Source organism: Bactrocera neohumeralis, unplaced genomic scaffold, assembly GCF_024586455.1.
Source record: "Bactrocera neohumeralis isolate Rockhampton unplaced genomic scaffold, APGP_CSIRO_Bneo_wtdbg2-racon-allhic-juicebox.fasta_v2 cluster09, whole genome shotgun sequence".
In the NCBI taxonomy this organism is placed as follows: Eukaryota; Metazoa; Arthropoda; class Insecta; order Diptera; family Tephritidae; genus Bactrocera; species Bactrocera neohumeralis.
This window is the reverse complement of record NW_026089622.1, coordinates 34,826,484-34,898,572: the sequence shown is the minus strand read 5'-3', so window position 1 is coordinate 34,898,572 and position 72,089 is coordinate 34,826,484. Positions and strand designations below refer to the sequence as shown.

General features: G+C 36.6%; 3 protein-coding genes, 1 long non-coding RNA gene and 1 pseudogene across 8 annotated transcripts; 3 read left to right on the top strand and 2 right to left on the bottom strand.

The window, feature by feature from the left end:
• Positions 1-14,696: 14,696 nt before the first annotated feature.
• LOC126764230 (uncharacterized) lies at positions 14,697-16,457 on the bottom strand. Of its 3 annotated transcripts, XM_050482033.1 has the most exons (5): positions 16,428-16,457; positions 15,340-15,485; positions 15,069-15,280; positions 14,870-15,010; positions 14,697-14,775 (listed from the first exon to the last, which is right to left on the bottom strand). In XM_050482033.1, the coding sequence occupies exons 2-5, from the start codon at positions 15,413-15,415 to the stop codon at positions 14,755-14,757; spliced, it is 450 nt and encodes a 149-aa protein (XP_050337990.1). In that variant the 5' UTR covers positions 15,416-15,485; positions 16,428-16,457; the 3' UTR covers positions 14,697-14,754. The 3 variants fall into 3 exon arrangements, with proteins under 3 accessions (XP_050337990.1, XP_050337991.1, XP_050337989.1); XM_050482034.1 differs by lacking the exon at positions 16,428-16,457 and having other exon boundaries at positions 14,885-15,010; positions 15,340-15,953; XM_050482032.1 differs by lacking the exon at positions 16,428-16,457 and having other exon boundaries at positions 15,340-15,686.
• A 4,054-nt stretch (positions 16,458-20,511) lies between these two features.
• LOC126764725 (uncharacterized) lies at positions 20,512-21,594 on the top strand (annotated as a pseudogene).
• Positions 21,595-24,525: 2,931 nt separating this feature from the next.
• On the top strand, positions 24,526-47,646 carry LOC126764248 (cytochrome b-c1 complex subunit 6, mitochondrial-like). Its single transcript, XM_050482057.1, has 2 exons — positions 24,526-24,736; positions 47,391-47,646. The coding sequence occupies exons 1-2, from the start codon at positions 24,641-24,643 to the stop codon at positions 47,562-47,564; spliced, it is 270 nt and encodes an 89-aa protein (XP_050338014.1). The 5' UTR covers positions 24,526-24,640; the 3' UTR covers positions 47,565-47,646.
• Positions 47,647-49,004: 1,358 nt separating this feature from the next.
• Positions 49,005-55,360, top strand: LOC126764277 (uncharacterized). 3 transcript variants are annotated; one of them, XR_007667865.1, is made up of 4 exons: positions 49,005-54,159; positions 54,224-54,662; positions 54,718-54,866; positions 54,948-55,360. It is a non-coding gene; the product is annotated as an uncharacterized LOC126764277 (long non-coding RNA). The 3 variants fall into 3 exon arrangements; XR_007667866.1 differs by having other exon boundaries at positions 54,718-54,887; XR_007667864.1 differs by having other exon boundaries at positions 54,718-54,893.
• A 41-nt stretch (positions 55,361-55,401) lies between these two features.
• On the bottom strand, positions 55,402-56,307 carry LOC126764173 (uncharacterized). Its single transcript, XM_050481965.1, has 2 exons — positions 56,100-56,307; positions 55,402-56,017 (listed from the first exon to the last, which is right to left on the bottom strand). Exons 1-2 carry the CDS (start codon positions 56,141-56,143, stop codon positions 55,402-55,404), a joined length of 660 nt encoding a protein of 219 aa, XP_050337922.1. The 5' UTR covers positions 56,144-56,307.
• Positions 56,308-72,089: the final 15,782 nt, after the last annotated feature.

Here is a 72,089-nt window from a genome sequence, read left to right as displayed (position 1 = left end):
TTTCTTTCATTCATTTACACCGTATTTAAACAAGCAACGCACCTTACTACCAAACAAATGCAACTAATGTATTAATAAATGTTGTGTCCTGCATACTAAAAGGATCGCTTTTGTCTCGCAAACACTTTCCTCCTACCGCCCGATTCCTCCTCCTCAACAATTGCCGCATATACAAATAATAGTTTCTCCATGCTAATTATAACGCTCAATTCTCAATTTTTTAAAAAATGTAAAATATTGATTTAAAACAAAACAAAACAGATGTTTTCTATTATGATGGCTGCTTTCACACGTCACAGATATTTGTGATAATAGTGAGCAGTTGAGCTTTTGAATTTTCGCCAGAATAAGGTAACCACTATATCACTATAGTTAGAAACATCACTGTAGTGAGGTTGGTGACTTTTGTGAGGGCATGAGAATAGGGCTGTTAGATGATAGGATAGCTTACATCTCAATTTAAGCGCTGAGCACATAGAGCGCGACAGACTGCAAGCTACATCTGTCAAATATTAAAATACACACGTTCTTATGGGCAGTGTTATTTTGACAGCTGCACGACTACACGACTACAGGCCGACAGTTGTCGTTCTCGCTAACTTCAATATCCTCCTATATTTGCCAACGACAGTACGACGACAGTAGAATGGAAGATAAAGAGATGACGTAGAGTGGTGATGCCGCTAATATGTAAAATGTAAAATTATTCACAGCTCTAACAAACTTGATGTTATTTTACAAATAAAAGCATAAAATAGCTATATTATAGCTCTATTATATCATTAGTAATAACAATTGATAATTTAAAGCAAAAATATTGACCTATTTACTTATTTTTTGCATAAAAAATTTCACTTTGAACAAAATATTAAAATTTCATTGAAGTGAAAGGAATTAGTATGGCCACAACGATCTTTTAATTCGCTGAACTATGTCGATGTCGTCGTATATCTCGTACAGCTCATCGTTCCATCGAATGCGGTGTTCGCCGTGGCTAACGCGCAAAGGACCATAAATCTTTCGCAGAACTTTTCTCTCGAAAACTCGCAACGTCGACTCATCCGTTGTTGACATCGTCCAAGACTCTGTACCATACAGCAGGACGGGAATTATGAGTGACTTATAGAGTTTGGTTTTTGTTTGTCGAGAGAGGACTTTGCTTCTCAATTGCCTACTCAGTCAGAAGTAGCACCTGTTGGCAAGAGTTATCCTGCGTTGGATTTCCAGGCTGACATTGTTGGTGGTGTTTACGTTGGTTCCAAGATAGACGAAATTATCTACGACTTCAAAGTTATGACTGTCAACAGTGACGTGAGAGCCAAGTCGCGAGTGCGACGACGGTTTGTTTGATGACAGGAGATATTTCGTCTTGCCCTCGTTCGCTGCCAGACCCATTTTCTGTGCTTCCTTGTCCAGCCTGGATCAAGCAGAACTAACGGCGCGGGTGTTGAGGCCGATGATATCAATATCATCTAACTTACAGTTACATAAATACAGCCAAATACATATGTATATAATCTACAAAATCAGAGAACAGTGAAATTCATTTACATTAAATTAAATTAAATTAAAAGTTTATAATTTTCAGCTGTCACAAAAGCAACACTGACAAAACCGAGAACACTGAACGCTTACCAAAATTAAATACCAACAGCGCAGTGTTGTATGCGGCAGGTAGTTTACTACAATACCCAATGTGGATGCCATTCGATGGCCACAGGTGGTGTGAATGCAGGAATAACTATTTCTATTTAGGAGATGCATGTATGCATTTATTTATATCATATTTAATGAAAAACTATTTAATAATGACCTGGTTGTTGATGCTGTAAATTACTGCTTTCTCAACATGTATCAACATGCAAAATTTAGCAACGACATGGTTATTTTCCAATTGGAAAAGTGTTATGCGCAGCTTATAAGCACATAAAGAGAAGGGTTGCCAGCACAAATAAGTTTAATTAAATTGCAAATTATGAATGTAAACTTAAATTAAACGTAAAACAATGTAAGTTAAAAAAGCAATATATTTCAGCTGATTTATAAAAATACTGGTTTTGACTGTACTGTTTTACAATTATTTTTTTATTGCTCACTCATCATTAAAAAAACAAACAAAAAACATTAAAGACTTTGCAACCCTTTGCGAACAGTTGGGTATTATTTCTCCAATTGGAAAACAATCCACAACAAAAGCACCAACTACAACAATCTGAGACCTTTTCGTTTAACTAAAATTCTACAGGTGGTTTATTTGCTAACTGGTGCTGGAACACACAGGTGGAAATTCTCAATTATATTTAATTTTTGTAGAAATTTGTGAATTATATTAAAAAATAGTTTGTTGAAAAACGGTGCAAATACAATAATAAAAATTTTAGCAGCGAAAAATGTTGATGTTGATTTAATGTCATTTAGGTCTATCGATGTCATTTAGGTCTATCGATGCTACTTTAGAAGAAACGAGACAGTGAATTTCCCAATTGAATTTTTAAATTCTTTAGACATATCAGGAATGCCACCACACAATCTACGATTGAAAATTGGATCACCAATTATTCTACTGCGTAATTTAAACCCTCCTAATACCACGTTCAGACCGACACTTAATCACACGATTTCGGCTGTTGAGTGGTTTATCCCACTAATCTTATAAATTTATCAAGATTTCGCCATACAAAAATGACAGTTAAAAATCACTTCATTGGAAATCTATTACACTATCACAGCTGATTTAGACACTACAAAAAGGAAAAAATATAAACAAACAAATTTTTATTAGAGCAATGAATCTAATTTCTGCTGAAAATCGACTTCCCAAATGAAAAAATGCGTCCATTATTTCCATTATATGGAAAATATTTAAAAGAATACGGCTTTTATTACAAAATACTCTATGACAATGTTTTCTTTTGATAAATATTGAGCGATGTAAATTCTTGAATGGCAAAAACTGCTGTTTTTAATCTTTTCAACGGCAGTAAGAAGACTTTTGGGTTATCAATGCTTAAATGTAATCTAATCTTTTAAATTTTCGGTCTGAACGTGGTATAAACTATGCAACGGCACACGTTTGGTGATCAAAAGAACGTTCTTGAAGCTACTATTCTTGAAGCAACTATTTTGACAGGAAAGTTTAAAGGAGAAATTGTTTTGTTACCACATATTCCGGTGATACCATCCGATTCTACCATTTAAAAGACTACAGTTTCCCATTCGTTTAGCTTTCGCGATGACTATAAGTAAATCCCAAGGCCAAACAATGTCTATTTGCGGATTAGACTTGGAAAATCCATGTTTCTCCCAAGGGCAATTATACGTAGCGTGTTCACGAGTAGGAAGACCATCAAGTTTATTTGTATTAACAAAGGACCGATTGATCAAAAATATTGAACATCGAACATTAACTGTGATTTATTACAATTAAAGACATTTAGAGTATATATATCATATAAAAATATTTAAAGTATTTATTAAATATGTTATAAAAATGTTATGTTAATTTGTGTTAAATTTTGTCTTTCAAATCCTTTTTGAATCACTCAGCCACAGCAACGCGTGGCCGGGTCTGCTAGTATTTTCATATATTTTTGCTCCAACGTAGTGAAAACATATTTAATTTTCAAATTTTATTGAATAATAATTTATTTTATAATTTTGCTTAATTTTACTTCCAATTTCTCACTGGGCTACTTTTTTTTCGTGCTTACCAACCCAGTGACAGATCCTCTCATGCCGACCACTGCTCTAAATAACAATTCTATGACATAATAAACGATGTGCTAACACAAGTATTTCCGTACTGTACCGAACTTATGACTGACAACGAATTAATCTTTTCGGGTGTAGGCACGAAAGCCATATTAAACAGACTAGAAATATAGCATGCGCTTACCGCAAACAACCATACAACCTCAGTAAATACAGTAATAAACCTTTTCTTTGTTTACATACATATACTCACCTCTAGAAAATCTTAGGGTGTTGTGTTACACTTTTGTTTGCTACTTTCATGGTAATCAGGGTGTTGTGTTAGCATTTAAACTACATATAAATTTTAAATTTTGATGACTGAGACTTTAAAAGATATTAAATAATGCAAGTGTTTACGTTATTTAAGTGATTATATTGAATTACTAAGCATATCTGTTCAATTTTATTGGGATATTAGTTGTTGTTTAATGTTAAATCAGTTGTTTTTTTTTTTGTGCAATTTTTAAACACGCTTCAAGTATTTCCAAATTTTTGCATGCAGTAGGATACAATCCTGGGTGGTAATTTGTCGTTTGACATATACAAATTGACAACTCGTTAGCCGTTATAGGAAAACATCAATTGGAAATTGAGTTTGAAAAGAAAGATATGTCGAAGTTTTTAATAAGAATATTAGTGTTAATAATAAAGTGTAAATTAAAAATTGTAAAATCTTTATTAATTATTAAATTATTTTGTGCAATATTTTTATTTAAATTTTTATGTAAATTATTAATTATGTTTATTTTAAGTTGAAAAGGTGAAAATAGGCCTACCGGGGAACCGAACACCTGAAAAAAGTCTGTAACGCGCTTTATTGCAAACCTCTGGGGTGGTGTGGAAAATGCAAAACTTAAATATTGAAAAATAAATTATCAAAAATAGTATACGGATGAGAATTAGAACGATGTATTAAAAATTCAGCTTCAAATGCCTAAATATCTTCTTTCTAAATTAAAATTATTGGTAATAATATTTCAAAAACTTCCGAATACAAACCGTTTTACGTTTTCTGTCTGTCAATTGAAAACAAATACATTCAGAAGAAAACTCACCACCGAGAAATCTAAAAACAGGGCTGCATTTTATTAATATGAACTCACTACATAAAGAATATCTGACTATCAGTAAATGATATTTTTATGGGCGAAACATGACACGCTATGGCGTTTAAATCAAATATTAGTAAATATATGTCATTAATAAATAATTTCCTTTTATATTAAGCAACAATATTTATAATTTTTGTTATTTAATAGAATAAATTTGCTAAGTATTTACTGCCTCGATATATACAGCACTGCGTTGCTACCTCTGAAAATCCAAGATGGCACCCCTCAGAAAGCTACCACTAACGCTCAAGTTGAACGTTTGCACAGTACAATACTTGAAATATCCAGAGCCTTAGCAGCTGACACAGGCATTACTGCAGAAGAGCAAATATTTAACGCTATAAAAGAATATAACAGGACGATACATTCAGTAACGGACAAAATGTTCAAAACAATGATAACATTCATATTGATAGGGACAACCCTAGCACTAGTAATAACGGACATTAAAGACAAAAAATATATACTGACAGAAACAGATCCTTCATATCTGTTTGAAAACGAAGACTATTTGTTCCATGTAACAAACCTTACAAAAATCCTATAACCCTATTACAAAATTAAAGAAATGCTCAAAAAAAATTACCCTGGTCGGTCCAACACCCGGGTGTATCATATTTTTCGCATAGAACACCTTTTCGCGTTGGCGGCCTTCGGCCGCGCTTCAAAAAAAATAACCCTGGTCGGTCCAACACCCGGGTGTTTCAGAATTTTTTTCGCATAGAACTCCTTTTTGCGTTGGCGGCCTTCGGCCGCGCTTTAAAAAAATAACCCTGGCCGGTCCAACACCGGCTACGCCATCCACAGTATTTTAGCATTGAACACCTTTTCGCGTTCACTTCATACATTTATTGCTAACTGGGTTTAATTTATTCCCTTTTGTTCGTGCTTTCTCGGTAATTTGACAGTTGAAATTAGGCAGTAATTTTGGTTTTTCGCATTATTGAACTCAATGCAGAAAAAGGTGTATTTTATTTAAAGATTTACAAAGAAATTAACAATCAAAAGTAATTAAAAACATTACTAGTGGTTTTTATAATTCATAAGTAATATATGTGCGTGAAAATGTATCCATAATTGGTTTGGTACAATGCACAACAGGTGAAAATACACTAGCATATATTGAGAAATTTGCAAAAAATAGCATTTTTTAAAGTGAATTTGTGGAAAAATTTGTGAACCGATTTTTATAAAATATGTTTTAAAATAAAGTTTGATAATTTAAGCATACATTCGTGTTTAAAATTTTCAATTCGGTTGTCTCGTTTAGGTACAGTGAGCCAAAATTAACCGGCGCGATACTAAACCCAACCCAAATTACATAAGCTAGTTATTCCATTCGAAGAACATCCTGTACGAAGTATATTAATTATTATTGTAACTCGCATAATAATAATATTAATCATTTACACTATTTTCAAATTGTATTCACTCTATGTTAAAATTCAATCTAACAAATTTAGACAACAAAACCAGATGCATTACGAAGCTTTACTAAGACATCACGGGCTGGAACAGGAGAGTTAAGTGGTGAACACATAGAGCGCGACAGACTGCAAACTACATCTGTCAAATATTAAAATATACACGTTCTTATGGGCAGTGTTATTTTGACAGCTGCACGACTACACGACTGCAGGCCGACAGTTGTCGTTCTCGCTAACTTCAATATCCTCCTATTTTTGCCAAAGACAGTAGGACGACAGTAGAGTTGACAGTAGAATGGAAGATAGAAAGAGGAGGTAGAGTGGTGATGCCACTAATATGTAAAATGTAAAATTATTCACAGCTCTAACAAACTTGACGATATTTTACAAATAAAAGCATAAAATAGCTATATTATAGCTCTATTATATCATTTGTAATAACAATTGATAATTTAAATCAAAAATATTGACCTATTTACTTATTTTTTGCATAAAAATAAATTTCATTTCGAACAAAATATTAAAATTTCATTGAAGTGAAAGGAATTAGTATGGCCACAACGAAATTGTGTACATACAAAATGGACAACTGCGTTGTTTTGTGTGCATGCCGGCCATTGTGTTGTTGTTGCTTCTCAAAATGTACATGTAGTAAGATGCACAGCAACGTTTTCAGTTCACTGTCGTGCTGCTGCAGTCTGTCGCAGTGATTGTGTTCACCACTTTAATATACGTATCTATAACACTAACCATGACATCATGCTACACATTGCATAGCAACAACGCTCACCCAAAGGATGCAATCACGCAGTAACCACGTGTTTACGGGGCATCTCGACAGGATAAAATCTATGCCTTACTAACTGTCAAATCTATTGCTATTGCCATTGCCAAATCTGTATGTGGGCATTTGTTATCATAACATAATCATTTGCGCAAAGGCGTATGGTAGGTATGTTCGAGCTGATGTGGGGCATGCTTTGAGCTCTTTAAAAATTTGTTTTATCACATTGCGAAATGCCGTCGGGTAGGTAGCTGATGTAGCGCACGTTTTGAGCTCTTGAACTCCTTAACTCTTTTATGTGGAAAACAAAAAAAGGATAAAGATCCTTTTGTTTACAAATGTATTTCTGGAAACAAAAATAATAACAAAGAATAAAGATTCTTTTTTTACAAATGTATTTCTGGGAAAAATAAGAATTCATATTTTTGGACTACTATATAATAATTGTGGCATAAATTTTATGTACCAATTAAAATAATAAATTTAAAATGAGCAATGATATTATGATTTTTGCTAGTATAAGTTTATTAAATTTAAGATTTCGCTTATTCCCAACCCAATTTGCATAGTTTTTCTGTAAATTAACAATATTAAACTAAATATTAATTTTTTGAAAAAATGTTATTTTGAAAATGTACTTTATTTTTATAATATAACACAACCGTCTTAATACTCGCTCTTCTAATTTTCATATTACCGAAATGAAAATGCCGTCGGCATATGTGCAAATGGGCAAATGTTGCCTCTTCGAAATTTTCATAGAAATGAAAACAGCGCTGTCAAACTGTGGAGTCTCCACAGGCAATAGGCACGGCAATACAGTTAGTAAGAGAATTTATCCTGTCGAGATGCCCCGTTAGGTACAAAGTCCAAACAATATCACGCCATATGCCACTCAACAATAATCTATATGTAAAGTAAACATATAAATACTAGTGTATTAAGTAACACGCTTTTCTTTTATTGTATAAGCAGCCATAGAGCTCAGACGTACTGTTTAAGTATATTGAATAAAGGAACGTTCTGATACTAACATTTGTGTCAGTACAGAACTAAAAAATATAGTTTTTGATTAATTTGAATCTGGAAATATTAATTCCCGCTGGAGGACTCAATTTCTAAAGATAAAGGAAGTAACGCGAGCTTGGTTATAGGCCTCACATATCCTCCTTTTGATGTCTTCACTGCAACCACTCTTACTTTTCCATCATTGCTAGAATAAAGTTTCATTACTTGCGCAAATAACCAGTACGCTTTATTTACTCCCACTGTTTTGAGGAATTTGTATTTGAGGTCGAATCAACTGCTAGTTCTACGCGCGCAGTAAAGAGTCGCCCAATCAAAAGATGTGCAGGCGTAAGCGCATCAATTTCTCCTTCATTGCTAGGACACAGTGGTCGGGTATTCAGCAGTGCTTCTATGCGTTGCAAATGAATTTTCATCGATTTCCCTCCGACTTCCCACAACCGTGCAAAGTGTTAGGATGAGGGGCTACAAATCGCAAAAAAATTCCTTCTGAAGAGAAAATCTGCAATTTTACCGCTTTGTGGTTGTGTTGTTAAATATAAATATAACCTTACGCGGTAACTTGCTTATTTCAACTTTTATTAGGAAAGGGCTGTATAAATGTAACCTACTTTCATAAGTGATTGTTAGGACCTGTTATTTTAGTAGAATATAAGCTGTGTTCCTCCAAAGTCCATATGTGTTAAATGTCATCTCAGCAACCTTTTGTTTAGAATACAAAATTATTTGATGTTGTATGTGAAACGACATCGTAGAATTGGCAATTTCTCCAACTACATGAAGTAAGCCATTGTCGTCTAAGAAAGACGATAGCGATACTCTGCTCATACTCATAGTTGTGCGCTGTTCCTTTAAGGCCGCAATGTCTGTTGAGAAACGTTCTTCTTGTGCTGCGTGAATTATGAATATAATAGAAGCAGAGGGTTCATTAGATGCCAATAATATATATTTTTTTGGTTTTCCGATAATCCTGACTACCTTGTAATCAATGTTGTTGTAGAGTATGTTACGCAAGACGTAAATGAATCACTGTTCGGATTCCATTTAAACCTAAAATATGTAACTCAACAGTACATGGGGATATCTCTCGAATATTTTCTGGGAAAGAAATTAAGAGTTTGTCACTGTTACTGTTCCATTTTCGCAAGCTCATACCTGCAATTTTAAGAAGAACCACTAGTTCGACAACGAATTTTCCATCGCCCGATCTCGTGTGCGTCAGCTAAAACGATTGTTTTGCTTTAAACTCATCAACTGTTAATTAAGGGATTATTCTCATGTAATCACTTTGAAAAATCGATTTTTTTTTATATTTTGACAGGTAAACCTATTGAAAACATGTTGTGAAAAATTCAGACCGAAATTCATAGTATTTGATAAGTTACAGCTCATAGTCGCCGACGTGTCGTAAGCGACTGTCTACCAGGCGCCATGACAAGTCTGCAGCTGCAGAAACTAAACGCATTTTTCTCGAATCATCATTTTCTGAAACTGTCATGGTCCTAAATAAAAAAGTATTCAACCGATTGCTTTAAAATTTACATATGTTTTTCTACTCATTTATAGATATCGTCCCTACCAGAATTGTTTCTTTTCGAAAATATTTTCATACTTTTTTAAAACGATTTTTAACGAAAAAAAACAAGATTTTTCGTGACTTTTTTTTTTGAAGTTCGACATTTTTTTTAATGAAATTGATTATATTTGGTAGGGACGATAGCCGCAGAACTACTGAATAATAATCCATTCGATTTTTTTATTTCAGACAACATGAACAGCCGCTATCACCATGACCAGGGAACTACTTTTTTTGCTGAGGACTACTTTGATTTATAAAAAAATGTATTAAAATGTAAAAAAAATTAAAAAAAATTTTTTTGTACATTTCAAAATACAAATAAAAATATTTTAAAAAATTAAAATTTTGTTGTCGTATAAAAAAAAAATTCCTAAAAAGTGGTAAAATGTTCACATGAGAGTACCCCCTTAAGGTGAGCAATCGACCTATTAAGCCTCCAAAAACCGGTAGGTATCTATCGTATTAAGAAACCCCCTTACTCTTGTCGCAGTCAGCTTAATGGTTAAATCATCACTAATAACACTGGGGAACAATGTGAAACAAAATTTTTGTTGCTTTCGATTTTACAGCTGTTTTAGAGTAATTTAGGCATGTTAAATTCAAATCCGAAGTCAGTTTTCTTCTATCACGTCAAGTTTTTTTGCTACACCTTATAGTAATGAGACCACTCCCTGCAGTGTGCTGCTTAGATCGTAAAACGGGGTACGCTCTTCTATAGACGGAAGTTTAATTTGTTTTATTTAGAATAAGTGAATATCGCTGTAGGATAATAGCAGCAGGCTCATACTTGTGACGACAATCGTCTAGACGGTAGTTGGGACAGGTATGAAACAGAGACCTGCACGAGTCATTAAAAAAGTAACATGTTAGCAAGCGGCGAAGCCGATGCGGCGAGTACACGCTACGTAACGGTACTTTGGCATCGTGGGTATCGGCATCGCGGCATCGCCGATTACTAACATGTTATTCAATTAGTATTTTGCGCGAAGAAAAGAACTGACATTTTCGCATTAGCAAAGTTTTTGCTTTTGTGCTATTATTTAAATCTATATAATGGAAATTTTACAACGTATTAAAAGTGGTGTTTACAAAATTAGTGATGCATCGGGTTCAAGTGACATCTGGAAGTTTTACAATAAAATTGTGAATACCAAGACGGGGGAGAATGTACCCTATGTTATATGTTCAAATTGTGAAAAAACATTCAAATTTGCTAAAGGGGCTAGATCTTCAAATTTGAAAAAGCACACATGCTACAAACGCCAATCCACAGAAGAAAGTGATTCAGTTCCAATGAAACGGTTACCAGTTAATATCAGTGACCAATTACGGGAAGAAGTCATACAGAATTGTTTAAAATTCACTTGCCGTGATTTACGATCTTTTGAAGCTGTTAATGGCGAAGGATTCAAGGAATTGGCACGTTGCTTAGTGGAAGTTGGTGTTAAAATCGGCACGAAAAACTTTTCAATAGATGACATTTTGCCTCATTCCACTTCTATATCTCGTAGATTGCACAAGTTGCACCTTAGCGAACGTGAAAAGTTTATCGGTGATATACGTCCATTCATTGAGAAATGTTGGTAAATCTCTCGGTATATTTAGATGTATTATTCCTTGTCTGAAAAAATTTTACAAAATCCTTAGGCATGTGTGCGTCTACGGTGGATATGTGGACAGATAATAAAAAACAAAGAAATTTTATTGCTTTTACTGTGCATTATATGGATGATAAATGGCAGCTTAAGAAGTATGTTAAATTGTGTGTTCAACAAGCACAACTGTACTACTTATAGTGTGTTTGTTTATGTTTATATTTTTAGCCGTATTTTGTTTACCTCCGAATTAGAATATTGTGATGACAATGGGATTCCTGTGAAGAAAACTGCGGAAAATTTAATTGGTACCATAGGACTCAAGTTTGACGAACTGAACTTAGATAGAAATTTGTTGGAAAAAATTACTTTTACTACAGATCAGGGTTCAAATATCAAAAAGGCTCTACAACATCATTCAAGAGTAAATTGCGTAGTACATGTGCTCAACATTATTTTGAAGCACACATTCGATAAAGAAACACTTAAAAGTTGTGCTCCTAATGTTATGGATTTGATAAGAAAATGTAAGTCTCTTGTCGAAAATCTAAAGCGAACAGGCAGAAACGAAATGCTTGAAACTACCGTGAAGCAAGAGTGCTCTTCCAGATGGAACACTAAATTTGAAATGTTGTGCTCTATTTGCAAAAATTTCAATGTTATTGAAAATATTTTAGAGAAATCTGGTGAAACACATCGTTTGTTCGGAATTGAAAAGTATTTATTGGACAGGATAATAAACGTATTAGAACCATTCAAAAGTCTAACATTGTTGTTGGAAGGTGAGAAAAATTCAACTATACATTTAGTATTACTACATATGCATATCCTAAAAGAAAAGTTGTTTAAATTGCTACATGAAGAAAGTAACAATGAAATCCGATCTATACTTACAAACTGTTTAGATAATATTTTTGATACAAAATTCTGTCCAGACAAAATTCATAAGATTGCTGCTTTTCTATGACCAGAATATAAGCAGATGCGATAATTAATAGCCTTGACAGACGGCAGCGTTAATCCGGATTAACTGCGCACTTAATCAGTGCGAGTTTGAAACTCTCATAAACAGCTCATTGTCCTTTTTATAATATTTTCAATGAAAATTGATAGAAGATAAACATCACGGTTGTTAGCCGACCAATTTTTACCAAACCATTTTTTATTACAAAAGCATATCAACACATTATTTTTAAAACTGCATCATAACATAGAAGTTTTATTGATATTATATTGAGAATTTGATAAACAGCTGTCAGGGTTGCTTGTATTTCATTCACAATAGATGAAAATTGGCCATTTTTAACAATGTTGCCAACGAAAATCTCACAAACTCCCTAAAATTTTGAGAGTTAATTTTGGATTCAGCAACGGAGTTAGCTGTGGTAACTCCTGAATTAATCCCGAAAAATGCAATTAATCTGGTTTAACGCTGCCGTCTGTCAATGCTATAAGCGAGTTTGAACGTGATGAGGTGTATAATTTAGTGAAAGTGGAATTGAACAAAATCTCGATGAGCATATCTGCGGAAATTCCTCAAGATTTTCAATCTGAAAGTGTAGAAATAGAGTATTGTATCGGGGATGATATGCTTTCAAAATACAAAGACGTTCATTTGCTGACTGGCTGTGAAAGCCAAATAAATATGCAGATTGAATGAAGATGAGTTTACATTGATGGCTAGACTGGCACGACAAATTTTATGTATTCCAGCGTCTAGTGCAGCAAGCGAAAGATGTTTTAGTTTGGCAAACCGCATATTAGAAGAAAGAAGAACAAATTTAAAAGGAGAAAATCTGGACGCCTCTTTATTTTTGCATTCACAACAAAAAAATTAAGTTCATATTAAATATTTTTTATTTTTAATTCGTTGCTTATTTTGATCGAAAATAACTAAATATATTTAATTTATTTATTTTTATTGAATTAATTTATGTTTAAATGAAGAGAATTTTATTAATTTTTTCCTAATATAAGGTAAATACGAAAGCAAAATCACAAGAATTTGCTTTTATGTATGTACTTCGTTTCATTTGCCAATGACGATACCAGATAGTAATCGTACGATGCCACGATGCCACGATGCCGATGCGCAATGTTACCTTCGCATCCTGATAATCGTCAGAAGTGTTACTTAGTAACGTAATCGTACGATGCCTACCTTAATCGTGCAGGTCTCTGGTATGTATATATTTGTATTTATTTATATATATGGGTGATATTGGCCTACTGGGGAACCGAGCACCCAAAAATAATATCGGTAACGCGAAATTTGCATACCTCAATGGTAGTGTGGAAACTGCAAAATACCCAAAAGATGTTTATAAAATGCCCATTCTAATATTTTTCAGTAGTGGCATCATTGGCAAATGTTATAAAAAATGCGAGTTTTGACACCTCTCTCCCCACCCAAAGAGACTCGTATCAAGTTATCTATTGTATGAGGTTTTGTCTGCATTGTACACAATAAGCGGTCATACATGTCGCAAGAACCAACAGAAAAATTGAAACATTTAAATTTTCTTAATGCATGTATGCAGACCTAAAATTTTGTGTGCAGACCAGGCTGCACGATGGCATGCCTCTTCGATATTTTCAAAGAAATTACCCTCCAAGACGGAGGTAACAGATTGCACAAACACATTGAAACATTTTCAGCTGTTCACTAACACTGTTACATTTTCTGGAATTTTCAATTGAATGGGAGAATACGTAAGTAAGATAGAGAAAAACTATCGACATTCTAAACATATTGTAATGTGAACTTGCTAGAATAGGAAACACGAATACCCAATTTTTCAATAAGAAAATAACGAAAAGCGAAGTTTATTTTGGATTTTAAAGAGGTAACCCTGCAAGACGGAGGTGACAGATTGCACCAACACATTGAAACATTTTCAGCTGTTCACTAATAGTGCCCATACACGAGCACACAAGTGCGTTCGATTGGTACCCAGTAAACAATCGCGTTTGTAAATAAACTTACACTGGTAAACGTTTTCGTTACAAAAAGTTTACGTTTTTCATTACAAAACAATTATAAAAGACTTGTAAAGAACCAAAACGTTACATTACTTTGGGCTTTTTCACATACTTGTAAAATCGCTTATTTTTAAACTTAAAAGTAAGCATTTATTAAATTAATATCCAATCGCTTGTAAGTTTATTTTCAAATGTATTTGTAAACGTGTTGTAATGATTTTATGTAATGGTAGTAAAATAAATCGCATGATATATTTTTAAAGATATATCATTATTTTCTTTATTAGTTTTAATTCATTTAATATTATTTATTATATATACATATGTACTTATACTAAAAATTAAAATTTAAAAAACATTCCTTAAAAATGAAATGATAGAAAAATAGTTAGGTAAAATAATCAATTTGCTGCATTTTGGTGCTTCCTTTTTTGTCTATTTTTGGCAAACTGAAAAATCGTCTTGGTGCCACTTATATATTCAGTGTCATTGCCCTTCACTTCATGTAAGAAGACATCTGAAATTTAAATTGAAAATATATATAACTATATAAGTACATATATAAAATTTATTAAGTTTTATTATTAAGTAGCTCGGATAGGCATAGATACTTTTAAGACGCGGACAGGTTTTTTGTCTGACGTTCCACTCCAAGCAAAATGTTGAGCACATTCATCGGATACCAATGAGCGCCAAGTTGTTCTGACGAATTTCGCTCCTGTGTATTTAATATTTTGCATAAGTTCCGATTTCTTCAAAAAAAGGAAATTGTAAAATTAGTTTTCAAACAGTCAATAAATATTTACTTACAAATTTAGCATATTCTTCATCCTTCTGGAGTAAACTCTCCAATTCCATAAATTGCTCCACTGTGTTTAAAGCTTCCGCTGGCATAATCCTTTTTGATGGAACATTGTCTCTGCTATTCCTCAACTCTGCGATATCTCGCCGCAAGCTTCTTACCTCCTCGACGATTCTTCCCATAGATTTGGATACAGCTACATCAATGGTGCTTTGAATTGCTGCAAAAAAACATTTTCATTAAAAAAAATTTTTCAAATAAATAATTGATATTGACTACCTTCTAAAAATGTGGGATCCAGTGTGGTTATTTCCGTTTTCGTTGATGAATGTTTCAAATTGCAAATGCACTCCATCGGTATTTGTTTGGGCTATTGGTTCTTGAGAGTTGTATGTGTATGATTTATTGGCGGACATTATGTGAAACTAGAGGAAGAAAGGAATGTGAATCACATTTAAAGTTATGTAAATAAAGTACTTTTATTATTTTGGTTAGGATATGGGAACTTAAAACATTTGAAAAAGTTAAGCTGTTTGTATTATATATATGAAATACTGATGATTATAATTTTTTGAATCAAATTGGAGTCCGCTGGCAATAAGATCATTCATTTCATCAGCAAAAGGTTTTAGATATACATTAGCAGATATTGGATGAGAACTACCGGCAAAAATTCCAACAACTAACACAGATTCTGTACCATAAATATTTATCAGAATTGGCCACAAATTTTTCTTTAAACTTTTAGATATTGGTAAGCCATCTACATTTATATTTAATGCTAAATCATTTGAACTTAGTGAATGTAATTTTGTTTGAAGAAAATCTGTCAAACCATCTTTAAGACCATAATGGAAATATTGCCCTTCACTTAAGCAAGCAGTAGGGGCGTCGGTTGGAGTTTTTTTTAATGTGCGATCATCCTTTGGTAGTCCAGGAATTTTAGTGCCTAAAATTTTCAAAAGCTTATTTCCCAAATCGTTTGAAATGTTTGATTCAATTACCCATGATGTAAGTTCATCTATGAAGATATCAATTGGTGGCTGATGCTCATAAAATTCTGAAGGACTTGACTCATCTGAATCAGAACTTGATTCACTCAAATTTGGTTCAATTAGTTGAAATTCACATTCATCCCTCCGCGGCGGGGAAGAAGTGGATAGGATAGGGCAAGGATTAGGTGAAGCTGCGGAGGTTGTAGGTTGCGACTGTTCATTATCATTTGAATACAACAAGTGCATCAAGTGCTTTAAGGAACTCATTTGCAATTTTTATAACTAAGTATAACATATGTTAATATAAAAAACAACAATAAGAAATAATAAATAATATAATAATATATAAGAAATAAACCATATATTATTTACCTTTTAAGTTTTGGAAGCACCTTATTTCCAGTATTCCTGCAAAAAACAAACTTAGTTAGAATGCCTGGCAAATTTTCCGCGAATAGCAGTTAAACAAATTATAACAACGCCTTAAAATACAACATGCAACTTACCATTTTATATTGTAAGGACCTTTTTTATTTTATTTTATTTATAACACTTCAAAATAATACTTATATGTAAGTAATTTTTCAATTAATTATTTTTAGTTATTAACTTTTCCACTGTTTTATTTAAAACGCACGTCTTTACATCTCAAAAATCCAATAATTATGAACTGCGATCACTCAAAAAAGGAAAAACAGTCGTCAGAGAGTCGGCGAAAAAACTAACGGGAAATGGTAAACGGTTGGTTTACTTTTTGTGTTTACATGTAAACCGATTTGCAATGTTGCATCATAAGTTTACATTTATGTTTGTAAGTAAACGTTTTTTCAACGCATTTATTTTAAATACAAATATAAGATAAGTAAACTTATAATTAAACTTATTTCTCACATTTGTAAAGAAGTTTACTCAAATGTTTGTAGATAACTTTGTTTTAGCGCAGATTTACGAAACATTTACGCAATTGTTTATTGGGTATGAATTCGTTTGCCCATACACGACACACAAAACCATTTTGCGTTCGTTCTTCACAGAGTTAACATGTGCGACAGGCAAGCGGAACATTTCTTGGAATTTATTTCTAATGTAGCATTTTTATCTATTTCATTGTATTTCGTTAATACTTTATTCCAACTTTTATTTTTCTTACACTATGTACATGTATGAGCCCTTAGGCAAAAAGCGAAAACTTTGAAGCGTGATTTCTCGGTTTTTCATATTTACGATTATTCTTAATTGGCGGGCAGGATAGAAAAAAAACTAAACGTCGTATGGAATTAGGGCAAAGTTTATTATCATTGGCATAAAATTATCTTATATTTAAACTAAAAACATTATTAAGAAAAATCAAGTTTTAACATATTTTTAAACAGCATAAAGTAAAATTTTTTTGGTCAAAAGCCACTATTTATTCAATTTTTAAAAAATTTTAAATTTTACACTTTTTTTTGAATTTTCTTAGTTTAACTAGAAGATAAATTAATAAAAAATATGAATCTCTTTGAATTTTTTGTTTCCGATAAAAATTGCGACCTGCATCCTGCCTGCCGTCCGAAAAATGTACATACGAGATGCATCGGGAAATTGCTTCCCAAAGGCAGAATATCAAAGATTTCGTATCCAAAAAATTTGTGAAAGATGTTCAAATATATAACTATAAAGCCTAGAAATTTCGCTTGAATCAATTATTTCTTTCCCTCCCAAAAAAATCCTCAAAAAAATCGATTTTTTGAAGCCTCGAAAGCAGGCTCTCCCCTTAACACTTGGCATTGTTCGCGATCTTCACTGTTCGGCGACACGAAAGAAATGAGATTTTGTGCGCCGACAACGCCATACACGATAAACATGTTCGCGCACCGAACGTAAAAAATCAAACATTTTCGCGAACATGGATCGGTACGCGAACAAGCCCATACACGATAAACCGCAAGCGCACACATACCGATCGAACGCACTTGTGTGCTCGTGTATGGGCGCCGTAACACTGTTACATTTTCTGGAATTTTCAATTGAATGGGAGATTACGTAAGTAAGATAGAAAAAAACTATCGACATTCTAAACATATTGTAATGTTAACTTGCTAGAATAGGAAAGACGAATACCCAATTTTTAAAGAAGAAGAAAACGAAAAGCGCAGTTTATTTTGGATTTTAAAGAGGTAAGTTTGTTACATGATAATTTAATTACTTATTACCTTGGCGCAGGGGTAAAAAATCCGAATTTCCGTATAAATGGGGTATGTACGGATAGGGGAGCTTCTCCAGAGGAGGAACATCCAAAAATAATGTAAAAATTACTAATATTTTTTAAAATATTCACGATTAAAAGTTTAAAAATTTGCACTAAGAAAACATGTTATTTCTCAGTTTCACAAAATTTTTTCACATTTTATACTTTGTATATTTAAATACACACTCTAAGCTTTGAAATAAGCTTACATTTCACTTTTATTTTGCTATATTTTACCTCAATTTATTAATTTAAAAATCACTTAGCACACCCATCGTTGAAAAGGTTAGATTGTTTACAATTATGAGGAAAACGAGCCTTGCCACATCTTAAACAGTAAATATGTAGGATTTTTAACAATTTTTCTTTCTTTGTTTTATCGCGTGATTCTTTTTTCTATATTAACTATAAAAAAAATACTTTCTACATATGTATATGTGTAATACGTAATTTATGTGACTGAAGTACTTTCGCGAAGTACTCCTTTCTGCGTTGGCGGCCTTCGGTCGCGCTTTAAAAACATAACCCTGATCGAACGAATACCCGGGGTGACTGAAGTACTTTCTTGTAGTACTCCTTTCTGCGTTGGCGGCCTTCGGCCGCGCTTTAAAAAATAACCCTGGCCGAGCGAATACCCGGGGTGACTGAAGTACTTTCGCGTAGTACTCCTTTCTGCGTTGGCGGTCTTCGGCCGCGCTCTAAAAAAATAACCCTGGCCGAGCGAATACCCGGGGTGACTGAAGTACTTTCGCGTAGTACTCCTTTCTGCGTTGGCGGTCTTCGGCCGCGCTTTAAAAAATAACCCTGGCCGAGCGAATACCCGGGGTGACTGAAGTACTTTCGCGTAGTACTCCTTTCTGCGTGGGCGGCCTTCGGCCGCGCTCTAAGAAAATAACTCTGGCCGAGCGAATACCCGGGGTGACTGAAGTACTTTCGCGTAGTACCCCTTTCTGCTTTGGCGGCCTTCGGCCGCGCTCTAAAAAAATAACTCTGGCCGAGCGAATACCCGGGGTGACTGAAATACTTTCGCGTAGTACTCCTTTCTGCGTTAAAAATAAAAAAATATATTGACTTTTTGTTATAAAGTAGTGAAAGTGGTTATATTCTTTGGTTATTATGCACTCATATTCAAACAAAATTTAAGTTTTCGTTATAAAATTGATACATTTTGATTATTATTTCTGTCAGCGATTTCCATTTATTTTTTATGATACATTGGTTTGTATATTAGGTGACGATATATATGTATATTATATTTAAAATATTAGTTTGAGTGCACAATAACCAAAAAATATAACTACTTTATATCCAAAACTCAAATTTTGTTTCAATATGAGTGCATGATAACCGTAAAATATAACCACTTTATATCCAAAACTCATATTTTAAATATAATAATATATATATCGTCACCTAAAATAAAAACCAATGTATCATAAAAAATAAATGGAAATCGCTGACAGTTATAATAACCTTAAATTTTAAGTTTTCGTTATAAAATTTATACATTTTGGTTATTATATCTGTCAACGATTTCAATTTATTTTTTATAATACATTGGTTTGTATTTTAGGTGACGATATACATATATGTATATTATTATATTTAAAATATGAGTTTTGGATATAAAGTGGTTAAATTTTACGGTTATCATGCACTCATATTGAAACAAAATTTGAGTTTTCGTACTGTACTGTAACCTTACACTTTATTAAGTAACATTATTATATAATATTACTTATACATATGTATATATAATATTATTATATAATATTACTAATACATGTATATAATATTACTTATTTGCTTAATAAATTTAAAAAAGAAAATATCCATATGCATGAATAGAGGAATTTTTGCGAAAAAGAGGAATTTCAGCGAATTGCCTTGTCATCACATGGCAGCGGTCCATTTCTTCGTAATTTTTGGTAAACAAATGAGTTTCAAACGAGTGTAAAATGTAATTTTTAAAATAAAGATTTTTTAAATAAAAAACCTGCTAAAAGTGTAAAATGGATTGGATTTATTTAAAAGATTATAGTGTAATTTAATTAATTTGAAGAGAAAAATGTGAATAAAGTGGGTTTATCGTGGTGAAATAGCTTCTTGAAGTGTTCGAATTTTGCGAATTTTTGAACTTTAAGGTTTAAGGAGGACTTCCTCATTCCAACGGTACCTTCAAATCGCGGCGCCAAAGAAATCGGAATTGTGCCCGCATTTCTGCTCCGAAGCATGATTTTAAAAATTAAATTAAAATTAAAATAACATTAATCATCACCTTTTTTATGATTTTTCATAGAATGAATTTCGATGACCTCGTGGAAGAAATGGATTCCGAAGTTGAATGCTCACAACCGTTGAGCCCCCATAGAGGTTGTATTGAACATAAATATTTTTAATTTTTTAATAATATTTTTTTACAGATAAAGTGTTTAAAAAAATATCTTACAACCTCGTTTGCGCTCCTCGAGTAGAACCTTCGCAAATTGTGGTACCGTCACCATCTTCTGGCGGCCATGCAGGTAAATGTATTAGTATTTGCTTTATAAAAATACATTTATGTTTTTCAGATATAATCCAGAAGCTGGATGCCATTGAGACCCGACTCACTGCCACTAAAAAGTCCCTTACAGACAAAGTAAGTAACGCAGTATTACATTACCAAATTAAAACAGAAGCTAATTTTTATAATTTAATTTTCTAGATGCCGGAAAAGGCCGAGGTGCAGACACAAAGCAAATTATTGCGCGAATGCCGCATCATAGCGGCAAAGACGCATCATTCAATTATCCGCATCACCGGTGACTTGGAAGACGAACATTACGTAGAGCTCGCTTCGAAACTGCCTATGTCATCGGAAGAGCACGTGCGCTTCATGGAAGAAAAAATTTCACAAAAGGAAAGCACGGATGCTATGGTAAATATTTCGTTTTTAAATATTATGCGATTGTAATATAATTTACTGTATTTTTTTTTTACAGATGCGGCTAATATTGTAGTCAAAGGGCGCAAAAGGCAGTGTGGACGGCGTACTGCAAGGTATGCTTTCTGACGATCTAATGTACCACTACAATTTAGAGGGGCGCAAGGAGAAGGGATCCGTACTACAGCTAAAGGTCGTAGGGTTAGTTTTTGGTAGGTTTTTTTACTGATATATATTTGAAAGCCTAAACTTATACCGTTTCATTTTAGATATATTTCCTGACAAGGAAAAAAGCACTATCTGTGGGGAGCTCCGGAGATTTTTGGCCTTAAGTCACAATCGTTTTAAGCAAAAAAAGACATAAACTTAAGGCAAAATTAATATAAGTTTTCTTATTATTACTTATATATATTAGTTTTAAGTTGTAAATATTAGTTCTAAGTTGTACAAATATTAGTTTTAAGTTGTACAAATTAGTTTTAAGTTGCACATACTAGTTTTAAGTGGTATATATTAGTTCTAAGTTGTACATACTAGTTTTACGTTGAAGTTTCTAATTTTACTTTTATATATATGAATTTTTAGAATTATAATTTTTATACTGAAATAAACTTATTTTGTATTATTTTTCTTTCGAATGTAATAATAATAGGCAAATCATTACTTTAAGCAAATATTTGATTATTTTAATTTTATTATTAAATAAAGCGAAATAATAAAAAAACTGAATTTTATTTAAAAGAATTGAATTTGCTAGAAGTAACAAATGGGTAACAGATAATCTTGTTATTGCTTGTTCTTGCTAACATGTTTATATGTTCTAGGTAACAAACTGATAACGAAAATAATAACACTAACAGATATTCGGGTAACAAATACTTTTTGTTATCCATAACACATAGGTAAGTTATGCTCTAACAAAAGAATTTATTAACCGTAACATACTGTGATGAGATTTGCTAACAAATGCTTGTATTCTGTTAGTGCAAGGCAGCATGAGATATTTGCCATTGGTTAGAGCGAGATAACCATTGAATATCAAATAGCTATGTGTTATTTTATTCCCACTCTCTGAACAAAAGTAACAAATATTTTAACGAATGCTAAAGTGAACAATAACAAGTCGCTTACACGTTTGCTAACAACTACCCGTCTTGCAGGGTAAAACTTATCTGTCAAACTGCTGAAGTGACAGTTCATTGCTTTCAATATATGGCATACTAGTTAGTATTCCATATATTGTATTCCATAAGCAATATGGAGTCTCCACACACAATACGTAGAGCCATACAGTTTGCATACAATAAATTTTTAAATGTCGTGATGCTCTGTCAATAAAAGTGCTTTGAAAGATATTCTGCAAACAAGAATGATAGAATATAAGATTACGACGACCGCCATTACGAAACGTCATAGTTCCGTTTTGAGAAGAACAAGAGTGAAAAACTGTCAAATGGCTTGCAAATTGTAAACAGAAAAGTAAACACTTTTGTAAATTCGCAAAATATTATTAATTCTTTCGATTTTAATGAAAAGTTTTAGTGAAGCGATTGAATATTGTTGAGTGAAAAGATTTGAATCATTTCTAAAGAAATATATCGGCCTATTGATAATAAAAATGTCTATTAAGTTGTGATTCAAATGAAGAAGACGTTTCTTGTGTTGTATATAAATATATACATATATTATAAGTTCAGATGTAAGAAATTATGATAAAAGAATTGTGAAAATTGTGAATTGTTAAAGAGAATTTAGTATTAAATATATCATTTCTTTTGCAAAATAACACCCATTTTTTGGCAACTTTTAAATCGGCCGGAAAACTGAAAAAACTCGTTTTCGATCCTTTAATTGCATAATAATTATTACAACAAGCCACTGCACATTACATTTTAAAAAATTAATATATTTATGCTTAGAAATTTAAATAAATACAACAGTACACTTTCACTGGTTTTCTTCATTTGAACAATTTCTACACATGCTTCTCTATTTATTGTGGATGTGCCTAAAACTACTTATATCTTTTCTCGCAACAATATTCTAAACATTCCACTGAAATTTTCCCTGCAAAGACGAATGAATTTATATTATTTTGGGAATTTCCAAAAGTGTTTACTTTCCTGTTTACAATTTGTATGCATTTCTATGCTTGTTCTTCTCAACACAAAACTGTTACGTCACGAAATTGTTGCACAATGTTTTTTGTTTTTGTAAGAATTGTCACGAGCTAAACCGAAAAAAACTAACGGTAAACTAGTGTCGTAATCTTATATTCTTAGCGGGATTCTGTAACCAGTCTTTAGTCTCTATTTGAGACATTTTGAGGCAAAGTCTCAATTTGAGACTAGTTACTATTCACTAAACCGTCTCTAGCGTTAGTCTCAAAATATTGAGACCTGGTAGTTAGCAGGTCACAAAACTAAAAAGAACTCTTGTCTGCCATTTTGAATATACTGAATAGAGATCATCATAGATATTAATCGATTGTCGTTTCTTTATATTTTGTAAGCAACTCAAACACGAAAAGGTTAAAAATAAATCAATTTTACATAAATTTCGTAAATATTATGAAACAAAGTCAACATATATTTTTATTTTCATTGATAATTATGTTTTTTGACTATGTTATAGAAAATTTAATATTTGTTATCGACATATTTATTTTCATTCAAGTGTAAAAACATCTCTGAATAATGAAATGTAATAGATTTTGTGACTGTCACTTACAGAATAGCAATATCATCTCAAGTCTCAAAAATTGTCTCTAACTTAAAATCTCAAATTTAGAGACTTGAGACTGTCTCAAGTTACAGAATCGCACGGTCTATCATTCTTGTTCTGCAAACATATAATGCAAGGCATACACGCACCAATTAGTTGGTTGGTTGAGTTGAGCTAGAAATTGCCCTTGTCGCCACACACGACCCAACTTTTAATGCAATTTTGAGGCCAACTTTATTTTGAATATTCACTTCGTTGCTTAAACATGAGTTCGGAAGTAGTTGCTTTACTTATTATATATGACGCGCTCTCTTCGACAGCCGAAATAACATGGCGAAATCGTTTGAAATCGCACGACCAACCCAAACACGATCCAACTAACACAACCAACTTGACAAAATATCAAAAAATTTTGATGTTCATCCAACCAGTTGATACAACTCATACAACTGCCCCATACACGTAACAATCAGTTGTTCAACTCGTTGAAGTTGATACAATAATTGGTACGTGTATGCCTTGCTTAACTGTTGGGATAAGAAATATTGCCATTCTTGGTGCTGTGTAAATGCTGTCATTTATCGAGAAGAGATATCGGAATTTTAAAATTAATCTAGGGGATGTTGCATCATTACTCAATTACATAGGATTCAGAATATAAATTGTTTAAGTCGGTTTGCACTAAGAACTAAGAATATTAAATTGGATATGGCTCTATTTAGTTTCTTTCGCTGTGTTATATTTCCTACAGTTAGAGCCGAAGATGAAGAAGCTGAGTTAGTTGATCCACAAACAGCTCTGAGGGTAAATATTTGATGTTATTTTCGTTAAAGCTAATATATCAATATGTGTATTACCAGTTAAAAATATTTTTAATTTCAATGGAAGACTTGAACTTTTACAACGAACTGTATTGTGCTTACTGGTATAATACAAGCAAAGTTTTAATTGTAGAGTGTGGGAATGTCTTTTATATAATAGGGTTAGGGAAAAATGTATAATACCGTCCGAGGTTTTCGGGAGCGGTAAATTTTAGAACATCTTCCCCCGATTTCGTGGTTAAAATGAATATGTAAAGATTGAGAAGGTCCTCCAGATTAAGAAAATATGTATATATAGTTGCCGCTGGCGTATGGTGAGTACTACGCCAAAGTACTTCAAACCCGGGTATTGGCTAGACCAAGCGAAAGTACGGGTAATTTTTAGAATAGCATCTCCCGATTTCGGGGTTAAAATGGGTATGTACGGATAGAGGAGGTCCTCCAGATTAAGAAGATATATATACATATATACTTGCCGTTGACTTATGGTTTTTGAGATATTTGCAGTTGAAAGTTCAAAAATTCAACTATTTAAAATGCGTGTTTCTCCCATTTATAATGAATTTTACAGTTATAATTTTAACTTTTATATCGGCACGATTCCGATTACTTTGGCGGAGGGATCAAAAAACCGAATTTCCGTATAAATGAGGTATGTGCGGATAGGGGAGCTTCTCCAGAGAAGAAATATCCAAAAATAGGCACGATTCCGATTACTTTGGCGGAGGAGTAAAAAAACCGAATTTCTGTATAAATGGGGTATGAACGGATAGGGGAGCTTCTCCAGAGGAGGAATATCCAAAAATAATGTAAAAATTACTAATATTGGCTGGGATTTAGAATAGCATCCCCGGATTTCGGGAATAAAATGGCTATCACTGGAAAGGTGACGTTCTCCAGATCACGAAAATATATGTATATAGTTGCCGCTGACTTATAGTTTTAGAGATATTTGCATTTAAAGTTGAAAAATTAATAACTTTTACATTGGTAATTTGTATATTGTGAACAACTTTTTCACTTAAGAAGGGTTGCCATGGTTATTTTTTTCCGCGCCGCGCTCCAAAAAAAAATAACCATGGCAACCCTTATTGTGCAAATGCAGAGAATTGTAACTAAAATAAAATAATAAAAATAAAGCTTTATTTACAACAAATATTAAAAAAATTAATATACAGAAACGTTATAGCGAAGTGTTAGTAAGTGAAAAGTGCATAATTTAAGTGAAAAAGTTACAATATACAAATTATCAATGTAAAAGTTGTAAATTTTTCAACTTTAAATGCAAATATTCTTAAAACGGCACGATTCCGATTACTTTGGCGGAGGGGTAAAAAAACCGAATTTCCGTATAAATGGGGTATGTACGGATAGGCGAGCTTCTCCAGAGGAGGAATATCCAAAAATAATGGAAAAATTACTAATATTTTTTAAAATATTCACGATTAAAAGTTCAAAAATTTGCACTAATAACACATGGTATTTCTCTATGTTTCACTAAATTTTTTCACATTTTTTACTTTGTATATTTAAATACACACTCTAAGCTTTGAAATAAGCTTACATTTCACTTTTATTTTGTTATATTTTACCTAAATCTATTAATTTAAAAATCACTTAGCACACTCATCGTTGAAAAGGTTAGATTGTTTACAATTATGAGGAAAACGAGCCTTGCCACATCTTAAACAGTAAATATGTAGGATTTTTAACAATTTTTCTTTGTTTGTTTGGCACGATTCCGATTACTTTGGCGGAGAGGTAAAAAACCGAATTTCCGTATAAATAGGGTATCTACGAATAGGGGAGCTCCTCCAGAGGAGGAATATCCAAAAATAATGCAAAAATTACTAATATTTTTTAAAATATTCACGTTTAAAAATTTAAAAATTTGCACTAAGAAAACATAATATTTCTCTATGTTCCACAAAATTTTTTCACATTTTTTACTTTGTATATTTAAATACACACTCTAAGCTTTGAAATAAGCTCACATTTCACATTTATTTTTCAATTTTTAAGCTAAATTTTGTAATTTAAAAATCACTTGTCAAATTCATGTCTGATAAGTTCTCAATGTTTATATTTACGAGGAAAAGCAGCTTTGCCACACCTTAAAAACCAAAAGTGAAGGATTTTTTCAGCGTTTCACAGCGTTTTCTTTGGCTGCACTTTCGAGTGTATCTTTTTTCTTTATTAACTATAAAAAATATAAAGAATATTTTTCAAGCTAAAATTTAATATGTGAACACTTTTCCATATACATACATATATGAATAATATGTGATTTATATTTAATAAACACAGATAAGTAAAATCGAGTGATAATATTATATATATGATTGTAATATAACATTTATACATATTACAATTCTATACTATAATAAAATCATCTCACAATATTATACATTTTTTATATTTATATTTATTATATAATAATTTATAATTGCGTTCAGAGCTTCTGCACAATTCGTGGAAAATCGTTGACATGGTGCGAGTTTACACATTTCGTGGAAAATCAACTAAATAATGAAAAATTTACAAATATTGGTTTCGCATTTTTAAGACTTTTCTATTTCTATTATTAGCAAAATAGGCATATTATAATGTAATATCATATATTACACTATCACCTAGAACTTATTATGAAATTGGCGGCCTTTGGTCTCTCTCTAAAAAAATAACTCTGGCCGAGCGATTACCCGGGGTGACTGAAGTACTATCGCGTAGTACTCCTTTCTGCGTTGGCGGCCTTCGGCCGCGCTCTAAAAAAATAACCCTGGCCGAGCGAATACCCGGGGTGACTGAAGTACTATCGCGTAGTACTCCTTTCTGCGTTGGCGGCCTTTGGCCGCGCTCTAAAAAAATAACCCTAGCCGAGCGAATGCCCGGGGTGACTGAAGTACTATCGCGTAGTACTCCTTTCTGCGTTGGCGGCCTTCGGCCGCGCTCTAAAAAAATAACCCTGGCCGAGCGAATACCCGGGGTGACTGTAGTACTTTCGCGTAGTACTTCTTTCTGCGTTAAAAATAAAAAACATATTAACTTTTTACTGACAGATATAATAACCAAAAAATATAACTACTTTATATCCAAAACTCAAATTTTGTTTCAATATGAGTGCATGATAACCAAAAAATATAACCACTTTATATCCAATATTCAAACAAAATTTAAATTTTCGTTATAAAATTGATACATTTTGGTTATTATATCTGTCAGCGATTTCCATTTATTTTTTATGATACACTGGTTTGTATTTTAAGTGACGATATATATATTATTATATTTAAAATATGAATTTCGGATAAAAAGTGGTTATATTTTTCGGTTATCATGCATTCATATTGAAACAAAATTTGAGTTTTCGTACTGTACTGTACTGTACACCTTACACTTTATTACGTAATATTAGTATATAATATTACTTATTTGCTTATTAAATTTAAAAAAGAAAATATCCATATGCATGAATAGAGGAATTTTTGCGAAAAAGAGGAATTTCAGCGAATTGCCTTGTCATCACATGGCAGCGCTCCATTTCTTCGTAATTTTTGGTAAACAAATGAGGTTCAAAAGAGTGTAAAATGTAATTTTTAAAATAAAGATTTTTTATATAAAAAACCTGCTAAAAGTGTAAAATGTGGATTTATTTAAAAGATCATAGTGTAATTTAATTAATTTGAAGAGAAAAATGTGAATAAAGTGTGTTTAATAGCTTCTTGAAATGTTCGAATTTTGCGAATTTTTGAACTTTATGGTCGAATATCTCCTAAACTAAGCGCTTGCGGTACCTATAACCGTATAAATTTCGAAATCGGAATTGTGCCTCCACTAACACTTCATTAATTCGTTTCTATCATTTATTTTCTATTAAATAATACAAAAATAACTTTTATTCAGCATCTAACTTTTGTTCAATATTTTTGTTCACACAATAACAAAAGGATTGCATTCTAATTATTAGAATCAGTGCTACTTTACCTTCATATTTTACAGAAGAACCAAAAGAAAATAAAGAAAACAAATAAAACCCCAATGACAGGAAATATATAACACATTAGTTTTCCGAATATAATTCCTTTTTGCATTGGCGGCCTTCGGCCGCGCTTAAAAAAAATAACCTACGGTCGGACCAACACCTGGGCGTGCTCAGTTCTTTTCAGGGAACTGCAACGAGTAATAAATTTTTGTTTATACTTAAGTACTGATCCGTTACTCTGTCTGATTCTGCCAGTTCAGTTCATGTACACGAAGCGAACTGTTTTCTTCAAATCAGCGATAGAGAACAACTCAACTTTGTATCACTAGCGATCGGCTTATACCTGATTTGTTGGTGAACGTTCGTATCAGCAGAAAATACCCAAAGTGATGCAAACTCATGCTTCAATGATTGAAATGATCGACAGCGTTCGGTTTGTATATCATCCCCTAAACACTGGGGTCGAATCGTTACATCCGTGAACGTATCACTCGTCACGTAAAAGCCTTTTTCGTATTATGACATACGTGATCGTAACGCTTCTATCATATTCTGGAATGATGGCATACGTGAAGGAGTATATAAACGCATCCGTTCATTACATTAAATTTACATTAAAAATAAAATTATTTACAGTACCGGACATATCTTCTTCTTCTTAATTGGCGTAGACACCGCTTACGCGATTAAAGCCGAGTTAACAACAGCGCGCCAGTCGTTTCCTCTTTTCGCTACGTGGCGCCAATTGGATATTCCAAGCGTAGCCAGGTCCTTCTCCACCTGGTCGTTCCAACGGAGTGGAGGTCTTCCTCTACCTCTGCTTCCCACGGCGGGTACAGCGTCGAATACTTTCAGAGCTGGAGTGTTTCCGTCTATTCGGACAACATGACCCAGCCAATGTAGCGGCTATCTTTTAATTCGCTGAACTATGTCAATATCGTCATATATCTCGTACAGCTCATCGTTCCATCGAATGCGATATTCGCCGTGGCCAACGCGCAAAGGACCATAAATCTTTCGCAGAACTTTTCTCTCGAAAACTCGCAACGTCGACTCATCAGTTGTTGACATCGTCCAAGCCTCTGCACCATATAGCAGGACGGGAGTTATGAGTGACTTATAGAGTTTGGTTTTTGTTTGTCGAGAGAGGACTTTGCTTCTCAATTGCCTACTCAGTCCGAAGTAGCACCTGTTGGCAAGAGTTATCCTGCGTTGGATTTCTAGGCTGACATTGTTGTTGGTGCTTACGCTGGTTCTAAGATAGACGAAATTATCTACGACTTCAAAGTTATGACTGTCAACAGTGACGTGAGTGCCAAGTCGCGAGTGCGACTTTGTTTGATGACAGGAGATATTTCGTCTTGCCCTCGTTCACTGCCAGACCCATTTGTTTTGCTTCCTTGTCTAGTCTGGAGAAAGCAGAAGGCCGCGGGTGTTAAGGCCGATGATATCAATATCATCAGCACACGCCAGCAGCTGTACACTCTTATAAAAGATGGTACCTTCTCTACTAAGTTCTGCAGCTCGAACTATTTTCTCCAGAAGCAGGTTGAAAAAGTCACACGATAGGGAATCGCCTTGTCTGAAACCTCGTTTGGTATCGAACGGCTCGGAGAGGTCCTTCCCGATTCTGACGGAGCTCTTCGTGTTGCTCAACGTCAGTTTACACAGCCGTATTAGTTTTGCGGGTATACCAAATTCAGACATCGCGGCATAAAGGCAGCTCCTTTTCGTGCTGTCGAAAGCAGCTTTGAAATCGACGAAGAGGTGGTGTGTGTCGATTCTCCTTTCACGGGTCTTTTCCAAGATTTGGCGCATGGTGAATATCTGGTCGGTTGTTGATTTTCCAGGTCTAAAGCCACACTGATAAGGTCCAATCAGTTTGTTGACGATGGGCTTTCCTTGTGTTTGTTGGCGTGCGTTTTTTGCTGCACAGAGGCGGGTGCGAATCTTGGCAACAAGATAGTGGTTCGAGTCGATATTAGGACCTCGGTGCGCACGCACCTCTAAAACACTGGAGACGTGTCTTCCATCTATCACAACATGATCGATCTGGTTGGTAGTTTTTCGATCCGGAGACAGCCAGGTAGCTTGATGAATTTTTTGTGCTGGAATCTAGTACTACAGATAACCATATTTCGGGCCCCGGCGAAGTCGATCAGCCTCAACCCATTTCGGGATGTTTCCTCGTGGAGGCTGAATTTACCGACCGTAGTGCCAAAGATACCTTCTTTGCCCACCCTGGCGTTAAAGTCGCCAAGTACGATTTTGACGACGTGGCGGGGGCAGCTCTCATAAGTGCGCTCCAAGCACTCATAAAAGACATCTTTGGTCACATCGTCCTTCTCTTCCGTCGGGACGTGGGCGCAAATCAGCGATATGATGAAGAACCTCGCTTTGATGCGCATTGTGGCTAGACGTTCATTCACCGGAGTGAATGATAGTACTCGGCGACGGAGTCTCTCTCCCACCACGAATCCCACACCAAACTTGCGCTCCTTTATATGGCCACTGTAGTAAATGCCACAAGGACCTACTCGTCTCTGTCCTTGTCCCGTCCATCGCATTTCTTGGATGGCGGTGATGTCAGCCTTTATTTTCCCGAGGACATCAACCAGCTGGGCAGCGGCACCTTCCCAATTAAGGAACCGGACATTCCAGGTGCGTGCCCTAATATCATTGTCCTTATTTTGTTTGCCATGGTCGTCATCAAAAGGGAGGTTTCTCATCCGAGGCTGTTGGTAGTTTTTCATTGGGGTGAGCTTTTTACGTAGCGGGTCCCAAATCCAGCGCACAAGCCTATGGGGATGTTTCGCTTTCTCACTTTAGCTCGCCTTCGAACGGATGTTCTTAGGCTACCCAGAGGATACTTGGTCAAAGACCGGAAGTCGTGAGGTGCTTGAGTCATATGTAAAATAATCGTTTCTGGCCACTCCCAAGTGAATGGCGATCAGAGAACTTTTCTCACTTGCGTGAACTTCTACACATGACTCCATCCTCTAACGGACACATAAATTTTTGAATTAATTAGATTATTAAAGATTATTTGGTTTCTTATCGTTTGGTCGATTGCGGTGAAGCGGTTCGCTGCCCCGGTGTCCATTTCTTGTGTGTGATAAGAATCGCAATTTTGAGGGTCGCAACTTGTTGTAAATTTTATGCAGACGTTATGTAATGCCTCACAAACGTTAGCAAATCTTCCACTTTTGTGGGGTGATACCTTCCTCTCTTGCCAAATTTCCTAAAATTCTCCACCGTCTTTTTAAGATTCCAATGCTTTGTTCAACGATACATCTACAAAGAAAATTTTGTTAATGAGGATTCATAATTTTTTTTTTATACCTACGCTATTGCTACGATCTCTTAGCTATCTCAGCACTATGTCTTATCCCCATCACTTTCACTAGAGCCCAAATGAAAAAACAAAGTTGTATTCATTTTTATATTTAATTAGCTTTTGTTAGTTTATTGAAAATTTCGCAACAGTTTTGACAATTCCACATCTATTGTGACCTAAAAATACGATCCAAAGCAATGTGGAATTTAAAAACTATTGGGAATTGAAAATACATTACGATCCGTTTGCTAATAAATAATTTGCTTTCGTATGTTTGCCGATTCGTGCACGGATGTAACGATTCGACCCCTGATTTTCTCTACTGCACTTCTGTTCTATTTCAACTACATATGTTTATATACACTTGTATGTATACATATATATATATATATATATATGTATATATATATGTTATATGTAAAATGGAAATTCCATCGAGTACATACATATGTACATACAACAAATGTATGTACGTATTTGATGCAATTTCCATTGTTTACGCTTCGAAAATTTATAACACGCGCACATTTTTAAAGCTGATACATTTACACGATCGTGATAGCCGAAGAACAGATTGTTTGTGTTGCATCAGGTCAGCTGACGCTGGCAGATACACGAATTGATTAACAATGTTGTCTTTGCTGAACTGAATTGATTTGATTGTGGTTTTTGGCACGACTGTTTGCTCTGATTTTATCATACTCGTTGCAGTTCTCTGGTTCTTTTGCGTTGAACTCCTTTTTGCGTTGGCGGCCTCCGGCCGCGCTTCAAAAAAATAACCATCGGTCGGACCAACACCTGGGCGTGCTCAGCTCTTTTGCGTTGATCTCCTTTTTACGTTAGCGGCCTTTGGCCGCGTTTCAAAAAAAAAAAAAAATAACCCTGGCCGATCCAACACCGAGATTTATCAAGATAATGAGAATTATGAATGATTTTACACTACTCATCACACGATAATGGATTTAGTTATGACGTCATAATCTTTCTTTTTTCTTATTTTCATTCCATTACAATGGTAACACTAATATTTTGCTTGTTTACAACCATTTTTTTATTTTATGAATAAATGGATTTTAACTAAAGTTTGATATGGAATTAAAGTTATTTTTGCACTATTTATTGTAAAATAAATGATTAGAAACGAATTAGTGAAGCATTACTGGATATAAAAGTTAAAAATATAAGTATAAAATGCATTATAAATCGGAGAAACACGCATTTTAAATAGTGAATTTTTTTAACTTTAAATGCAAATATCTCAAAACCCATAAATCAGCGCCAGCTATATACATACATATGTATATATTCTTGATCTTGAGGATCACCTCTATCCGTACACCCCTTTTTAATCCCGAAATCGGGGGATGCTATTCTAAATCGCAGCCGAAAGTACTTTAGTCACCCTAGGTATTTGCTCGACTAGGGTTATTTTTTTTAGAGCGCGGCCTAAACCGCCAACGCAGAAAGGAGTACTATACAAAAGTACTCCAGTCATCCCGGGTATTGCCTCGAGCAGGGTTATTTTTTTGGATCGCGGCCGAAAGCCGTCACCGCAAAAACCGGTTATTTGCTCAAGAAAAGTTTTTTTTTTATAGCGACATGATTTTATTGTAATATAAACTTGTAATACATAAAAAAGTTATATTACAATGATATGTATAAATTTTAACATATCATAGATTTTTACTTATCTGTGTTTATTAAATATAAATCAAAAATTATTCTTTATATATGGGAAAAGTGTTCACAACTCAATTATAGCTTGGAAAATTTAGAAAATAATTTGTTTATTATAGTTAATATAGAAAAAAGGGGAAACTTTAGTATACCATCCCGTGATACATCAATTAGGATCTGCATCAAAGTTTGAAAACCATAAATAATTTAACACAAAATCATAAAAATTTAAAACAATAACAAAAAAATAATAATAACAAAATAAAAAAATACTCAATCAGTTTCCGCGCAACGATTCTCTTTCGCACATCTGAAGTAGTTATCAGCTGTTCCTGTCACACGGCAAACCAGCTGTTTACGCAGAGTTGTAGGTGGCTAGGGACGCTACATTATCTGCACAGTCGGTAAAGCAGTTGATAAGGCAGTTTATATCACGTAACGTAACCACATTTCCATTAGATCGTAATGGACATACAAACCCCGCCTCCTGGTGGGGGATCACCACGTAACCAATTAGGTATGTTGCTCGAACGTATTAAAAAAATATAAGCATTAAACAATGAGCTAAGAAATGAAAATGCGACACTTAAACTCCAAAATGAAAATTTAAGGAAATCGTTAATCAAATATACCAATGAAACGCCTTCTTCTTCACCAAAATCGACTTTTATAGCCGACACAGACGAAGAGCTTGAAAATGAAACAAATTGGTTATTAAAAAAGAAGAAAAGTAGGGAAACCAAGAAACGCAAAGCGAATTCTTCACCGGATGTAACGCTGAAGTCTCCGAGTCCGGATAATACAACAAAAGATAAAAAGATATAAAAGTAAGTCATCACCCTTCGCCAATCATAATATAAGAAAATTTTAATCAACCCTTGATGCGTTCCTTGATAAACGCAGAAGTTAAAAATTCTTACACACTTAAGCTCATTGGCCAAAGTTCATGTAAAATAAACCTTTCTGACAGTTCAGATTATAGAATACTTACAAGGAAATTAAACGAATCATAAATTTCCTGGTACTCGTACGAGGACAAGCAATCTCGGGATATACGCGTAATGGTAAAAGACCTTCATCATTCATGTGAGCCGGAAAGCATTGTCTCAGATCCTCAGAAGCAGGGTTTTAAAGTTACAAAGGTCATAAATAAACTTCAATACAAAACAAAAAAATCCTTAAATATGTTTATCGTATGCTTCGAATCTACAGAGAACATAAAGAAAATTTACGAAATCAAACATATTTTAAACTCTGTCGTCAAACTAGAGTCCATCAGGTCATCAAATCTTGTACCGCAGTGTAAGTCCTGTCAGGCATTCGGTCACACCAGAAATTATTGTTGTAAATCACCAAGGTGTGTGAAGTGCGCCGGAAATCACACAACTCTAAGTTGCACAAAACCTGCCGAACTACCGCCAAAATGTTGCAACTGCAATCAGAATCACCCTGCGAACTATAGGGGACGTGAAGTGGCAAAAGAACTTCAAAAAATTAAAATAAAGAGCATCGCCAACAACCAAAACGCTTAAGTGCAACCGCTTCTACTGCTCAGAAGGAAGTTACTTATGTAAGTCAGCAATCTGGAAAACCCTCATTTGCCAGCATAACCAAAGGTCAAATTCAACAACATACGTCTGCAAACCATACAAATTCGAATTCCATTAGCGATATCTCCAAAAATTCCTCATAATTCTCGACAAGCTAAATAAGCTGGAAGAGCAAGATAAACTTACCCACGAACGTCTTACTAAACTAGAGCGACAGCAAAGTAAAGCGCAAAAATGAAACCGATAAAAATTATGACCTGGAATGCAAATGGCTTGCTCAAACGAAGAAAAGAACTAGAGACATTACTCCATGTAGAAAAAATTGATATTTGTCTTATATCAGAAACCCATTTTACTAATAAACCATTCGTAAAATTCTAAAACTACAAGGCCTATTGCTCAAACCACCCAAATAACAATGCGAGAGGGGTGAGTGCCATAATTATCAGAGATAATATTCCCCACTACGAAAAAATTAATATAAGTGTCCCAGAATTCCAAACCACGACCATATCGGTTGAATCTAGTTTCGGAAAAATAAGTATTACCTCGATATATAGCCCACCTAGACACGATATCAAAATGGACTTGTACACGGAACTTATACTAAAACACCATGGAAAATTCATCATGGGTGGTGACTTTAACGCAAAACACTCCCAATGGGGCTCAAAAGTTACGACACCGAAGGGAAGAGAGCTATTTAAAGCTGCTGTGGCTACTGGATGCGACTTTATGTCTACTGGTAAGCCGACGTACTGGCCCTCCAACACAAGAAAACTACCTGACCTGATCGTCTTTTTCATCACTCGACATATATCTAAGAAATTCATTGCTATGGAAAATGGATTGGACTTAAATTCGGACCACTCGCCAGTATATCTAATCTTAAATGGCCATCTACAAGAAATCGACATACCACCTTATCTCTCTAATAGACATACGGACTGGGAGTATTTCGAAGTTATGCTCGACAAAAATATTGATTCTAAAGTAAACATAACTACTAAAGATATATTAGAAGATGAAGTTCATACATTTACGAAAAGTATTCAAGAATCTGCTTGGAAAAGTACTCCTGTTCCTAAACAAAAAAACGTTTATACTAAATATCCTTCCGCTATTTTGGAACTCATAAAGCAAAAGAGAAAACTACGTAAAAAATGGCAAATCACGCGATTTCCTCAATATAAAACAGAACTAAACAATTTAACTAAGATTCTCAGCACCAAAATAAAGTTATTTCCAAATCAAAATATTTCTAATTATATTGAGAAATTAACGCCAAACAAACATACGGATTATTCCCTTTGGAAAGCTATAAAAAATGTTGGGAAACCAATATTATCGAATGCACCCCTCAGAAAGCCAAACGGATCCTGGGTCAGAAGCGACGAAGAAAAAGCGAAAGTTTTCTCAGACAAACTAACTAAAACATTTAGTCCTTTTGCGTTCAATGGTACTCTACCACAGCTGGAAGAATCGCAATACGTGGGTGAAATCCAACCAACAACAAATAGAGAAGTAGGAAATATTATTAAAAGTAGATTTAAACCAAAAAAGGCTCCCGGTTTCGACTTGGTTACTGCTGATGTACTAAAAAATCTAACGCGAAAAGCAATAGCAAAGCTTACGACGATAATTAACGCTTGCTTAAATCTCAGATACGTCCCACTGTCTTGGAAAGTATCTGAAATCATTATGGTATAAAAACCTGGCAAAAGCGCACATGAAGCCTCGTCATATCGTCCAATTTCACTGCTGCCTATTTTGTCCAAACTACTTGAAGCTGTAATCATAAAAAGACTTCAGAACATAATTGAAGAAAAGGAACTTATACCCATTCATCAATTTGAATTTAGATCTCAACCTTCCACAATCGATCAAGTTCATCGAATAACGAGCATAATTGAAGATGCGATGGAAAAAAAGCACAATTGCACAGCTGTTTTTCATGACGTATCGCAGGCGTTCGATAGAGTATGGCACCATGGCTTTCTTCATAAATTAAGACTTCACTTTCCACAGTATCTAACCGATCTAGTTGACTCTTACCTGAGCAACCGCTACTTCAGAATCAAGCAGGGACAATCAAACACTACGTTACAGCCGATAAAAACAGGTGTACCCCAAGGAAGTGTCCTGAGACCAATCTTATACATTTTGTTTACTAGTGACATGCTTACGCCGCCGAACTGCGCAATCACCATATTTGCAGATGATACCTGCATCATTACTACCGGCAAAAATGTAGTTGAGTCGTCGCACAGAATGCAATTTTCACTAAATCAAATCGTAGAATGGACAAAGAAATGGTACATTACTTTAAACGAGTTGAAGTCTATCCATATAAACTTCACTAACAAAAGTGCTACGTATATCCCCTTACATATTGGAAATGAAGTAATCCCGTATTCCACCTCGGTGAAATATCTTGGTATAACGTTGGATGCAAAGTTGAATTGGAAGCAGCATATACAAAAAAAGGTTTCAGAACTAAAACTATAATACCACAAAATAAACTGGTTGATCTGCAAGAAATCTCCCTTAACAACATCAAATAAACTCCTAGTCTACAATCAAACTTTGAAACCTATTTGGACATATGGAATTCAACTATGGGGATGCGCTGCCCCGTTATACATCGAAGCTGTTCAAAGATTCGAGAACAAAGTTCTGCGAAAAATGGTAACATACGCAATTCGGATCTGCATCGTGATCTTCATTTAAAAATGGTTCGGGAAGTCATTCGCGAAACAGCATCGAAACATGCAAAAAGGTTACAAAATCATGTAAACAGTGAAGCCCGACAACTAGGTGAGACTAGAAATAGCAGGCGCAGACTGAAAAGAACAACGTTTGATGATCTATTACGTATTTAAGAAAACAACAAATATCATTATATTTAGTTGTTAGCCTAAAAAAAGAAAAGCTTGTTATTGCAGCTTTTATTGTTTTACTTCATACATTGAGAAAAATATTGCTTATTAGTTTAAATTTATCACTAGTTGCAATTTCAATAAAATGTAAAACCATCATTTACTACGTTTCAATAAAAAAAAAAATCCCGCGATTTCGGGGTTAAAAGTGGTATGGTTGGATATAGCTGATGCGAATTCTGATTGTACAATTTTGGGAAAGTGATACCTATTTCCACTACCTTTCTTGGTTCTTAATTTTAAACAGGCGAACTCCTTTTCAAAATTCGCAAAACTATATTTACAAACTGAATGAGAAAGTATAGACCTTTACATTTTGTACATATATGATTCCTAATCCAAAAATATAAGTGGTCAGATGATCAAATGGCTTGAGCGGAAAAAGGAACGTTAGCACTTATAGTCGCCTCAATTCAGCAAAAATTATGTATTCGTATATTTATGTATGTTCAGTTAGTTCAATGATTTGTGTTTGGAAACACATTTTTTATATAAACAGCCATATTCTCGTGGCTTCACAAAAAACCCTACCATCACTATTGTGAGGTTTTCTGTCTCCTGAGGTGGTTTCAAAAGCACAAATGCTTACAATTACCTCACAAATTTGTGATATCTGAAAGCAAACTTATAATGCAAGATCGGTTTTTTTAATTTCAATATTTTAACGAAATTTGAAATTATTTTATTTAAATAGAATGGAGGAAGTATTCCAAAAGCGTTATTTATTATAAATATAAGTATTACCTATTACAATTAATATTTCATTTACGGTCTTTGTACATTTTACCTCCTTCTGAGTATGAATAAAAAGAAATATACATATTTATGTTTAAATAGTTTGGACAAGATTTTATTTGTGGATATGTATGTAAGTAGTATGTTGAAATGCAACCCTTTAGCAACTTACATTTTTGAGTAACCCTGATTTTTAGTTTTGTAAGAAACCCAAAAACCAGAACATTCTTTTCACTTGCATTTTAACTTTTGAATAAACTACATCTTTTTTTGCCTTTTTGAGTTGAACATTCCAAAACGTTTTTTCTTGGATCCGTGCAGTGCAAATGTAAGATATACAACAGGTTATGGGCCCAGGTGCAAATTCCTGGGAACCTAGTAAATCGCGTTAAGTAATTAATAAAAAATATGAGTTCGTCGCTTTTTAACATAGACAAATTGGATGAGTCCAATTATGACTCTGTGAGAAAGGTAACTTTGTTCAAGCAGTTACTTGGAATTCCAATGAATGACGGTGAGTGTGGCCAGCAATACGTTTGCAAGTTCACGGCAGTCGCAGAGAAGCTTGCTGAAATTGGATTGTGTCTCCAGGATGATTTATTCGTTATTATGCTTCTTGGGTAGCGTGCCAGCTTTCGTAGCACACGCAAACACAAACGCAAGAAAAAAATATTTTGATCATGCAAAATCGAACGACAGCGCAGGTACCGCAAGCACACGCAGTGACAATAGCAAAAAATCAAATTTAAAATGTTGCAGTTGCACAATGTAAAGGAAAAGATCGAGAAAAATCTTCGCATCAAAATGTAACAAGAAACGGACTGTTTGCTGCAGTTAGTAGCAGAATTTTACACAACGATGTTTGGTGCGTTGACAGCTGCGCACAGTGTTGCGAAACCGGAATTTTTTGGAAATCATATTGTCTAAACTGTAATTTTAATTGTATCGATGAGAAACTTCTACAGATTGGTCAGAATGAAATCCCAAACAGAATGAGTAAAAAAAAATTTACACCGAAAAAAATTGTTGGGTCAAATTTTCAACAAAAGTAAAAAAAAAAAAGTTGTTCGAAAAATTTACAAAAAAAATGTATTTTAATTCTTCTTTTATTTCTGATAAATACCCTATGATTAGTTTTTTAAATAAAATATAGGGTGGTCCGAACAAGAATTATAAACGTCAAATTTTCATGATTTTTCGATATTTGTTGAAAAACTCTGAAATTTTATATAAAACCAAAATCTATTTGATTTCTTATTTGAAAGGTGGCAATAAAAGCTTTAATTTGATACCGCTTTGAAGTCAATAGCTTCAGTTTAAAGAGAGTTATGCTCATTTTTGTGGAGTGCTAGAATAAATGTAGAATAAAAAAAATAAGTGATTCCGAGAATTTCCGTTCTATTTCTATGGAATAAATACTGAGAGTGATATACTAAAATCGCTATAACTCCCAGGAGGGCAGGTATGGGCAGCTGATTTTTTCACAGTTCGTTGAAAACAAATTATGTAACATTTCTGTAGTGGTTTGGAACTGGGATTCTCTGGGACTTTTTAGATATTGCTTACCTAACCCAAATTTAAAGGAAAAATGGACCTTTAGTCGGGTTTTCGCTCTAAAAAAGGTGCATATGAAAATGTCTCAAACAACATTCCTTTGTTTTACAGAAGATACTTGTCCGAAGGCAGATTTTTTTTCCGAATCAAAATATCTGTCACCAAAATCAAATGAGATCATTTTGAATACAGCCCTGAAATCCCCTCTTTTCGTGAAAATTTTGTATATTTGACTTCTAAAATCAATTAAAAATCAACGGGCCAACATAAAAATAAGCTTTATGTGTTTTTTGTTTACTTGGAATGTCTGTGACAAAATTGCATAATTAAAAACACTGAAAAAAATAATCGGAGAAAAGTTACTTTTCCACTAGCCGCAACACAGTGCGGCGCTTCTTGACACTTACAGTGGACCAATAAAGTTTACATACACCTAATTCCATTAAATTCCGACACGTTTATTTGTTTCAAAATTAATAAATTTTTTGTTTTTTTTCTATCCATTTCAAGATATGTATATTTAACATTAAACATATCATATTAAAATATTTTTTTTTACACAAATAAAAAAAATTAAAGTTAAAGCTTAAAATGAGCATAATTTATATCAAAAAAGTTTACGTACACTTATGATTGTTTACATAAAACAAAAGTAATTACAATACTTTTAACGGGTTTTGGCCTACATTTTGTTGCTATTAGTGTCCCTAGACATCGTTGTATGCTCCCCACTCAATTTCTAGTATTATTTCCGGATGTTTTGACCCATTAAGTCCATGATCCAGCATTTTGGCCTTATTTTGATGAAATTCGATGTTTTCGAATACGGTTTTCCAAAAAGTTACAGATATTTTGAATAGGATTAATGTCTAGTGATTGCGGGACCTATGGAGTTATTTTTATTTCCATAACAACCATTCATGTACAAGATAAGTTGTGTGTTTTCATTTCATGATATGTATATTTAGCAATGGCAGAGCGTCAAACTGGGGAGAAGTTAAAGATATTAAGAAGCGACATTGGGACAGAGTTTGTCAACAATATTTTTGATTAATATTTAAAAGCGAATGGCATTTTACGGCAACTTACGGTCCCGTATACGCCACAGCAAAATGATGCTGCTGAGAGGTTAAATCGCACTCTACTTGAAATGGCAAGGTGTATGTTGCTGGGTGCAGGTCTCGAACAGTCGTTATGGGGTGAAGCGGTATCTACGTCCGCGTATTTGCGGAATCGTTCTCCAGCCAAAGCGTTAGATAGTGTAACGCCTTATGAAGCATGGCATGGGCATAAGCCAACGGTGGCGCATTTAAGAGCGTTTGGATCATTTGCAGTGGCCCTTGATAAACGGCAGCGAGACAAATTCAAGCCAAAGGGTAAAGAATATGGTAGGATATTCTGACACTTCAAAGGCGTATAGATTGTACGATAAAAAAGCAAGAGAAAAGTGATGACGATTTCGAGTCTGCTGAAGATGAACCAACTCCGCTTAAACGTGGGCCAGGTAGACCTAAATTAATTCGTACTGGTGAATGCGGTAGACCGAAAAAACAGCATAATTACTTAAGCTTGTTGACGTACGACGATATTAAAATAACTGATACAGTAGGTGAGGCGTTATCAAGTGAACTTTCTGGCGATTGGTACAATGCAATGAAAGTTGAATACGAATCGTTGTTGAAGAACAAGACTTGGGAACTTGTGAAGCTGCCAAGAGAGCAAAAACCAGTGCGTAATAAATGGGTGTTCGCGGTCAAAAGAAATAAGGATGGAAATGTAGAACGGTTTAAAGCGAGGTTGGTTGCGAATGGGTGTTCGCAAATTTACGGTGTAAACTATACCGAGACTTTTTCACCCGTCGTACGTTACAATACCATCCGAATGATTTTTGCGATAGCAGCGGAATACCGTTTGCACTTACATCAAATGGATGTATAAAGATAAGAAAGAAAGATAAAGATATTTATATGAATCAACCCGAAATGTTTGTGGATAAGCGTTATCCTGATCATTGCTTAAAGTTAAAGAAAGCTTTATATGGCCTTAAGCAACCCGGTCGCCAATGGAATATGAAATTGGATTCCATATTGAAGCAGATAGGATTCAAACAGTGTGAGTGTGAACCGTGCATATAAGTTATGCACAGGGGCAAGCAGTTGAATATTATAGCCGTTTATGTTGATGACTTACTGATTGCCAGCTCGGATTACAGTCACTTAAAACTTAGAAAGGATATGATATCAAATAAAGTTGAAGTTGTGGACAAGGGTCAAGTCCAGCACTTTTTAAGCATGGAGGTTGAGAAAGATGGTGAAACTGGAGCTATTGCTATTAGTCAGAAGGGACATATTAAAAGGTTATTGCGCGAGTACCAAATGGAAAATTGTCGACCGATCGCCATCCCTTTAGATCCAGGACACTAAGTTGTGTGTAATGACCAGAATTGTAAAAAAGCAGATCAGGTGCAGTATCAATCACTCATTGGGTCACTTATGTATCTAGTGCACGCGACCTGATATCTTGCACTCGGTTTGTAAGCTGCAAGCAAAGCGCATATTAAGGTTTTTATGCACCACACAAGATATGCAACTGAGGTATAACAAAACCGGTAAACCAATTGAGTGTTTTGTGGATTCCGACTGGGGTGGCGACACAGGTGATCGGAAATCGTATACTGGGTATGCAGTTATTTTAGCCGGAGGAGTGTTTTCATACGAATGTAAAAAGCAGACGACGGTAGCACTTAGCAGCACAGACGCCGAATACCTGGCGCTAGCATGCGTTGTTGAAGAAGCTGTTTACTTGAAGCAGCTATTAACTGAAATGGAACTCGAATGTCCGGATGTGATGATAGTGAACGGAGATAATTTAAGCGCGATGAATTTAGTCAAGAACCCCGTATACCACGCTCGAAGTAAACACATTGATATTAAATATCATTTTATTAGAAATAAACAAAAGGTGGCGAAATCGAACTTAATTACTACAGCACTAGTAATATGATTGCAGTCATATTTACTAAGAACCTAGCCAGACCTATTCATGAAAAATTTTCTAAAATGTTGAACGTGAGTTAAATATATTTACTTGTAATGCTCAAATATGTTCGTTGAGGTGGCGTGTTGAAATGCAACCCTTTAGCAACTTACATTTTTGAGTAACCCTGATTTTTAGTTTTGTAAGAAACCCAAAAACCAGAACATTCGTTTTTTTAAGATATACAACATAGTATTTAATACATGTGCGAATAAAAATGTATTTATGTTTGAATAATATGCTCTAATGCTGGAGCTGCTCCTAAGTTGTTCTTTCACATTTTGAAACCCTAAAAATAAATTAAATTATTATATATGCACTAAATATAATAAATTTGGGAAATTACTTTCTTTGTTGTCCATTTCTTTATTTTATCTTGTTTGATTTCGTAAACCAGCTGGTTCACAGCAAAGTGCTTTTCAACTTATGTGTTGAGTGTTTTGTGCTTTTTTCTTGTGAGGTTTGTTAAATCTCAGCACACCTCGCAAACCAGTTGTTTTGCGTTTTTTCTCAGTTTTCTCAGAGTAGGACTGAAACTTTAAGCATTTATTTAACATAGCATGATGATCTGATTTAGGTCAAATATGCATCGGGTTGTTCGAAAACATCTCGCCATTATTTTTTTAATACCACTCTCTCAAAAATCCTCGTTCTTATCAGCAAATATCAGGGGCATAAGATGTTCACTTACTTTTCTTATGTCAAATTTTTCACCAGTAAAATCATAAACCAATGTAGGAACAGGTATTAATCACATGGTGTTACCTCGGACTATAAGGTGGATGCTAAAAGTGGCCATACACGACACACATGTGCATCTCATTTCTCGTGTCGCCGAACAGTGAAGATCACGGTCGAACAATGGCAAGTGTTAAGGGGGGAGCCTGCTTTAGAGGCTCGACCGATTTTTTTTGGGAGGGAAAGAAATAATTGATTCAAGCGAAATTTCTAGGCTTTATAGTTTGTAACATGGCTTTTACCACCTTACAATAATTGACTTCAACTTCACTCCACAGTACATCATTTACCCTCACCATACCTCAAAATAGAGCTTTCCACCATACGTACTAAACTTCACCGCATTGACTACGCACAAAACTTACCTCACTACGGTGACGAAAGCTGCGCTATGCTGCTATATAAGCAAGCACTTCACACCGAATGCGATCGAATTAGGCAGTTTTCGCAGGCGTTGTGTTGAAAAGGTATTATACCAAATCGGTGTAACACCAGTGCTCGCAATGACTCTGCCGTTTTGTTTGTTTTCGTGTGATATCGGTACGCGCAAAGGCTCGACCGTAGTTGCGTTGTGATACAGCGACATCACAGCTGCGCTGCCTCGAGCAGCGTCACTACCGCTGCCTGCACACTAGTGCACCGTTACTATGTGAGTCAGAGCTGCGCTGCCTCGAACAGCGTAATACACCGTTACCAAACTAACGCGACTAACAGGCTACTCGCATGTAAGTACAGTGCTGGGTCAGTTGCTAGCCGGAGGTCAACGAATACAGTTCGTTCCTAACTTTATCTCTCCTTCGCAGAGGAGCCTGGAAAACACTACCCGATATTCACCAAGCGTCAATGCCTGGCTCGTCAATTTCGTTCGTTATCATCACCGCCGTATAAATCACCGTGCCGACTTCATCAAGCGTCAACGCCTGGCGCGCCAATTTCGCTCTCTTCCATCTGACTGGCCGTACAAATACACGCTGGTCTGTCTATCCACATAAGGGGGTGTGGATACATCGTTACGAGAGTAAACACTTTTCTTTGCTAAGGGTTCGTGGGTCCCAAGGCTGACCCTATAGCGGCTAAGCATACCTCAGCTATGGACGAAACCCTATTACAAGTTATATATTTGAACATCTTTCACAAATTTTTTGGATACGAAATCTTTGATACTCTGTCTTCGGGAAGCAATTAACCGATGCGTCTCGCATGTGCATTTTTCGGACGGCGGGCAGGATGCAGGTCGCAATTTCTATCGAAAACAAAAAATTCAAAGAATTAAAAACTAAAAAAAAGTGGTTTTTGACCAAAAAAATTTTACTTTATGTTGTTTAAAAATATGTTCAAACTTGACTTTCTTAATTTTTTTAGTTTAAATAGAAGATAATTTTATGCCAATGATAATAAACTTTGCCCTAATTCCATACGACGTTTAGTTTTTTTCTATCATGCCCGGCAATTAAAAATAATCGTAAAAATTAAAAACCGAGAAATCGCGCTTCAAAGTTTTCCCTTTTTGCCCAAGCGCTCATATATTTGTGACGCTCGGTCACTATTTCCCTTTTAGCTTCGACAATATTTCGAATTCCAATCTATAACTGTGGGGAAATATTGTTAGATAATTTTTAAAGACACTTAAGCAAAAAAAAAAAATCGATTGTTTGAAGCTTCTAAAGCAGGCTCCCCCCTTAGTAGAGATTTCGTATCAGAATTTATTGATCTTATAAAAAATGAATTGGCAATTTGGCAAACGAAAAGTGATAAATATAAAAATAAAATTGAGAAAAATAAAAGTTGGAATAACTTATTAACGAAATACAAAGAAATAGATAAAAGTGCTACATTAGAAATAAATTCGAAGAAAGGTTCCGCTTGTCTGTCGCACATCTTAACTGTATGAAGAACGAACGCAAAATAGATTTGTGTGTCGTGTATGGGCGAAACGAATTCACACAGATCGAACGCACATGTATGTCGTGTATTTGCCCTTTAAGGACCACCCAACCAAGCTTCCGGATTGAGTCATTATAGATGTGCATTATCTGTCGTTGTAATGACAAAATTCCTCTAAGGTGGGTCAAACGTAATTACTTTCGGCGAATGCTTCCTTACGTCGGTCAAATTGTCACAGTTTAGGAATTATGACTTTAACCATAGTGGAACAGCTCATATCTACCACTTTTCCCGCTTTTCCCATGCAAAGAGCTTAACACTCTCACCCACTAAATCCACAGCGACCATATTAACGAACTGGACAAAAGAATATAGACTGAACGTTATCATTAACGCCTCAGCATCGATTCCCCAAAAAACTAAATTTTTTTAGTACTGATTAATAAACCTTTTTCATAAAAATTTGTTTGAATCGTATCTTGATAGTAAGTCATACTTTAAATAAATATTTCAATAATTAATTTCACTGCCCGCCAAGTGGTTTTGTTCATAATAATTGGATTAAATATTGATATTGATTGACTTATATTACCAAATCAAGTAGCTGTACACTATCCTTAATACTAAATGACATATTATTTAATTATTCAGGGGTGTTGTGGAATCTGATAGTTGTCGGAATCATAATTGAAACCGATCAAAAAAAGTAGTATGTAGTTGTTATGAATTCATATATTATTGGTTTGATATTCGAAATAGAATTTGTATCGGGTTTGGGTGTCACGGAAAATCAGATATTTAAAGATATTGGATTTACAAAACCTAATAAACGTAATTTAACACCCAAATGCGTATTTATTCATTCGATAAATGTTATCTGTTAAAATCTTTCTTTAATTCGGAACTCATGAAAAACTTTAATAGGATTGTTTCCAAATGTATTTATTTGCAAGTTTTGTCTCATTAGTACACAGCTCATTCGAATATTGGTTTTGCATACGTTCGAAAAGATGAAAATCCAAACAGATTCTGTGACACCATTGAAAATCAGAATTGGTTTACAATTCTGACAGCTAAGCAATTCTGTCTTGGATTCCACAACACCCCTTATTGTATGCTGACGAAAATCAGACTAGTGTTCCGCTGTATAATTGAAGAAACTATTGAAAACTAAAACAAAACGTGAAACATTCTTATCTTTCCAGGAGAAGTGTCAAAATAATGGTAACATACAAGCTTTGTATAGTAAATACCAAGAATGCAATGACAGAGTAAATGGCAAATCTAAAACAACCGAAACCTGTATGGAAGAACTCTTTGATTATGTTACAGAGTTGGATCATTGCGCCGCTCATAACCTTTTTTCGAAGCTGAAATAAGTGAATATTTAGAATTTATTTATCATTCATGTAATATTTCACGAGAATGGATTATAATAAACATTGCTAATATATAATTATATTTACCTATGGTTGTTACAAAAAAAAGAACAAGGTTTGGCCATATATCTAACAAAAAACGGTAATTATTTGAGTTAATTGATAAACGGACCTTAACTATTTCTTTTATTATTGTCAAAGAGTATCATTATACGTATATTATGAAGTAATAGTTATCACTAGCTGTCCTTGATTCGCCATTTCCCTGCTCTCTTAACAAAAAATTACAAAACCAACAAGAAAGTGATCGAGTTGAGTTTGTATAAGAGAGTATGTGGATACCTCTTTAAAGTGGTATAAACGCTTTCTTCAATGCTACCAAGATTTTAGATCAGTTTTACTGTTGTAAAAGGTGCAAATGACAAACGAAAATACAAATACATTTTTTTCTCATAAGACTTAAAATCAATTATAATAATTTATTAAAAACTCTTAAAAGGTTACAGAATGTTTTTTTAACGAGAAAAAAATAATTTTACACTAAGAATCAGCAGTTCAATCTGGAGTCGAATCGTTACATCCGTGCACGGATCGGAAAACATACGAAAGAAAATTACGTGATACGTCAATAAATTTGTCTACTACGATTGGTAGTTTGCGAGTGAACAGCATAAAATCAGTAGTGCAATCCGCATTGCAATTTGTGTTTTCAAAATACTGTGCCAAAATGTTACAATTAAGCGAAAAAACATCAAGATAAGGAAAAAATTTAAAAGGTCATAAAAAAAAACTGACACATACGAACAACAAACCCTTTGAGAGTTTTACTATACTGAACTAGTACCATCACCCTGACTTGGAATTTCTCACCCCGCAGATTAGCTGATGTACTGTAAAATTGAAAAGGTCATAAAAAAAACTGACACATACGAACGCCAAACCCTTTGAGGGTTTTACTATACTGACCTAGTACCATCACCCTGACTTGGAATTTCTCACCCCCCAGATTAGCTGTTGTACTGTGAAATCAGAGCAGCTCTTCTGTAGAGACAAAAATTTTAGTGAACCAAATTGAAAATAACAGCCCTATTCTGAGAAAACCTCATAATTGATTTGTAAGGTTTGCTGTGAGGTTATTCTTGCTCAAACCTCACAAGAAAGAAAGAAAAAACACAAAACACTCATCACATGAGTTGAAAAGCACAAGCACTTAGTTGTTGTACAAAAAAAAACGACAAAATAAAGAAATGGACAACTAAGAAAAGTAAGTAATTTAATAAATTTAGTGCATATATAATAATTTAATTTATTTTTAAGGTTTCAAAATGTGAAAGAACAATTTGGAGCAGCTGCAGCATTACAGCATAGTATTTAAACATAAATACATTTTTATTCGCAAAAGTATTAAATAATACGGAGGCTGCTATATATATTTCTGGCCTAGGCAACACTAAGTGTTGCCAGGTGCAATCTGACATTTCCATTGGAAAGTTTGACATTTTTTAGCATAACATCACTCAGAACGTTTTGTCATTTAATCGTGAATTGTTTTATTTACAGGGAATTAAAAAATTCATCGCGGCAAAAAAATGGAATTAACTCGTGAACATTTTCGTGCGATCATTTTTCACAACTTTCGACGTGAATTATCACGACAAGAGTGCATCGATGAACTAAAATCTTTGTATGGCTATGAAGCACCATCCTATAGCACTGTGAAAAACTGGTACAACGAATTCAATCGTGGCCGACGGTCGCTCAAAGACGAATTCCGTGTAGGTCGTCCAAAAACAGCCGTTGTGCCAGAAAACATCGATGCCGTACGTGAACTGATAAGGCAAGACCGTCATGTAACATACCTTCAGATAGAGGCATGCCTATGCATTTCTCCCACCAGCATACATTCGATATTGCATGAACACCTGGCCGTAAAAAAGGTTTGTTCTCGTTGGATCCCGCACAATTTGAAAATCGCTCAAAAAAAGGCTCGTGTGTAAAGAAATGCTGAAAAAATACGATCGCGGTGCTTCAAGAGACGTTTATAAGATCGTGACAGATGACGAATCATGGATCTTTGCGTATGAGCCCGAAACAAAACAGCAATCGACCGTGTGGGTCTTCCAAGACGAGCCAAATCCAACGAAAGTTGTTCGTGGAAGAAGCACTTCGAAGCAAATGGTCGCCTGTTTCTTCGGCAAAACTGGTCATGTGGCGGCTGTTCCGCTTGAGCAACATAGGACGGTCAATTCTGAGTGGTACACCACCATTTGTTTGCCTGAAGTCTTCGGAGAAATTCGAAAAACGAACAAGAGAAGACGAATCATTGTGCACCATGACAATGTGAGCTCTCACACATCGGCTCAAACCAGCGCCTTCTTGACCGGCCAAAACGTCGAATTGATGGGTCATCCGCCGTACAGCCCTGACTTGGCACTCATACATCAAGAAAATAATGCGTGGCCAACAATTTTCGTCGCCAGAAGATGCTGTTGAAGCATTCAAAAACCATGTTTTGGAGGTGTCTCAATCGGAGTGGAAAAAGTGCTTCGAAAATTGGTTTGAGCGCATGCAAAAGTGTATAAATCTTGATGGAGAATATTTTGAAAAACAATAAAACCATTTTCTTTGATAAAATATATATAGCAGCCCTCGTACATACATACTTGTACATATCTATATATATATATAAAAGAAAGTGACGTTAGTTACTACGCTTATAACTGGAGAACGCCTGGACCGATTTCGGTGATTACCACCAATTCGGACAGGTCTCCGCCCAAACAAGGAGAATACTTAAGAAAATTCTGGAAAATTTTCCGAAAAAAAAATTAATTATGATTTTAAATGCTGGCACATAACTCAAAAACACCTGGACCAATTTTGCCAATTCTTTTTTTTTAAATGTTCGTTGAGGCTCAAGGATGGTTTTTATGGCAAAAAAAATTCGAATAATTGCCGGAAAACCCCTAAAAAGAGCCCTTTTCTTTTTCTCATACAAACGAATGAATGCTGTTAGTAACGCTAATGCTCGAGAACAGCTGAACCAATCTTGATGAAATTTTCAGCGGTTGATCGCTGTGGACCGAGGAAAGTTTAGAAATAAAAAAAGCGTATGCTTTTCGTGAGGAAAAGTCGGAAAGTTGGACAATTCCAAAAAAATAACTTTTTTTTCATACAAACATTTTTTTTCAACTTTTTTCCTTTTGTTTTTCAATTGTCAAATTTGTCGTTTGCTTTCTTTATTCCAGGTAATTAAAAAAAAAAATTATTGAAATTTATACCGTGAAAACGTTATGTGTGTTTCACACAAAGTGCTCAATTACAGATTGAAATTTGTTACGATGCCACGAAGAGGTCGCGTTCGTTTTGGCATCAACATAAGTATGTATATTGACAGCCCATGGTACATAACCGAGTATTCCCAGGATGCGATGACATACGAATGAAATTATGGATCGCGGGCAATCAGCAAGCGATCGTCACGATGTCAGAGGACAACTTTTCAAACAACAGTTGCGATGTTTTGTAAACTTTATCTTAAAGCAACGTATATGTGGTGCTGTTAGATGCTGGATGTACTCTGTTGAGTGGCAAAAGAGAAGTTTGCCGCACGCACATATTCTTCTTTGGATGGTGGACGGTGGTTACACCAAATCAAATTGATGAAATCATTTCTGCGGAAATTCCTGATCCAGAGATAGAAGCAGAATTATACGAAACCAATATGGTTCATGTACCTTACGGACATAACAATACCACTTCGGTTTGTATGTCTGACAATAAATGTACGAAACACTATCCAGGTGCTTTTCTTTCGGAAACACAAACTAGAAATGATGGATATCCAATGTATCAGCGTCGCTCACCAGATGACAATGGCAGAACAGTTAGCGTTGAACTTAGAGGCGTGAATATCGAAGTTAACAACATATCGAAGTCGACAACATATGGATCGTACCATATTCGCCACTGTTGTCTAATTCACATTCAAAAGTCATGTCAATGTTGCGTATTGCAGTTTGGTGTAATCGATAAAATACGTGTGTAAATACGTCACAAAGGAAGCAACATGGCGGTTACTGATCTTGAACGATACGGTCGATACGTGAACTGCAATAAAGCGCTTTGTATGATATTTACTTTTGCGATTCATGAACGTTTTCCGACTGTTGTGCGTCTCGCAGTTAATTTGGAGAATGACCAAATAGTCTATTTCAACACAGAGAATACAGTACAGACAGAGAAAACACCCCCAGCAACAAAATTAACATTTACGAGTTTTTTCTCAACTTTCGTCAGTGAACCGTTTGCGAGAACTTGCTCTATTCGGAAATATCTATATTATACATACAATTACAATTACAATTGCTGGAACACGATAATCACTGGAATGAAGTTCGCACACTTTTCGCGAAGATCAGCCATCAAATTAGCGTCAATTATGGAATACGAACAAAAATGACATTGCCGAAGACATTTTACATCGTATTCGCTAAGAATTGGAAATGGGTAAATTCCGGTTGATACTTCCGGTGGTTTGATATCAATTCCATCTTCCCTTTAACAATTCACCAAAGATGAACTCATCACGAATATTCAGACATTAGACAAATTATCGTAACCACAATTCCTTAAGTGCACGCGCAATCTTAGCTGCCAAAAATACCGATGTTGTTGATTTAAACTGGAAGATTCAAAGTCAAATTCCGGGAGACTTGCGCTCATACAAATTGATCGATCGTGGAATTTCTAAATTCTTTGAATAGGCTTGGTATGCCACCGCATCATTTGCGTCTCAAAGTTGGATCTGTCGTTATTATGTTCCACAATCTTCAGGCGCCGAAACTGTGTAATGGAACCTGACTGATTGTGACGCAGCTATCGAATACAAAGGGGCAGAATGCTTGATTCTACGAATTCCTCTGAGTTCTAACGATTTGCCATTTCAGTTCAAACGTATTCAGTTTCCAGTGAAAATTCCATTTGAGACACAAGGATAGTCGCATAGTGTATGGTATACATTTGGAAATGCTATGTTTTTCACTCGGCCAGATATACGTGGCCTGCTCACGAGTTGGAAAACCATATTTTCTATACACCGGAACAGAAACCAAAAAATGTTTATCAAGCTGCGATACATTGAAAAAAAGTGAAATGATAAATTCAACTTTTTCATTTCTAAACACATAATTTCACGCAGGAAAACGACTGCGGGGTCAGCTAGTTTACAAATAAAATCTTGTCCAAATTATTTAAACATAAATATATGTACATATATATTTCTTTTTATTCATACTCAGAAGGAATTAAAATGTACAAAGACCGTAAGTTACATATTTATTGTAACATGCAAATACTTATATTTATAATAGATAACGCCTTTGGAAGAATTCTATTTTAGAGGTGATCTAGTAAGAGCATACAAAAATATGAAGGGAACAGTTCTCTAGCCTGCTGAATGGCAGTGAAAACATAACACCAGGAGATGGTGAATCCGATTCCCCAATTGATGACGATGGAGCAGACGTTCCATTGCCCGATCATGAACAACATAACAGCTACCCGTCTGAAGAAAAATAAAGCGGCAAGGGCCGATGGATTGTCGGCTGAGCTATTCAAATACGGCGGTGAAGAACTAATCAAATGCATGCAATAGTTTCTTTGTAGAATATGGTCGGCCGAAAGCATGCCTGATGATTGGAATTTAATCTACAAAAAGCGAGATCCCACAATCTGCGCCAACTACCGTGGGATAAGCCTTCTAAACATCGGATACAGTGTGGCTTCAGGCCTGGAAAATCAACAACTGAGCACATAGTCACCACGCGCCAAATCCTGAAAAACACCCGTAAAAAAGGATCAGCACACCTCCGTAGATTTCAAAGCTGCTTTTGCAGTTCGAACTATTTTCTACAGGATTAGATTGAAAAAGTCGCACTATAGATAGTCGCTTTGTCTGATACCTCGTTTGGTATAGAGCCGTTCGAGAGATCCTTCCCAATCCTTACGGATATTTTGGTATTGCTCAACGTAAGTTTACATAGCCGTATTAGTTTTGCGGTGATATCAAATTCAGACATAGACGCATAAAGCAACTTCTTTTCGAGCTGTCAAAAACAGCTTTGGAATGGACGGAAAGGTGCGGGATCTCTTTTAACGGGTTTTCCCGTATTTGGCGCACGGTGATTGTCTGCTCTTCTTCTTCTTTAGTTGCGAAGACACCGCTTTCGCGATTATAGCCGAGTTAACAGCGCGCCACTCGTTTTTTTTTGTCGATACGTGGTGCCAATTCCATCCGGGGCCCTATTCTGTATCTCGATTCGAAAGTAAATTCTTTTCGAATTTAATATTCGACTCGAATGTGTTTTAGCATTCTGTAAAAAAATCGAAATAAGTTTATAAATATGCGAAAGTTGTACCACCCTGTGTCAGTATTTTCGAATGCTAAATGTCCAAATAAAATGAAATAAGTTTAAATTTATCTGAAAAATATGGATTCCGTTGCATTGTGGATGGAGGACGAGGAAATTATTGAGGAAAGGATTACGAGAAGATACATAAATGAATTTAATATTATGGAATTATCGCAAAATAGGTAATTTGTTATGTACATATGTATTATGTTCGGTTATAAACTGTTTTTGCATTTGGGATTATAGCTTCATACAAAACTTTAGACTTTCTAAGGAAGCCTTTGATTATGTTTTAAGAGGCATAACTGAAGAACTAACGGTACCTATAAGATCCACGGCAGTAAATCCAGCTATAAAACTTGCTGCTACTTTAAAATTCCTTGGTCAAGGGGGCTATCAACATCAAATAGGGCAAGACCGGTTTGCAGCGTTAGCACAGTCCACCACATCTCAATGTATTGCAGAAGTTTTGAATGCTATTGAAAAAACAATGTGTCCGAAACACATAAAATTTGAAATGAGCTTACAAGAAAAGCGTGAAGCTAAGAATTAATCTTATTCAAAATTTGGATTACCAGGAATAATAGGTGCTGTTGATGGAACTCACATTCAGATGGTTAGACCAGTAAAAGATGAACATCTCTTTTTTAATCAAAAGCTAAAGCATAGCGTCAATGCTATGGTGGTAAGTTTATATTACGACGTTTTATTCAGACTTATTTATTGTACTTTATAATTAGATTTGTGACCATAACATGAATATAAGAGCTGTAAATGGAGTTTATGGTGGAGCAGCGCATGATGCACACGTATGGAGCCTTTCAAACAAATGACAAAACATGCTATCCAACTATCAAAATGGAGATAAATCTTCATGGTTAATTGGCCGGTGATTTTATTCAAACCGCTTGTACTTGTAATTATATATAGCCTAAGGCTTACTAATTATTCATTATCTATCCTATTTAAGGTGATTCTGGATATCCATTAGTGCCATGGCTCCTTACGCCTTACCGCAATGCAGAAGAAAATTCACTTGAAAGTTTGTACAATGAAAAATTTACAAAAGCAAGATCAATAATCGAGCGTGTATTTGGAATTTTAAAAAGTCGTTTTCGATGCCTGCTTGCTGGAAGAGAGCTTCACTATGCACCAAAAAAAGTTGTTAAAATTTTGAACGTTTGTTGTGCCCTGCATAACATTTGCCTCATATACAACGTTGAAGCACCAACAGTAATTGAAATTAATGAAGAACGATCTAATTTGGCTTTACCCAGCGTAGATCAAAACGAGTTTTCACGAATTGCGCAAACAATACGAGACCGAATTAAAATAAGCTTGCGTTCGTAATTTAAATAAAGTAACTAAAAAGCAATCCATTTATTTCATTTCTTTCAATTATTCATACATTTCAATAAGTAAAATTAACGGGTATTTACATTTAACATTTGTTCCTTGATTTTAAGTTTTGCAATTCTTACATTGTTCCTCTCCCTGTCGCTTTTAATTTTGTACTCATGCTTCAACTTTGCAAACTTTAGTTTTTGTCTTTCTAGTTCTATTTTTTCTTCATTTTGTTCAACAAGTTTCTTATTAGATTTAACTAAAGATTTTAAATTGTAATTCACGTCTTTTAAAATCTTAGTACAATCCTTGTGCAACTTTATTTGCCCGTCTACTTGCATTTTCAAGAGATTGTTTTTACTTGACCGCACAGTGCTACATTTGGGTGACGTTTGGGGGCGAGAAGGTGGCGTTAAAGGTGGTAGTTCTTCCAAATTTTGCAAATCACTTATGTCATTCTGAGTGCTTGGATCCGTGATTTCACATTGGTAGCTTTGTGTGACTTCACTTGTTCCCGCACTGAACTTTTGAGCATCTCCTATCCCATCTACCGCTTGATTTATCTGCAGTAAGTCAAATGCTCTTAATTCAACTGAATTGAAGGAATGAACTTTTGCAGGCACCACCTGTCCCCGACATATGTAACTTATTTTTGTGAGCTTTAGCCTTAATGTGGGTTTTGTAATCCGCCCAAACCTTTAATGCAAACAAAATAAATAGAAATTAATGCACAGGTAACGTATAATAGCAAAATAATTTTGTTCACACAGAAATTTACCTTTTCCCACGAAAGCATGTCCCGTATGGGTGGTCCATCTCCATTTAAATTCTCACTCAACCGCTCCCACAAATGTTTACTTGTTTGTTTAGTGTCGGCACATTTTACGTAGCCTTTGGCCAAGTTTGGATGTGATTCCATAAACTCCACCATTATTTCAAATTGGCTTTGTTTAGTGTGCTGACTTTTGCTAACCGAGTCCCTCGAATACATTTGACAATTAATTTCGAATTACATAGTTGCAAATTTTCTTAATTCGGATTCACTTTTCGAAATAAGGATTCAAAATGCGAAAATAGAGTTACCGAATACAAAAAATTCGAATTCGAGAAAATTCATTTCCGAATCGAGATACAGAATAGGCCCCCTGGTCTTTTCAACGGGGTGGAAGTCTTTCTCCTCCCCTGCTCTACCCGCGACTAATGCGTCGAATACTTCCAGAGTTGAAGGGTTTTCGTCCATACGTACGACATGACCTATCCAGCGCAGCCGCTGTCTATTAATTCGCTGAACTATGTCAATGTCGTCGTATATCTCATACAGCACTTCGTTCCATCGGATGCGATATTCGCCGTGCTTACGCACAAAGGACCATAAATCCTTCGCAGAACCCTCCTCTTGAAAACCCGTAACGTTGACTCATCAGATGTTGTCATCGTCTATGCCCCTGCACTAGAGCTCCCACTCCTGGAATGTTTTCGAATTCCCGGGATTTCGGGATATCGAAATTTCATTTCCCGGGATTCCCGGGAAAAACGGGAGAAAATAAAAATTGCTAATTATTGCTTATAAATTTAAAAAAATTAAATTATTTTTTTTTATTTCCAATCAGTTACATAGATTCAATTGAGTATGCCCATGTTCTTGGGTTCTTTATAATAAAAAAATTATTATTTAATAATAATTATTATTTCTTATAAATTGAAAAAAATATATAATTCACTTTTTATTTCGAATCAGTTACATGAATTAAATTAAAAATATACCTATGTATTTGGTATTATATATACATATATTATTTTGTCAAAAAACAAATAATAAAAATCACAGATCGATTTCTGTAGGAACTAATTTTAAATAGTATTTTAAAAATACAAGCGCATCCATTGTTTCATGGTTTAAACTAGATCTGATTTTAGTGCAAATGCTTCCAGACACTGAAAAACAACGCTCGCATTCGACACTAGTTGGTGGTATTGTCTTTAAAAAATTACAAGCAACCTCCAGATTGCTGCCAAACAGTGTTGTAAAGTACTAAATTCTTACTAATTGTTTTTTGGCAATGTTCATCTATTGTAAATACAACTTTGTTTATGAAAAAATAATAACTAACAGTGTTTAAAAAAAAGGACAAAAATCCCGAATATCCCGGGAAATTAATTTTAAATCCCGGGAGGAGTTTTAAGTCCGGGATCCCGGGATTTCGGGAGCCCGGGAGTGGGAGCGAGTTGTAGAGTTTGGTTTTTGTTCGTCGAAAGAGCACTTTACTTCTCAATTGTCTACTCAGTCCGAAGTAGCACCTGTTGGCAAGAGTTATCCTGCGTTGGATTTCCAGGCTGACATTGTTGGTGGTGTTAATACTGGCTCCTAAATAGACGAATTTATTTACGACTTCAAAGTTATGACTGTCAACAGTGACGTGAGAGCCAAGTCGCAAGTGCGACGACTGTTTGTTTGATGACAGGAGATATTTCGTCTTGCCCTCGTTCACCACCAGTCCCTTTTGCTTTGCTTCTGGCGAAAGCAGAACTAACGGAGCGGGTGTTGAGGCCAATGATATCAATATCATCGGCATACACCAACAGCTGTACATTCTAATAGTTCATTAGTTCTGCAACTCGAATTATTTTCTTCAGCAGCAGATTAAAGAAGTCGCACGATGGAGAGTCGCTTTGTCTGAAACCTCGTTTGATATCGAACCGTTTGGAGAGAACCTTCCGGATCTTGACGGAGCTTTTGGTATTGCTCTACGTAAGTTTACACAGCCGTATTACTTTTGCGGCGATATCAAATTCAGACATAGCGGCATACAGGCAGCTCCTCTTCATGCTGTCAAAAGCAGCTTTGACGGAAAGGTGGCGGAGTTGATTCTCTTTCTACGGGTCGTTTCCAGCATTTGAAGCATGATGATTATCTGCTCAGTTGTTGAGTATCCAGGCCTGAAGCCGCATTGGTAAGATCCAACCAGTTTGTTGAAGGTGGGTTTTAATCTTTCGGGCAATGGAAAGCCTGCTTCATTGTCATATATTGGGGAATCGGATTCACCATCTCTTGGTGTTATGTTTTCACTGCCATTTAGCAAGCTGGCGAAGCTTTTCCTCCATAATTTTAGAATGCTCTAGATATCAGTCACTAGATCACCTCTGAGGGTTCACAAGAGTGTGCTCCGGTCTTTAAACCTTCTTTAAATGGCCGTATCTTTTCGTGGCATTACTCCTCTCGTAAGTGATTTTGAATTATCTGTCTGTCTTTTCATTAATTATATTTTCCATTTTTTATTTCTATGTATTAAAGGAAGTTTACACTTTAATAAATCTTATTTTTTCCATCAGTTCCTGAGTTGTCATATATACCTTAGCTGTCGATGTCCATCTCTGTATCATTATTATCATTTGAAAGATTATAAATTTTAAATGGTTTTTTAATATTGATTGAATTTTTATTTTCCTGTGTTTCTTTCCTATACCGGGTTGTTCTTTATATCTAACAGCTTTATAATTTGTGATAAATCTCTCTCTCCTCTTTTCTTTAAAATTTTGCTTGTTTTTATTTAATTCGTTTACGACTTAGTATTTATTTTTATTTAAATTAGTTCTTACTATATCTTCACTTATTTGATTATTTTGTACTTTATTTGGTGTACATTTAATTGTCGAATGAAATCTACCATTATAATTTCTAATAGCCTTTTAATAATTGTTTTACTGATAATTCTTGATTTAATTTATACAATATTCTAAATTTCTCTGTTATGGCGTTATGAAACCTTTCTACATCTGTATTACCTATGTGGCTATTTGGTTATGTTAGATTAATTTTAACATTTTCACTATTTAAAAATTCGTTTATTCTGAGGGCTTTAAATTGATTAACTGCTATAATTTTTCGTGCTTTTCTTGGTTAAGCGAAATAATCTTCTAACTGTTCAATAATTGTTACTGTTTAAGTGTATGTATACGCACTACGTGTCCTTTTCACTGATCCACTCACCTCCATTTTATCGACAAAGAATCCAAGTGTACTTTATATTGTATTTAAACTGATTGTAATTGATCTGGTATTATACACATCTGTTTACCACTAAGTATATTTATAATAAAAATGTACAATACATTTAAATAAAAGCACTTGATGATCAAAGATACGGTGTCCGTATAAAGCAGCGAGAGATGATGTTTAGGCGCATGTGTCCCGGTTGTTGCTAATGTATAGACGATGTGATGTTGAGCTCCGGATTGTTGACGATTCCAATTAACGCGCACAGGATCGGTGAAAAGTTTAAATGTAGAATAGCGTGAGGTGTTATCGCGGCACAGTGTATCGAACGAATAGTGTGCTATCCTGTTGTCCATCCTTTTTGTTCAGTGGGTTGTACAGGTGTGGTGAGTTGAGTTGGTGTTGTGTTATTGTGTCATCGGCTGTGGTCTATTGTACTGTAGCATTAGGATGCGCCAGTTTTACCGAGTAGAAGGGGTGGATGCTTAACTCATTTAAACTTACATATATGATTTTTATCATTTAATGGGTAAACTGCACCAAATTTAGAAAATTCTAAATCTATGGTTGTTAGAAAGTGGAACTTTTTATAATGTAGTTGTCTATATGGATGATTTCATTACTTTTTGTTGGTGTTTCTGTAAGACAAAGTTTAGATTTGATACGTCTCCTATCATATTTTACTTCTTGACATGTTTTGCATTGGTTAATTACTCTATTAACTCTAAATTTGGATAGGCAAGTTAATTTCTAATAAGTTGATTATATATGTATGTAGTATATGTTTCTTGCATACCCGAATGCACACTTTCTCTAATGTGATACAGTAGTGGCTCGAAATAGTTGGTAGTTTGTTATTGGGGTGCTTAACTTTTTCGAATTCTTAAGTTGTCCGTGATTTGAAGCATGTATTTCCTCTTTGTGTAATATATAGTGCATTTGTTTACATATATAAGTGATATATACACTCATACGATGTTTGAAACTTTGAAGTAATCAGTAACCTTATTCTGATGAAGCCTTTTCTCGGAATACGGTTTTGCGATGTCCGCTCGTAGTTCGCGAAGTTGTGAAATATGTTTGTTGGAGAACTTTGTTTTGTACTCATTCCATTTAATAAGTCAACAACTCTTGTGTCTCTTCGAATATGCGATTATAAAAAGGATCTGGTGAAAATAGCGCCGATAGATGGATATGGTTTTCGACATCATACTGATGATTTAATAAGTTATGCCGTGCTTTTTGTAAAACGTTTTGAGGGCATTCATCCCATGCAAGTTTTCATAGCAAAATTGCTTGACCAAGATCGTGTTTGTGCACTAATTCATGAATCGGCAGGCCTTCTTGAGTCGCAATGGATGTCAACAACTTATTGCGATTAGAAAGTTTTGTCAGTTTTATTCGATTCTGGTCGATTAGTTGAATAGCTGCTGTGACATTTAATGGAAGAAACATACAAAAAATGTTCCCGTCGATGAACGTCGAGTGCGCAGAACAATTATCCTATAGAAGAATGGTCTTTGCAGGCAAGTTATTTTGAACATTAAAGCGACGTACCTATAAAACAAATCGGAATTTATTCTAGTTTGAAATCACTTTATAAATACAATAATAAAATCTTTTACAAATACTGTATGAAAGCGAGTTTTAAAAATTTTTTATGTTATTCATGCATTTGCAGAATAATTGTAGTTCAGCGGAATTTTTCAGTTCAGGAAGCAACATAGCTTGGCAGCCTTCCCGATCACAAGTGGCTTAAGTTTCTGTAACCCTTCTGCATTTGCGTATTATACAGACGTATCTCTTTCATTACGTTTTTTACTGGGGCAGTCTTTTCACAAAAGAGGTTTCCATTTAATGCATTTTTGTCCGCAAAGCATTAATAAATGGAGTAATTGACGCTTGAATTTTGAAAACCAGCCTAGACTTGCTCTAAAGTCATTCGGAGTTCTTTGCATTAGCTTTCAAAATGGGTCCACTTATTGGACAATGTCTTTCTCGTTGATTTAAGAACCACTTGTACAGCTGATTTTATAAACCCACGTGTGTATGTATAGTTTTTCTCTTAATTTCGCCAGATGTACCTGACACTGCTGCATAAATATTTTCTTTGTTTTTTTCATATGTTTTAATATTTTATTTTTGAAATTGAAGAAACCTGAAAATCTATGGCCAATCCATTAGCCAACACGCCTTCATCTAATTTTTTTAAAATCTTACATTTTTCGGCGACATATACTCCATTTTCTATACATTGATGTGTTCAAAACAAAACAAGTACAACTGTTTTCTTAAACAAGCAACTTATGACTGGAAACATATGCATTTTGTTGCGCGTTTTCTCCGCTGCTGTCGCAGAAGGAACAATTCGTCCCGTCGTCATGTCCGTATTTATAGAGATACTCTCTAAAACACCCGTGTCCCGTCAAAAACTGCGTCTGGTAGAAATCTGTTTCTCCATGTTTCCTCTCTATCCATGCTTGCACGCTTCTAATTAGTCTGTGGGTCCATCTTTCCTTCGTAGCTGCATCCCATCGCCACTCATCGAGGCTTGTTTGCCTCTCATCCTTTCGTTCTTTAGCCGTTAGTCGCCTGCCCAGACTTTCAGACCCTTGATATACTCTTTTGAGTTCCATGGCCATTATCTCTGGTGGTATGATGCCTGCTAAAACCCCAACCGCTTCGTGGGATACCGTACGAAATGCACATGTGACCCTTATGGCATTGAGCGCATAGTTAATTTCACTTTCTTAGCATACGTCTTTTGCTGTAGTGCAGGTCCCCATATGGGCGCCGCGTACATCAGAATTGATTGGCTCACCTTCGCAAATAGCGCTCGCCTATTTTGGCTTGGTCCACCAATGCTGGCCATTATTCTTGATAGGGCGGCCGTTATACGAGCTTTTCGATGTGTGTCTTAAAGCTAAGTCTATTGTCAATTGCTTGTGATCAGGACAGCTTCAGTTTTTTGCCCAAAGAGTTGAAGTTTTGTTGCCGTGAGCCACTCTTTAATCGTCAACGCCGCTTGATTGCAGAGGTACTCAAGTTGTCCCAGTTCTTTTGCTACTATTGTTATGGCAATATCATCCGCGTACCCGATTATCTGTACCTGCTTTGGGAGAGGGAAACGCAGCACCCCGTCGTACAATACGTTCCACAACAATGGGCCAAGCACGGAACCTTGTGGAACTCCACCCGTTACCCTAAATGTTTCTTGTCCGTCATCATATCGTACAGTAACAACCGGTCGGACAAGTAGCTGGATATGATCCTAACCAAGTAAGCCGGGGTTTTGTTACGTTCTAGTGCACTTATAATATGTGGCCTGTATGCCGAATCTGCCGTGTCTATTAACTCCACATCAGTGACTATTGTCCATTCCGTTTCAGCAGGTTCTTGCGCTTGCGCTGTTCGATTCTCTGGAGCTGTGCGGGGAATAGAGTTTCCACAACGGTTTTCAGTAGCGCGGGGCACGTCGGTGCTTGTCCTTTGCCACCTCTGATCTTCATCATTACCAGCTTATAAGCATCACCTCATGTGTTTTCGTCGATATTTCCGCAGAGTTTTTTAAAGCAGTAAGATTTACTTTTTTTGATTGCTTTTTTGAGATCTTTACGTTTTCTTTTAAAGCATTCACGTAATTGCGTGTGCTCTGCGAGTTCCCGACTCCTTTGACATTTCCTCCTCCCTTTGTGGCATTCCTTACTTAGTGTGTCGATATACTCATTCCACCAGTAAACAGGCTTTCTACGAGCGCCATTTTTCTTCCTACTCATAGAAGCGTCGCATGCTTTAATGACGTGCCGCACTAGGGTCTCCGCCTGTCGATTTATGTCTTCCTCAAATGTTAGATGACCATCTAACATGAGTTTGAAGATTTCAACGTCCATGGTTTCCATCTTCCATCCTTTTCTCTGTACTTTCTTAGTGGACATATTCCTTCGATTGTGTACCGAGTGTTCGATTTCGAACATAATAGCATGATGGTCACTGTGTGTATACCTATATATGTCGCACACCTGCCACCTTGCTGTCCGTGCTAGAGAACTGCTAGCGAAGGTTATGTCAATGACCGATCCCCGACGGTTCTTCACGAACGTATTTTGATTTTCGGTATTTAGGAACACCATATCTAACGACGAGAAGGCCTTTAGCAGAGCATCTCCACGCCTTTTTGTGCAGATGCTACCCCACTCCATTGCCCATGCATTAAAATCGCCTGCTATCACGTTTCTTGTAGCAGACAGAATTTCTCTGATTAGTTCGTCCAGGATTTTCTCAAAATCAATCTGCGATATGCGGTGGTATGTAGCATCTATAAAAATTGATCCCACAGATTTTCGCTCGTGTGTAAAACGATTTCCCTGATGGCGGTTTGTCCTGAAACATTTCCCCTCCACATGCCCATATGGCAGCTTTGTTTGTGTTGTCAGAGATCCATGTCGCGCCGCTTATATTTTTGTACTGTTCGCAAAGTATAGCAACATCGACCTTTTCCTCGTAGACCGTCTGCTTAAGAAGCTCTTGTGCAGCCTCACAGTGGTTTAGATTGAGTTGCATCACTCTCATTTTTAGATGTTTTTCACTTCTTCTTCTTAATTGGCGTAGACACCGCTTACGCGATTATAGCCGAGTTAACAACAGCGCGCCAGTCGTTTCCTCTTTTCGCTACGTGGCGCCAATTGGATATTCCAAGCGAAGCCAGGTCTTTCTCCACTTGGTCCTTCCAACGCAGTGGAGGTCTTCCTCTTCCTCTGCTTACTCCGGCGCGTACTGCGTCGAATACTTTCAGAGCTGGAGTGTTTTCGTCCATCCGGACAACATGACCTAGCCAGCGTAGCTGCTGTCTTTTAATTCGCTGAACTATGTCGATGTCGTCGTATATCTCGTACAGCTCATCGTTCCATCGAATGCGGTATTCGCCGTGGCTAACGCGCAAAAGACCAAAAATCTTTCGCAGAACTTTTCTCTCGAAAACTCGCAACGTCGACTCATCCGTTGTTGACATCGTCCAAGACTCTGTACCATACAGCAGGACGGGAATTATGAGTGACTTATAGAGTTTGGTTTTTGTTTGTCGAGAGAGGACTTTGCTTCTCAATTGCCTACTCAGTCTGAAATAGCACCTGTTGGCAAGATTTATTTTGCATTAGATTCCGTGCCTGACATTGTTGGTGGTGTTTACGCTGGTTCTAAGATAGACGAAATTATCTACAACTTCAAAGTTATGACTGTCAACAGTGACGTGAGTGCCAAGTCGCGAGGACTGTTTGTTTGATGACAGGAGATATTTCGTCTTGCCCTCGTTCACTGCCAGACCCATTTGTTTTGCTTCCTTGTCCAGTCTGGAGAAAGCAGAACTAACGGCGCGGGTGTTAAGGCCGATGATATCAATATCATCGGCATACGCCAGCAGCTGTACACTCTTATAGAAGATGGTACCTTCTCTACTAAGTTCTGCAGCTCGAACTATTTTCTCCAGAAGCAGGTTGAAGAAGTCGCACGATAGGGAATCGCCTTGTCTGAAACCTCGTCTGGTAGTGAACGGCTCGGAGAGGTCCTTCGCGATTCTGACGGAGCTTTTGGTGTTGCTCAGCGTCAGCTTACACAGCCTATTAGTTTTGCGGGGATACCAAATTCAGACATCGCGGCATAAAGGCAGCTACTTTTCGTGCTGTCGAAAGCAGCTTTGAGGTGGTGTGTGTCGATGTTTTTACACGCCTCTTGATATAGAGGACACTTTTTGCTTCCTATTTGGTGGTCGATATTTTCCCTGTCCTTTTTCTTACATGCACTGCATGACGGGTGGTTTTTATTACACGACTAAGCAAAGTGCCCAGTTTTTCCACACTTGACACAGCACTCACTCCTGTCATCTGGATTGTTGCATGTTTTCGCCAGATGTCCGTATTCAAGGCATCTGGAACACCTCCTGAGGTTTTGCTTCGCCCTTATTTGGCACACTACGCAGCCTGTTTTCATCTTGTGTGCATCAAGAAGTACTTTTGCTTCCATTGCGGGTAGACTTACCACGGCAGTTTAGGTTCCTAGGTATGCCGTCCTGATGCTCTTAATCGAGTTTATATCAAAATTGCTCAACTCGTTTACTTGTAGGCGTATTGCCTCAGTAATGTCCTCTTTCGTTGTGATTTCATCAAGATTAGGTATTTCTACAAGAATATCGTGAGTTAGAGCTTTTATTTGCGCATTACATTGCTCCCAACACTTTACTTATTTCGGTCTTGAAGACCCCAGTGCTCTTCATCTGGGCCTCTTTCAGCTCTAACAGAATTTTTCCTTTTGCCGTCTTTCTTATCTTGGTCACATTTTCCCCTAATTTTTGCAACGTATCACTCTTCCTGACAGTCCTGAGGATTTCGCTATATGACATTCCCCCGGTTTTTTCTATTACTATTGCAGTGCTATAGTGTCTTCTTTAGTTGCTTACGTTTAACCGTGCTCCAGCCATCTTGTTTTCCCATTTCTTTCTCCTTGCTTCCGACTGAGTTGTCGCACTTTGCTTCCTTGCTCAGGGGAACTTCCATTTTTTCGACCATTCCTTATGGCAAGTTTTATTTTTCTTCGGCGGTGTTCTTCGCTTCGCTTTTTGTTTACCCACGTGTACAGCACTACATGTGTGTGTAAACACAATCAACATATCAGAAGTTAAAATGACATCAGAAATAGAAAAAGTATCGAAAAATTAAGAAGTATTAAACTTTTTAATGTTCTGTGTGACGACTAAAAGCTGCTTAACTTTTCGATATACTTAACTTTTATGCATCTTATCTTTTCTAAATCTCTACTGTATAACAAAATTTGTTTTACAGCTTCATCTTTTCTGCAAACTGGATAAAAAATAGGGAGCTCGAAAGAATAATGTCTGGTCAAAGGCATATAAATCAAGGTATGCGTGTCTTGTAAGTTGTATCACAAACTTGTATGACAAGGCATAAAAAAAAAATAGAACCCGTCGAAAAGAGTCATGGTAGGGAGAGCGTCGCAGGTATTCCCTATCCAAAGTGATAAAAATACCCCAAAGAGACTACGCGAGTCATTGGGATATTTACCACCAACGAAGAAACCCAAAAACATAAGTCAACAAGTGCAGGCAACAAATAGTGCGGTCACTGCAATCATGTATAAAGACAGTTCGGGAGATAAGCCCGCTGGTGGAAAATGGGTAGAGTTGGTTAGAAAGAAGAAACCGATCGAAAGAGAATTAGATCGAAACCAGACCCTATTACCTTAACAAACAAGGAGGGAGCGTCGTATGCGAATATCCTGAAAACAATAAAATGTGATGTGAAATGTGGCCTTGAAGAACTGTGTTCAAACGTGAGGTATATCAGAAAAACCCTCAAAGGATACATGCTTCTTCTTCTTCTTCTTAATTGGCGTAGACACCGCTTACGCTATTATAGCCGAGTTAACAACAGCGCGCCAGTCCTTTCTTCTTTTCGCTACGTGGCGCCAATTGGATATTCCTGACCTGCTTATTGAATTAAAAAACCAAGCAGATAAGAGAGCCGACACGTACGAAAGCGCCTTAGTGAGAGTGATTGGCGAGATGGCTGTAATACAGCTAAAAACTCATAATATTACCATTATGTGTAAGGACTTGGATGAGATAACCACCCCCGAAGAAATCTGCGACGCGTTGCAAAAAGAGTGTGGGATTCGAAACCTGGGATAGATAGATAAATAATTGAGGAATGCACCGCGACCTTAGGTCTATTGTGCCCTCTCCTAACTCACAGGGACAGGCGATGTGATCCCTATTCGGAAACATGGATCCAAGGGCCTTTAACCTGCGTCTACAGACTGCTGTGCAGTCGGTTAGCAGGTGTTCCGGAGTTTCAGGCTCCCTGTCGCAAAACCGGCAGTTGGCGCAAGATGATAGGCCCATGTTAAATAAATGTCTATTCAACTTGCAGTGGCCGGTGTAGAATGCGACCAGTAGCCTGAGTTTATCCCTTGGGAGGTTAATTATTGATTTAAACCAATTCTGGTTGTACCCCGCAATTAGCAACATAGCAAGTCGCATACCATGCGCTCGTTGCCAATTGCTTTCCCTGCCCACTCTTTCTTCCTTACGGAGCAGCTCTTTTACGGTATGGGGGCCCACCCGGTGAATGGTTCGGGCCCTACCATATTGGTCGAGGCTGCAGAGCGGTCAAGCTCATCAGGCAGTTCGTTGCTGGCTATACCTCTATGACAAGGCACCCAAATTAGGTGCACCTGGTTTCGTTCAGCTAGGCTGTTCAGCCGTTCTCTACACTCCTGCTCTAGTAGCGATTTGATATCGAAGGAGGAGATTGCTTTTAGTGCCGCTTGTCTATCGCTGAGTATAGTTATTCGCTCATTGCGGTAGTTGCGATGGAGGTTTATCACTATACATCGATTTATGGCAAAGACCTCTGCCTGAAAAACTCTCGGAAAGCTACCCATCGATATAGAGAGTTTGGTGCGTGGACCCGCGATCCCTGCACCAATTCCCTTTGATGTTTTCGAGCCGTCGGTGTACCACTTCAACGTGCTTTCCCTCAGCGTTAGCTCAAAAGTGGAGTCGTTCCACTCATTCTTGTTGCCGAGGGTAACCTTGAACTTCTTCGTGAAGTTAATTGTTTTGGTAATGCTGTACATGCTGCTTCCACCGCAAAGTTGAATCCAGCGTAAGACCAACATATTTGACCCTGCTAGTCATCTCGACCTCTCTACCACCAAGTGTAAGATTCCTTAGACCGGGTAGGGACCTGCGTCTCGTAAACGGAACTATAGTCGTCTTTGAGGGGTTGATACTCAATTCAACTCCTCTACACCACCCCTTTGCCTAGTTTACACCTCGTTGTATCAGGTCGCAGAGAGTGTCCTCAGATTTACCTCTGGCTATGATTACAATGTCGTCCGCATACCCTTGGCAGCGGATTCCATTGTCCGTTAGTAGTGCTAACAGGTCGTCCACGACTAGGCTCCATAGTAGTGGTGATAGCACACCACCCTGTGGGCAGCCCCTTTTTGTGCCGAGACGAATCCTTGTACCTTCTACTGTAGTCTCAGCAATTCTGGTGCGCAGTACGGCCTCTATCAATCTACGCACCGGTGCTGCCACATTCCTTCTCTCCAGTGCCCTGGCTACACTCCTGTGAGATGTGTTGTCAAAGGCACCTTCGATGTCCAGGAAGGCGCATAGCATCACTTCCCCACTCTCCAGCGAACTCTCTATCTCCGAGGTTAGCTGGTACAGAGCCGTATTGGTCGATCTTCCCGCTCTGTATGCATGCTGAGCAGCATGCAGGGGTGCAATCTTCAGCGCCTTCGATCTTATCTCATAGTCTATGATCTTTTCCATAGTTTTTATAAGGAAGGAAGTTAGGCTAATTGGCTTGAAAGAGTTGGCCAGAGAATAGTCCTTCCTTCTTACTTTGGGTATAAAGATCACCTCAGCCGTCCACCCTAACTCAGGGATATACGCCATTGCAAGGCTCTCCCTCAGCAGCCGAACCAGGTGTGGCAGCAGAATCTGCTCACCCTGTTGTAAAAGCGCTGGGACGATAGCGTCCACTCCGGGAGACTTGAACTTTTTGAACGAGGCCATTGCCCACTTGATCGAGTCCACGCTGAATATTTGTTTCGCGATTGCTCAGTCGGAGCGGAATGGCCTGTGTTCAATTGCGGGTAGACACTGGTCTTCTGGATTAGTCTTCGGGAAGTGAGCATGTAGACTCTGTGGCTCTGTCTTCTGCGCTGGTCGTAAAAGTCCCGTCGCTTCTTTTAATTGCTTGCACTGTGTCAGTCTTGCGTCTAGCCAGCGTCTTGTGCAGTCGAGCCGCTTCTGGTGTGGAGGTGACATTTTCACAGAATCTCCTAAAGCTAGCCTGTTTAGGAGACCTAATCTCCTTATTATATAGAGTGAGGTTGCTCCTATACTCTTCCCAAACCCCTGTACGCTTTGCTCTATTAAATAGCCTAGGTACTTTTTTCCTGAGGTCTGCAAGCTTTCTTGACCACCAGGGACAGTTGCGCCTGTCTGTGGGCACTTTTAGGGGGCAACTGTCATTGTAAGCGTTAATGATGGACCCGTTCAGCGTAGATAACCTGCTCTCTATTCCCGGGAGGTTAACGCTATCGTCAGTCTGCCTTTCCCTACTCAATTTCTCACTCGGCCTCCCCCTGAAGGCGCTCCAATTTGCCCTCCGAGGGTTACGTCTAGGGGGAGTTGTCTGCCCTCCACCTTCAGCGCGAACCTTACGATTCTCTGGTCTGACAGGGAGGGCTCCGTCGAGGCCCTCCATCGTCAGACCCCATGTCAAGCCCTTCCCTTCTGCTTATCGTTATGAAGGTGGGTTCGCACCCCACATTCTTTATTGCTAAATTGTTACTTAATACATATTCCAATAAAGACTCACCCCTCGAGTTATAGTCCGTACTGCCCCACTCTAAGTGGTGGGCGTTTGCATCGCAGCCGATGATGAGGGGCAGCCCGTACCTCCCGCAGTACTCCACAAGCCTTTCCACCACTACGGGGGGTGCTGTAGATGACTCCCCCGGGAAGTAGGCTGATGCCAGGACGAAGTCCTTGCCTTCATAGTCCCTGGCCTGTACCGCCACCAGATCCTGCGTCAGGAATTCTGAAATACAGAAAAATTTAATATTGCTCCTGACTCGAGAGATCCCAGATTACCTTGTTGTATTCTGTCTTGAGGCCTTTAACCTCTTCTTTGTAGACCCAAGGCTCTTGGATCAGAAGGTTCCCCATTTTTTCCGCTGTGAAACTGCTCGTTATGACAGTCGAAGCTGCCGCCGCGTGTTTCAGGTTCACCTGGGCGATTTCCATATCGACGGCCACTATAATAGTGGTTCGATGATGGGCAAGTCCTCATCCCCGCCGTCGTTCGCGCTGCTGTCCATGAGGTCTCCTAATCCATCGAGGAGTTCCTGGCTGGAGGGGAGCTCTGCGCCGCCCTCTTCCGCCCGGTGCTGAGGGTTGGCTTCCGGCTATCCTTGAGTTGCCGCCCCTCATCCTCTAGAGGCTGGGGGCTCCTGCGGCGTTAACAGCCCGTTCTTCCACTTCGCGGTCACGGTCACTCGCCCGGCTGCCTTGCGCACGAACAGACATCCCGGAGGTGCCGCAGGTACCACTTGAGGCTGGCTCCGCTCATGCCCTTCCTACGAGGGTCATCGCAGCCGCCGGGTTTGCCAGCTGCCGGGAGAGGGCGCTGCCTCTCTTCCTGCGTCTTCTTCTCCTCTTGCTCGCACCGTCGTTCTCTGCCCGACATGACTCCCCTGAGTCTGAGCAGCTGAGCCTGCTACAGGGGGTCCTGGTGGTGCTTTGAGTTCCATCCGCGGTCTTCGACGCTTGGACGCCGCTGCACGAGGGCATGTCGTCCTCATCCTCCCTGGCATGCTCCTCGAACAGCGCCCCCTCTTCTGGCGAGAGAGCATCAAGGAAGCTGAACTTCCGCTTAGCTCCTTGACCCCTCCAGCTTGCAGCTGCGCCCGGTGTTGTGGAGGATCCGTTCAAATACAGCCGAATTTACCTCCTGGCTGCAAATCATCCAATTGGCACGGGAGTCGTATAACACCCTGGATTAGGAGGTGGTAGCTTTTGGTTGCCTCACGCATGCGGCACTCGTCAACCTGCCTGGGCAGTGCAAGTCAATACCACCCACACCGGTTGGGGGATGCCGAGTATACCTTGCGACTAAGCCCCTGCACCCCGACAAGGTGCCTACCATTCGAGCGGAAAACCTGGGAAAGCAAAATATAAAAAATTTGCGTAAAACTCGAAGCGGCACTCAAATAGCCCATATATGCTTACGAGCTGAGGATGCCAAAACCTTACTTAGGTGCGATAAAGTAAAGATCGGGTGGTCTATCTGTCGCCTCCGGTAATATTCACCTATTACTTGTTATTTTAGGTGCTTCCAACTATTTAAACAATGTTGCAGCCGCATTGATACATCTTCCCTTTGTACACGTTGCGGAACTCCTGTCCTAAATAAGTAGATAAGACGGTGCTAGAAGCAAACATAAATGTCGCCTTATTAACCGAACAATATTCTCAACGTTCGGAAAGCATAATGCGGCAAGGCAGCAATATGGGCCAGGAAAAGACAAGCGTTCACATCACGCTCCAAGGAAGCTTATAACGGCTTTACATGGGCGAATATACAAGGAATATAATTTGTAAGCTGCTATGCTCGTCCTAGCGCAACAATTAGCGAATTTGAGGACTTTCTCCTGGAGTTGTATCTAGAGATCAGAAGCAAATCGCCAATAATAATATCGGAAGATTTTAACGCATGGCCTACTGCTTGAGGTAGCAGAATTACAAATCAAGGTGGTCGCCTCATTCTAGAATTTTTGAATCAAACAAATCTTACAATTTTAAGCAGTGGCACACAAAATACCTTTCAAAAGAGAAATAATGGTTCCATAATAGACCTAATGTTTGCTAACAACGCGCTTAGCAGGCATACTAAGTGGAAGATGTCAGATATCTACACAAATAGCGACCATATGGCTATAATAGCTGAATATTTGTTCTCCCAAGAAACGGAACTCTGTCGGAGAAAGACCTCTCGAAAACGAAGTTGGCGGCGAAGACACCAAGCGAGGACGCCGCCCACATAGTATCCGCGGTGCGTAAGGAACTAGTTGCAGCATGTGACGCAACTATGCGCAGGGCGAAATATAATAAAAAGCGAAAGCCGGAACGAAGGAATCGCCAAGCTGACGAAGAGATGTCACTCAGCTAGACGCCGCCTACAG

Bases quoted from the DNA above. Each gene is read 5' to 3' on its own strand.
- LOC126764230 (XM_050482033.1), bottom strand. From the start codon at position 15,415: ATGGAGTGCATTTGCAATTTGAAACATTCATCAACGAAAACGGAAATA. The intron at 15,281-15,339 runs GTAGTCAATATC...GTTTTTTTGCAG, and splicing joins GGATCCCACATTTTTAGAAG to CAATTCAAAGCACCATTGAT. The intron at 14,776-14,869 runs GTATCTATGCCT...TTTAAATTTCAG, and splicing joins AACCTGTCCGCGTCTTAAAA to ATGTCTTCTTACATGAAGTG.
- LOC126764173 (XM_050481965.1), bottom strand. From the start codon at position 56,143: ATGGAGATGGACCACCCATACGGGACATGCTTTCGTGGGAAAAG. The intron at 56,018-56,099 runs GTAAATTTCTGT...TTTGCATTAAAG, and splicing joins ACATGCTTTCGTGGGAAAAG to GTTTGGGCGGATTACAAAAC.
- LOC126764248 (XM_050482057.1), top strand. From the start codon at position 24,641: ATGGCTCTATTTAGTTTCTTTCGCTGTGTTATATTTCCTACAGTTAGA. The intron at 24,737-47,390 runs GTAAATATTTGA...TTATCTTTCCAG, and splicing joins ATCCACAAACAGCTCTGAGG to GAGAAGTGTCAAAATAATGG.